This window comes from Anarhichas minor, unplaced genomic scaffold, assembly GCF_050575085.1.
Source record: "Anarhichas minor isolate MPS153535 unplaced genomic scaffold, ASM5057508v1 ptg000017l, whole genome shotgun sequence".
Taxonomy (NCBI): domain Eukaryota; kingdom Metazoa; phylum Chordata; class Actinopteri; order Perciformes; family Anarhichadidae; genus Anarhichas; species Anarhichas minor.
The window spans coordinates 4,759,412-4,831,500 of record NW_027466463.1 but is presented as its reverse complement, the minus strand read 5'-3'; the positions used below and the strand labels follow the sequence as shown (position 1 = coordinate 4,831,500).

Below are 72,089 nucleotides of genomic sequence, written 5' to 3'. Positions count from 1 at the left end.
TGTGGGAGATGGAACACTGGTGGTAACTTGCCTCCCAAATGGGAAAATAGTCGTGGTGAAGATTTGTTGTTGCCAAGACCTGAAGATGACCTTGTGCCTCGTGAACAAAGGAAGTATATTTTGTTTAATGAGGTGAGGTGGGTGAAAATTAAAGATGATTGTTCCCTTGTCCTGCGTAACGTTACTCGGGAAGACGAAGGAGAATACGTGTGTTCTTATGTAGAACCGGAGTTCAAATTTGTTCCATATCAAAATTATTGGATCGAAGGTCGTGTAACTCGTAGAATGTCACTCAAGATAAGAGTTTCTACAAGTACTAAAGGGGTTCAGAAACAGGTTACTACAGTAACCACTCCAAGGGTGATTAGTACACAGTGGAAACTTGTTACGTTAGTTCCAGAAACAACTAAGAATATTCATACAACTACTCAGACTACTACTCTAGCTAGGACAACAAAGGGGATGAATGCTACAACAGTGACGACATCTGTGGCACCTACGACATTTGTAAACATAACGCGGACATCTAATATGACATCTAGGACAGTTAAGGATGTGATTAATGCAACCCAGAAGCTAATATCAAAAATAGAGCCGAGCGTGAACAACAGTAATGACATGGTTGAAGTTAGAGACCAAAGGATGGAAGAGAAGCATGGAGAGTCATCCATGACAGCTCAGAGGACTATTTCAAACGTAGATAATAACTTTGGTGACTCTGATCAGGCACCAGAGTACATGATGGATCAATACCATACAGTACAAAAGAGAGACACTAAATGGAAGGCATTTGGGTTTGATCCTTCGGTGTTACAAATTGCAGACCCTTGGGCAGGTAGGAACTTATGGTTCCAGCAAATAACCCACTCTGTAAGATCGGTTGTGAAAACGGATGGTCCATGTCTGGTGAAAGTCCTATCGCGGAATTCATGGCCTTCAATTTTAGAGACGATACCAGAACCACTTACCACTATGTGTCAAAGTTATGCATTATCATGGCTGTTGTATCACCAGCAGTCAGCAGGAGATACACTGATGTCTTGGTCAGTGCATCTGTTTAGACCTAGATTTACTTGTTCTTGGTTGACGGAATTATCATATGTAAATTTATTTGATCAGCATGAAGATATCAGAACAGCGGTCCCTGATATAATGGAGGTGACATCAGTGGGAGCTAACAGCTGTTTTTGTTCAAATACAACTTATAATGGGCCGGGAACGTTTTTGGGGTTATCAGAGTGTGATAAATATATGATGGACTTGGGTACAATGGAACATGGGAATAGGAATGATTCGTATGAAGCATCTTTTCAGATACCAAAAAACAAAAAGAAGACAATTTTAAGGGTATATAACCAGATATTGTCGGGGAATGTGACTATAGGGAATTTTAAGGATATTTGGTGGGTCTGTGGTGATAAGGCATACATATTTCTACCATATGGGTGGACAGGATGCTGTTATATGGCACTGTTGAAACTTCCATATGAGGTTCTTACTATCCAGAAGGGAGTAGGGCCAGACGGGGGCCAATCTGATGTCGCTTCACATAGTAGAATGAAACGTGCGTTGGCACAGTTTCACAATTTGGAATCTTACCATTGGAGAATAAGTATAGGAGAAAAGTGGGGTATAGGATTATTTCCATGGTATGGGGTGACATTCTTGGCAGATCACATCGACAACATTACCTACACCTTGCAGGGCTTTGCGAACGAAACCATAAGAGGTTTCGAATTTTTGTCAAACACTCAGAGAAGCCACAGACTGACGTTGCTAAAGCATGACATGGCTCTTGACTATATTTTGGCCAAACAAGGGGGCCTTTGTATGACTTTGAACTTAACAGGGGAGGCTTGCTATACGTTGATTCCTGATAGTTCTGATAATATGACTAGTGTCATAGAGGCATTAAAGCTCATAAGAGATGCGTTTGGTCCGTCAGAAGACGCAGGATGGTCTGCAAATGCTTGGTTGCAGGATAAATTGGGGCCACTAGGAGCAGTATTAGTTCAGATTGTGGTAGCGCTAGTTCTGTCGTTGTGTGTGATGTTTTGTTTTTGTACGCTGTTGTTGACCTTTGCAAAGGCAATGATAATTAGATGGGTTGGAGTTGTGCTACCCGGCGATCAAACTCTGATGCCATTATTACACGAAGCTGACACGGACATGGATGAGGATGACGCAATAAAGATCTAAGTGGTGGAGGAATATCCATTTTGAATATCTCATGATTATAATCCTATTATTTATCTCTGTTATTGCGTGCGTAGTTTGTAGTGTTGATTTTGTTTTGCTCTTTCGAGACTTTGTTTAGTCTCGAAGGGGGGGGGGGGGGTATGGAAACAAATGAACAATATGATTAATGGACATTATGAGTTATAATCTCACAGTTTACTTATAGAAGTGTTATTATTCGGTGTTTGATGTTTTAATGTGTATCTGTTCTGTATGCAAAATATACTGGCCTTCTTTTCTTTCATTCTAGAACATATTGGGGGAAGACCACTGTGAGGGTGGTGGATTGTCAGGGACTCCAAGGGGCTGAATGGATTCAGACACTTCAAACATGAAAACATGAAAATCTGAAGGACTCTGAACGTGGACTGGCGATACAACATCCAGATTCAAGACATCATCGATACTACACCTGAGTCACGGCTGCTGAGAAACTGCAGCGTTATACAGTCTTATGTCTTCACTGAAATGTTACATTAGTATTATTAAAAATGAATTTTCGTCTTTGTATATTAAATGCTTGGGAAATGATGGTTTCTAAATATAATGGGACCTCGGATGTTTTCTTTTTCTCGATGTTTAGGGACAGTGGGGTAGGCAGGAAAAGGTCCATAGAAAGGTGCGATGGGTCGACCAGCCTGACTTTGGACATTGTTTTGTTTTGATTTGCTGAGTGTTCCATATGTATTTGCTTAAGTCATTTCCTTACACAAATTGCTAAATTTCTCATTTCAGTGTTTTGGAGTATTACTTATGGTTGCCTTGGCAGAGGGACCGTGAGAGAATTTTCCTGTTTACATTGTTTAATGGATTTCAAGAAAAATTAGCTGCCTAACAGGTTTTTCACTCTCACTTTTATATACTCCGCACCGTTGCTTTAATGTTAAAAAGGACGGGTTGTTAATTTTGTCATGATCATACACTTGTATGTCTCTTCTGTTATTTTTTCGAGACTTTGTGTAAGTCTCGAAGGGGGGAATATGTGGTATATTTTCAGGCCTTGCACGATACAGCGAAGACCCCAAGTGTAGTTGTCTTAAATGAAAACCAGATGTGCAGGAGACCAGGGGCAGAAGGGTGGATGTGTAGAATGAGGAGGCCACATACATTCTCTTATGTTCCGCCCAGATGTTGCATGACATGTACCCTATATAAAGATGAAGCGAGAGCCCTAAAGGCAGGACTTTCGGATTCGACTTGAGACCTCCGGACGATCTAGACGTCCGTAATGGCATGTGTTGCTTGTTTGTAATAAACTTTATTATACCAGCAAGAACAGTGTCCTCGGAGCATCCTTCCTCATCACTTCAACAGAACTGTCGCATGCAAGACACGACATGAGGTTTTTGTTGAAGAAGCAGCTGCGTCTGCAAATTATTTTAGATTTTCTAGATGATGTGCTCGGGAAAAGATCATTTCCTTTGCAATCTCCGTCTGAAAGGTTGAGCTCCTTTTGGAATAAAAGTTTGTACCTGCTCTTCCACATTTTCACCGAAGACCTCAGGTTTGTCTGTGATGGTGACAATATCACTCATGGATCTGTACAGAAGATCCCAGATCCCAGTTTCTCTCAGACTTCCGAGTCAGCCAAAAACACAAATGAAATCTATCCTCGTCCGTAACAACTTCTGCACTCTTATTTTGGGATGCCAATTTGCTTTTGGAAACGTAGTACACGTGAGGAGAACAAGGACATTTTTGAGTGGCATTGCGCCCATCGAAGCTGAAGTAGCACTCTGTAGAACAGATTTTGCAGCTGCGCCCACTAGACACAGAGAACATAAGTAACAACTGCAGGCGTTTTTCACAATATATAACTAACTCTGATGGGTAAAGATAAGGTTGAAAGTCGACTAATTTTCCCTTTCAACTCTGTATGTATGTTCTCACGCACATGCTTTCAGTATAAACCACTACTCCACACCAGGAAGGCAAAGACGATGGAACAATGAACGGACACTGACCCAATCCCACTCCACTCTCGCAGACTCAGACTTTGAGGCGCGCTCCCGCAAAGTCCATGAGGGTTTAGGTCTCTCTGTCAAATGGTCGAATGTTTGAGGGCTCTCTCACAGACGATTTGAGCCCTTTTTGAACACACTCCGTTAGTCCGCATTTCTGCAGACTTTGCTAGGGGAATTACCCACAATTCATACTAATGTGACTTTAAACATGGGGTTACCAGTGGAAGCGTGGAAGCCGGAGACATAAAAAAAGGTAAACAAATATATAAACATATTAAATTTACACTGAAACATTAAGGATTACAGATGAAACATGAAAACACATAAAAGCAGAGGAATTGAAACAGAGCGTATATTACACAGCTTTATTCATCAAACGTTTCATTTTGTTAAGCTGTTTTGACAAAAACAAGTAAATAGATTATTTGACAGATACCTCATCTCGTGAGGCAAACGCCTGGAAGACATTCAAATCAGTGAGTGAAAAATATAAAATAAATACCCACAATTGTACGTAACATTTTCTGATTTTGTCATGGTAACATGATATGTTGCAGCAAAGTGCTGTCCCATTCGTATTTAAACCATTTCAGCCCGTACAGTACCTCACACTCAACCATTTAACAGGAGACGTCAGTTAAGGGACATTGCGATTGTGACTTTGACATGAGTACTGTCATCTTGGTCTTTGGTTTCCAGGGTGTCACTCCTCTCAGGGCCCGGCTTGGTCTTCGGGATGGGGGTACAGCAGTGGCGGGCCGTGCATTTTATACCTCGGCCTTCACTGCTGTCCTGCAGCTGAAACACAGCTACGGTTATTATTTGTTTCGTGTAAAAATGAAGCCAACACCTATCTGCAGAGAATACGCCGGGAGTGCGTCTCCTCTCTGCTCTGACTGCAGCTGGGACTGCTGCGCGAGTTACCACCTGTGAGCTTTGGGGCGGCGGAGGGGCAGCACCCGCTGCTTGTTCACGACAGTAATTGTAGAACGGTGGTCCTTTATCACAAAAGTCTCCAATAACACCAGAACAAGTCGCTAGATTTGTCACTAGTAGCTTTTGACAAAAAAAGTCGCCATGAGGGTTTAGAAAGTCGCCAGATTTAACGAGAAAGTCGCCAGGTTGCCAACACTGGCACCGGCTAAATATGTCCCGAGAGCAACACTGGACGTAACAATGGTTCCCATCACATATTAAACCAAACAAAAATCCAATCTTCATAAAAACAAGTTGTACAAATAATAATATATAAACAAGCATCTTAAAGCTACTGCAGATGTAAAAACAAACGCATTTAACTTACCAGAGCTGCTGTTCCTCTTTTCTTTGTTAATAAAGAGTTTAATCTCACGGTTGTTCAGTACATCCGTGCGTTTTAGTTCCAGTAAGAAGTCCTTCTTGATTCATGAACGCCAGTGAAGACAGTCGAGCCTCCCCAGTTGTATTTCTTGAATAGGTTTTAATGCGTTTGAGGCTGAAAATGTCCGCTCAACAGAAGCAGCAGATTTTGGCATTGTCACCGCCCAACATGTCAGGCTAGCCCACTGACCAATCACGTACTTGTAGACCAGTTAGCAGGCTCTGACACGTCAAAGAATACGCCCAACATGTCAAACTAAAGATCTGATTGGTTGAGCACTATGACAATCAACAATATCGTCCCCATTCACTTAAACTGCACGTGGATGCACTTGTGAGTCTGCAGGCCTCGGGCCTCTGTTCTTACCTAGAGACACAGAGGTGAAATCTGATTGGATAAAAGCTCTACTTAAAACAAGCTGCACTGGAAGCAGAGCAACTGAGGAAGACAGGAGCTGTGCAATGAGAAAATAAAATATTTTTATAAATTATAATACATGTAGTGTATTTAATAAAAAATATTAAATTATAAAATAGCTATAACTTTGTGATTCTGTTTAGGCCAGCAGAGAAGGCCTTGCAGGCCCTGACGGCCCACCACTGGGGTACGGATACTATTTGATGATTTTGTGCTTGAGCTCCTCCTCTTGTTTCCTGGCTTTGACTTTGAGCAGGGGCTTGTTCTCCTCCCTGCTGATGAACCTTTCATAGGGCAGGATGAGCACAGAGGAAAGACTAACTGCTGAATGAATGAATGAGATAACTGTCACAAATATCTCAACAGTTTAGAAAAGCTAGCAAACTGAAACTGCCATGAAGGGATGGGAAAAGAGGATACAACACACTGTTATATTGATGATAGAAGTGTTAAGCCATAAAAGACAATCATTGAATGTATTAAACTGTGAAGAATAGCCAAGGGACAGAAAGGGATTTAGAGACAGCCATTGTAGAGACCACCAGGACCAGAGGAGGAGTCCGGATGACTTCAACCAAACACTGAGATGATAACTGCCCGAAGCCAGGAGGGGCTATTGAATTTTGGCCAATCACAGAGGCTGATACTGGACATTTAAACTTTCAGAGAGGGACTTTTAAATATAAGATAGTTCCAGAGGGTTTCTGTCTAGAGTTTGCGCCATTACCATTCTGTGTAGTTGACCAGCTGGGCTGGCTTATTCGGTGGGGCTTGTGAGAACTCTGCCCCACGGGACACATTGATATCGATAGAGTAATTCAGTTTGCAACTGTTCTAGCTTCTCTTGTTTCTTAAATACTTTTTGATTGTAAACCGGATCCAGTTCATTTTTGGTGCGACTTCGCTGCCGAAGGTTTGCAGCTTCCCGGACTTCTTCCGCCCCGCACAATGGGCGAAGCATAGGGGCTTCTCGATTCCTTTATTATCCCTGCTGCCAGCAGTCCTTGAAGGTGGCATCGAAGGTTGTTCAAATCAGCAAGCGATATGTGGAGAGACCTTTCTCTGAATGGGGTATCGTCATTTAGCCGTATATGATGTTCCACTCCCTTAACTTCTCCAATGTCCCATTCGTCAGTGGAGAACACATTGGACCTCTCAGAGAGTTTCTGTCTTAGTCGGTCCTCCCACTCCTTTGGAATGGGAGAATCTCCAAAAGCAAACAGTGAAGCATCAATCGTCGGGGGCGTGTCTGACATTGGACTTGGGATCTCGGTCACCATATCAGCTACATACAGGTGTGCAATCACTGTATCCTGAGGAATGGAGGTGGCCTTTAATGACTCATTCCGTAACAACACGAGGAACTTGTTCTTGTCCATCATCTTTGAGAATAGGACAGTTGGCTGCACAAACAAACTTGGAGGGAGTGCAGGTGAGGGAGCACGTTCTGTAATAAGAATGCTACCTTCCAAACTGTGTTTATCTTTGACTTTACAGACAGCTATATACTCACTGCCAGCAGGAACGACAAGGGGACCAGGCCCAGACCACTTCACTTCAGCTACCGGGCTGTCATCAGGTTTGGCTTCAATTAATGGTGTACACAAACTCTCGCTGACCGGATGATACCTGGCTCTGTCACTTTCTCGCTTGACGTGAAAGGTCTGACCTTGCGAACATTGGTGCCAACCAGGATAGGAATGTTGTCTGAACAACGGGGATCTGGGCACACCAAGGCAAGAACAGGGACTGACTTGGTTTTGCCGGGTGTCTTTTCGGGGAGCTCTAATTCCACTTGGAGGTAGCCTCTGTAGGGATAGCTGCTCTCTGATTCACTAAGACCCCAAATGTCCAAACCGCTGACTGGATGTAAGGGTACATGTGACAGGTGCTTAGAAGACCAGCTGTCAAAGATTATTGTCACTTGTCATCCACTATCGAGGAGAGCAGTGCAGGGTTTGCCGTTTACTTTTACACAGGCGGTGGAGGGTGGCCCTACGAGTGCTTCTGGTAGATGGTTAGCCTGGACATTTACAGCACTTCTCCTCACATTGACGTTATGGGTGTTCCCTGCCGTTGTAGAAGCATTTCTTTCTCTCTGACTTACTCTCAGTTGCCGCTGAGCACGGATTCGTTTCTGTATCACTTTTTGGTAGTTTTCTGGAGCACTACATTTAGTAGCAACATGCCCGTCCTCACCACAACGGTAGCATAAAAAGTCACCTGAGTCTCTTTGAGGTGAGGCTCTTTCCCGTCTGGGGTTAGTCGGAGAATCTTGATTTTGCTGTGCTTCTGATACTCTGGTAGGTCTGACTGACATAACTGAGACCTGTTTCTGCAGTTGTCTAACATCATTCTCTAATGCTTGAATGTACTTATCTTCCCCTGAAGAGTCCGCCTCAGTGACTGCAAGTTGTAGTGCGGGTGGTGAAAAGGACTGTAATGTTGACATGGCTGTAAGTTCACCGACTTGTGATTTCAGTTCTTGTATCTCAGCTCTGAGATCTCTTATTTCCACCCCTGCTGGTATCGTAAGTCTTCACGTGCACTGAATTTGTTGGATTCAACTTGTGGCAAGATGCTTTGTACTCCTCTTCAGTGCGGATCTCATTTAACAACTGCAAAAACGTAGGTGGTCGATTTCTCCGCTCCCTAAGCCTGAGGTTTAGGAGCATCATGTCGGATCTGGTGGCTCCTTTAATGAGTTGGTCCAGACGTGCTTTATCTGCTTGGGCAAGCCTCCCTTTTGGACTACTTTGTTCATAATGCTCTCCATCCTTCTCAGAAATGCTGAAAGTTTGTCATTGTGGTGCTGACATAGCATTCTAAAAACAAAATAGAGCTCTTCACCTGTTTCAGGTGTGCCAAAAGTGTTCTCAATAACATCAATGTACTCTATAGGAGTTGTGTCTAGGTTGTTGAATCGAACAGCTTGCAGAATCTCTAATGCAGGACCCTTGACACTTTCCATTATTTTCAGTCTCTTGTCTCTGTCTGGAGACACTCCTCCTGTCACACTCCTCTACCATTAGACGAGCCTGCTCTATCCAGTTATCTGGCGTTAGCCACAACTACACAAGAGTGTATGTACCTAGTTCAACTACTAGAGGGCATTGACGGACGTCAATACGCGTGTTGGCTTATGAAGGTTTATGAAGATACAATAGCGTCAGCAAATAACCCTGTAAGAAGACAGAGGTGTAAGCATGTTGACATCAAGTATCATTTCATAAGGTCAACTGTAAATGATGGGAGAATAAGTTTGAACTATTGTCCAACAGACCAGATGGTTGCAGACGTGATGACAAAACCTGCAACAAAGTTTAAGTTGATTAAGTTTGCAAAGTTTATGTTTGGGGATTAACCATGTGTGTGAAAAATGTACATAATGCAAAAGGGGGAAAAACCTTTATGATGTTTTTGTTTGTTTTGAAGATAACAATGTGAGAACAAGTGGGGGTGTTAAAACCCTTCTAAACCGCACACTGTCGCCGCTTGTCGCACACTTTCACAAAATCAACTTTTGGCCTCCTCTGCCTGAAACGTCTTCTAAGAGCATAAAAAGTGAAAATGCATCTTTAGCCAGTAAAAATAGTTTCAAAGATTGTCTTCAGAAAAGTACCTCAGGACAGTTGATTTCAGTCTGATGTCATTTTCATGAATATCTTCAGCTTTCAGCTGAGATGCTTTTTCACTTTTTATGCTCTTAGAAGACGTTTCAGGCAGAGAGGAGGCCAAAAGTTGATTTTGTGAAAGTAAACATAGTTTCAAAGATTTTCTTCAAAGAAGTGCCTCAGGACAGTTGATTTCAGTCTGATGTCATTTTCATGAATATCTGCCGCTTTCAGCACTTTACTTTCACAAAATCAACTTTTGGCCTCCTCTGCCTGAAACGTCTTCTAAGAGCATAAAAAGTGAAAATGCATCTTTAGCCAGTAAAAATAGTTTCAAAGATTGTCTTCAGAAAAGTGCCTCAGGACAGTTGATTTCAGTCTGATGTCATTTTCATGAATATCTTCAGCTTTCAGCTGAGATGCTTTTTCACTTTTTATGCTCTTAGAAGACGTTTCAGGCAGAGAGGAGGCCAAAAGTTGATTTTGTGAAAGTAAACATAGTTTCAAAGATTTTCTTCAAAGAAGTGCCTCAGGACAGTTGATTTCAGTCTGATGTCATTTTCATGAATATCTGCCGCTTTCAGCACTTTACTTTCACAAAATCAACTTTTGGCCTCCTCTGCCTGAAACGTCTTCTAAGAGCATAAAAAGTGAAAATGCATCTTTAGCCAGTAAAAATAGTTTCAAAGATTGTCTTCAGAAAAGTGCCTCAGGACAGTTGATTTCAGTCTGATGTCATTTTCATGAATATCTTCAGCTTTCAGCTGAGATGCATTTTCACTTTTTATGCTCTTAGAAGACGTTTCAGGCAGAGAGGAGGCCAATAGTTGATTTTGTGAAAGTAAACATAGTTTCAAAGATTTTCTTCAAAGAAGTGCCTCAGGACAGTTGCTTTCACAGTTTAATGTCATTTTCATGAATATCTGCAGCGTTCAGCACTTTACTGGCTATAGATGAATTTTCACTTTTTATGCTCTTAAAAGACATTTCAGGCAGAGAGGAGGCCAAAAGTTGATTTTGTGAAAGTAAACAGTTTCAAAGATTGTCTTCAAAAAAGTGCCTCAGGACAGTTGATTTCAGTCTTTCATTTTCATGAATATCTTCAGCTTTCAGCTGAGATGCATTTTCACTGTTTATGCTCTTAGAACACGTTTCAGGCAGAGAGGAGGCCAAAAGTTGATTTTGTGAAAGTAAACATAGTTTCAAAGATTTTCTTCAACGAAGTGCCTCAGGACAGTTGCTTTCACAGTTTGATGTCATTTTCATGAATATCTGCAGCTTTCAGCACTTTACTGGCTATAGATGCATTTTCACTTTTTATGCTCTTAGAAGACGTTTCAGGCAGAGACGAGGCCAAAAGTTGATTTTGTGAAAGTAAACATAGTTTCAAAGATTTTCTTCAAAGAAGTGCCTCAGGACAGTTGCTTTCACAGTTTGATGTCATTTTCATGAATTTCTGCAGCTTTCAGCACTTTACTGGCTAGAGATGCATTTTCACTTTTTATGCTCTTAAAAGACGTTTCAGGCAGAGAGGAGGCCAATAGTTGATTTTGTGAAAGTAAACATAGTTTCAAAGATTTTCTTCAAAAAAGTTCCTCAAGACAGTTGATTTCAGTCTGTCATTTTCATGAATATCTTCAGCTTTCAGCTGACATACATTTTCACTTTTTATGCTCTTAGAACACGTTTCAGGCAGAGAGGAGGCCAAAAGTTGATTTTGTGAAAGTAAACATAGTTTCAAAGATTTTCTTCAAAGAAGTGCCTCAGGACAGTTGCTTTCACAGTTTGATGTCATTTTCATGAATATCTGCAGCTTTCAGCACTTTACTGGCTAGAGATGCATTTTCACTTTTTATGCTCTTAGAACACGTTTCAGGCAGAGAGGAGGCCAATAGTTGATTTTGTGAAAGTAAACATAATTTCAAAGATTTTCTTCAAAGAAGTGCCTCAGGACAGTTTCTTTCACAGTTTGATGTCATTTTCATGAATATCTGCAGCTTTCAGCACTTTACTGGCTATAGATGCATTTTCACTTTTTATGGTCTTAGAAGACGTTTCAGGCAGAGAGGAGGCCAAAAGTTGATTTTGTGAAAGTAAACATAGTTTCAAAGATTGTCTTCAAAAAAGTTCCTCAAGACAGTTGATTTCAGTCTGTCATTTTCATGAATATCTTCAGCTTTCAGCTGACATACATTTTCACTTTTTATGCTCTTAGAACACGTTTCAGGCAGAGAGGAGGCCAAAAGTTGATTTTGTGAAAGTAAACATAGTTTCAAAGATTTTCTTCAACGAAGTGCCTCAGGACAGTTGCTTTCACAGTTTGATGTCATTTTCATGAATATCTGCAGCTTTCAGCACTTTACTGGCTATAGATGCATTTTCACTTTTTATGCTCTTAGAAGACGTTTCAGGCAGAGAGGAGGCCAAAAGTTGATTTTGTGAAAGTAAACATAGTTTCAAAGATTTTCTTCAAAGAAGTTCCTCAGGACAGTTGCTTTCACAGTTTGATGTCATTTTCATGAATTTCTGCAGCTTTCAGCACTTTACTGGCTAGAGATGCATTTTCACTTTTTATGCTCTTAGAAGACGTTTCAGGCAGAGAGGAGGCCAAAAGTTGATTTTGTGAAAGTAAACATAGTTTCAAAGATTGTCTTCAAAAAAGTTCCTCAAGACAGTTGATTTCAGTCTGTCATTTTCATGAATATCTTCAGCTTTCAGCTGACATACATTTTCACTTTTTATGCTCTTAGAACACGTTTCAGGCAGAGAGGAGGCCAATAGTTGATTTTGTGAACGTAAACATAGTTTCAAAGATTTTCTTCAAAGAAGTGCCTCAGGACAGTTTCTTTCACAGTTTGATGTCATTTTCATGAATATCTTCAGCTTTCAGCTGACATACATTTTCACTTTTTATGCTCTTAGAACACGTTTCAGGCAGAGAGGAGGCCAATAGTTGATTTTGTGAACGTAAACATAGTTTCAAAGATTTTCTTCAAAGAAGTGCCTCAGGACAGTTGCTTTCACAGTTTAATGTCATTTTCATGAATATCTGCAGCGTTCAGCACTTTACTGGCTATAGATGAATTTTCACTTTTTATGCTCTTAAAATACGTTTCAGGCAGAGAGGAGGCCAAAAGTTGATTTTGTGAAAGTAAACATAGTTTCAAAGATTGTCTTCAAAAAAGTGCCTCAGGACAGTTTCTTTCACAGTTTGATGTCATTTTCATGAATATCTTCAGCTTTCAGCTGACATACATTTTCACTTTTTATGCTCTTAGAACACGTTTCAGGCAGAGAGGAGGCCAATAGTTGATTTTGTGAAAGTAAACATAGTTTCAAAGATTTTCTTCAAAGAAGTGCCTCAGGACAGTTGCTTTCACAGTTTAATGTCATTTTCATGAATATCTGCAGCGTTCAGCACTTTACTGGCTATAGATGCATTTTCACTTTTTATGCTCTTAGAAGACGTTTCAGGCAGAGAGGAGGCCAATAGTTGATTTTGTGAAAGTAAACATAGTTTCAAAGATTGTCTTCAAAAAAGTTCCTCAGGACAGTTGCTTTCACAGTTTGATGTCATTTTCATGAATTTCTGCAGCTTTCAGCACTTTAACTGGCTAGAGATGCATTTTCACTTTTTATGCTCTTAGAAGACGTTTCAGGAAGAGAGGAGGCCAAAAGTTGATTTTGTGAAAGTAAACATAGTTTCAAAGATTTTCTTCAAAGAAGTGCCTCAGGACAGTTTCTTTCACAGTTTAATGTCATTTTCATGAATATCTTCAGCTTTCAGCTGACATACATTTTCACTTTTTATGCTCTTAGAACACGTTTCAGGCAGAGAGGAGGCCAATAGTTGATTTTGTGAAAGTAAACATAGTTTCAAAGATTTTCTTCAAAGAAGTGCCTCAGGACAGTTGCTTTCACAGTTTAATGTCATTTTCATGAATATCTGCAGCGTTCAGCACTTTACTGGCTATAGATGAATTTTCACTTTTTATGCTCTTAAAAGACGTTTCAGGCAGAGAGGAGGCCAAACGTTGATTTTGTGAAAGTAAACAGTTTCAAAGATTGTCTTCAAAAAAGTGCCTCAGGACAGTTGATTTCAGTCTGTCATTTTCATGAATATCTTCAGCTTTCAGCTGAGATGCATTTTCACTTTTTATGCTCTTAGAACACGTTTCAGGCAGAGAGGAGGCCAAAAGTTGATTTTGTGAAAGTAAACATAGTTTCAAAGATTTTCTTCAAAGAAGTGCCTCAGGACAGTTGCTTTCACAGTTTGATGTCATTTTCATGAATACCTGCAGCTTTCAGCACTTTACTGGCTAGAGATGCATTTTCACTTTTTATGCTCTTAGAAGACGTTTCAGGCAGAGGAGGCCAAAAGTTGATTTTGTGAAAGTAAAGTGCTGAAAGCGGCAGATATTCATGAAAATGACATCAGACTGAAATCAACTGTCCTGAGGCACTTTTTTGAAGACAATCTTTGAAACTATGTTTACTTTCACAAAATCAACTCTTGTCCTCCTCTCTGCCTGAAATGTATTTTAAGAGCATAAAAAGTGAAAATGCATCTCAGCTGAAAGCTGAAGATATTCATGAAAATAACATCAAACTGTGAAAGCAACTGTCCTGAGGCACTTCTTTGAAGAAACTCTTTGAAACTATGTTTACTTTCACAAAATCAACTTTTGGCCTCCTCTCTGCCTGAAACGTCTTTAAAGAGCATAAAAGGGTGAGAATGTACCTTAAACCAGTAAAGGTGTATAAGCATCAGGTTCTAATGAAAACATCATGAAACAGTGAAATCAACTGTCCTGAGCCAGTTGTTTGGAGAAAATCTTTGAAACTGTTTACTTTCACAGAATCTGACACTACTGGCCACTGAGGACAATGTCAACCACTCAATGTCGTCCTCTGTAGTGTCTTATTAATTTCCCTGTGAGAAATAAATGTGATGAGAAAATTCTCAGAGGACTTTTAAGTATTTTTTTTAACAAACGCATAGAATAATTGAGCTGAATGGTCAGACCATCCATGGGGTAAGAGCCATGGATGGTTCGGAGGTCGAACAACAAGTCAAAGTATTCAGCTAATTGTGTGTGTAATCGTTTATTTCACACATTTTGAATATATTATCCTGCACAAACTGTTTCTTAGAAAAGGATTTTATCGTAACGGAAAGTATTTATCAAATAACTGCTGCCCTGAAGGAACACATTTCTTTCATGTCACATTTCTTTCATTTCTTTCATGTCACCAGTGCAACCTTTAAATCTACTAAGCTTGGACATTTAAATGTATGGCAAGCACTTGTTAGCAGTTACAACTGCAATATTTTCAGTTCTGAAAACCCAAAATGAATTGATGTCAGCAAATTTATAACGAACAGTAGAAGAAAGATAGCAAATGCAGCAAGTTAAGCAGAAGGTGAGAAAAAATACCTTCACTAATGACAGCGTTGCATCTCCAAACAGTCTGGAATGGGAGCCAGCCACAGAGAATCCGGGTAACTATCCCAAAACAGGTTAAAATCCTTTTTTTTCAACTGTCTCATCAAAGCGAATAAGAACACCACTTATACAATTAGTATAAATGTTTTAGAACATTTTACCTCCTTTATATATCAAATTTTCATGAAAACATGAAATGAGCTGGCCCTCTATATTAAATAATAAGATTATAATAATATGATGATAATTTTATAATTTTATAATTTTATAATTTTATAATTTTATAATTTTATAATTTTATAATTTTATTTTATTATTTTATTTTGTCGGGCAACATTATTGCCCGACTGTTTTCCTCCCTTAGATGAGTATGACTTTGAAAGTGACATTTCTGTTTAATACTTAATGTTGATTATTACAGCTTGCTATCTGAGAAATATGAACTCACAAAACAGCTGCTTTCTAATTCTTTTCTTTTTTACTTGATAAAGGAATCAATTAAATTGACTGTTGATTCTGAATGTTTATTATGGTAATATAAATACTTAATTTCTTACAAATTGTTTAAGTTGTTTGATTATTGCTTGTTATGAAACTAACTGACATGTTGTCTCATTATACAGTTCAACAGAGATGGAGGTCCGATTTCTGTGTTTTACCTCATCTCAGGAGATTTATTTTGCCATGTTGATGCTAGCTGCAACATGGAGTTGCTTAAAATTCACAAAACTGCTCATGCTTTAACCTTATCGATTTAATGACGTGCATATGTAAACCATTTTGGGTGATATGTGTGGGTGTTTTGATCAATTGTAAATATTTGAATGGCCATACGAATGGCCAAAGGGGGGAATTGTTGGGGCAATTTATCATGTTCTTTTAGATATAACTTGTATCGCTTCAACCTAAACCCAATCTAAAAGAGCCATAGAAAGTCAATTTAGTACGTGAACTAGTTGTCAACCGATTCAGTAACTATACAGTGAAATATTACAGAGAAAACATAAGGACAAACCTAGGCAGGTCCACAAATGCAGGCATGTTAGATAACCGACCAATGAAAATTAAAACACAGAAGAAACAAAAGACAGGTCCAGTACATGGACCTGAAGACCAGCGGGAGGTTCTAACATTTTTCATGTATGAGTGACGTGAGTCACTCAAGGGGGGAATGTGGGAGAAAAATGTATTTGTGTCTTGTGTAAAATCAATCATATCCATAATTCGAAATGTATATTCACATGCATACTGTGATATTGGCCTGTATCATTGTCATATGTTATTCCTATCACTGAGACAGGGAGTCTAGTATAGCGGCCTTGGAGCCCGGGTGAAGATAGAGGGAGGATGACATAGATAAACAAGTAGGGCAAGATTTCTAACGTAGGGAAAAGAGAAGAGCCAGTCGCTGTGACGGGCGGCCAGAGGTCGAATCAGGAGAAGACGAGTGGGGAAGGAGACTGTGGTTAATCAAAAAACCTTCTGTTATGACTTGTCCGAGGTGAACAGTGTAACTTGTTTAGGTGAAAGTTCAGAAGAGGAGGAGGACATTGCCGAAGGGGTGGAAGACTTAGGTTAGAATGGAGGTATAAATAATGAACAATGCTATTGTGAAGTTAGTTGACTCCGGACAGCTCGGTTTACTTGTATACTTTGTGATGCAAATAAATCTGCGTGAACTGAAGAAAATCCAATCTCTCTTGTGTTCTGTGGGTGTTCGTTACTGAGTTCCTAATAGTGAGATCCTGTGGTGTCTCACCACGAGTCAGATAGATAACAGTTACTGAGCCAGCTGTTAGGAAAAGTCAAAGAAGCGGCTCATAAACAGGAAAAGAAACCACAACACCCCCCATGACCGTGATAAATAGTACATCTGTGTAAAACACAGATTAAAGCGGAAAAAAATGTTCATTGCTAAAACTCTGTCATTTTTCATGTCCAGCTCCACTTTTCATGCAGTAATCATCCAGCTAATCACAATTTCAGTGTAGAGCAATGTCTAAAATAAAGTAATACATCATCAACTATATTTGGCCTGTTTTTCAAGGATGTTTATGGTGTCTGTTGTTTGAAAAGACTTTAATACAAATGGAAAACATTCTATATAATACAAACCATTTAACCTCTTAATCTCGGAGCCGTTTTTGAGGTCTCTGAGCGAAAAAGCATAGCCCTACAAAACTGACCATAGCTCTGTAACTACAAGGTCGATTTTAATAATTTTTGTTGATATAATCAGATCACAACACCTGTGACATAGTTTACATTGGTCATATTGTGAATATGTTGCTGGTTAATATAGAGAATAAGACATAACACAGCTGAAAGTGAAAATATTCAGCCTCGCCTGGGAAAAATGCACTTTCAGTGATAAAAGGTTATTGAAATAATGCAGCTAGCTCCCTGATTCTTTCCCAAGTCATAGCATAACTGATCAGTAGTTATTAAAAAAAGGTTAAAGTGGAATAAAGTGGAATAAAGTTAAGAATAAGAGGTTTTAGTCAGGCGAGGCATCATTTTCGAACCAGCTGTTGCAGCTCTTACATTGTACTTTTATACACTATATAACTATATATTTCACTTTCTTTATCACTCATATGATTCAATACATCCAAATACAGATAATAGGAATCATATTCATATTCATAACATCATCAGAGCCAGTTTTGGCTGTCATCTGTAGGATTTTCTCATTGCATGTGTGTGTGTGTGGCTGGATCTCAGCCTATCCTCGGTCGATTTCCAAAAACAACCCCTCTTTAGACGCGTCATCGTCTTAGGAAGACTCATGCCAAATTTGGTGGTGATCGTCAACAGATTTCATAGAATAAAGTTGCCAGAAGTGAGGCGTGTACCCCGGCGGAAATTTCCGGTCGCAGGCAGTCTGACCACTCGCCCAAGCCCCCTTGACCGCTCTTATTCTGGAAACAAGTCGGAAGTCAACAGTATGCAGTTGGCAGCAATGACTACAGCTTTGGAACGGAAATTCCGCGACGTTATTATCCATATTTTGAGAAAACTTGGGCGCATAACCACGATTTTTGTCGGCGAAGTTCAGCATGAAGGTACGTTTGATCATCCACAACGGGGTTAGTGCTTCTACGGATCGTAAAACAGAAGTTAGTTACGTGTTCCGCCACGTGTGCTAATGCTAATAAATGCATTGTATGACTGGGTAGCCGTTAGCATGAGGGTACAAACATTGATTTACTGTACTCATAGCGCCGATTTCGGGCCAGGATTTGGTGCTTTTATGCCACGATATTTTTGTGCTTATATGAGTAGCCTATAGTTGTCTTTGGAGTTTATAATAAGTGACTTATATGATGTTGTTGTCCACACGTTGCTGGTTCATCGAAAATAAAAAGTGGCCGTGTCCACACTACTGGCTAATAATCAGGCTATTTGCTGCATGTGAGTTTGAGGGGTTCTGAGCCCGAGAGCCCCCAAATTTGGGGGCGTCGTGCTTAAGAGGTCCCACTACAGTTATCATCATGTTTAGAATTTTTCTGAATACATTATCCATTGCAATCAAACATATGATAAGTGCCTCCTTTGATAACGGATCCAGCATTTTAGTTTATATCAGAAGCATTTCTGATGCTGGTATCAGAACAGCTCTTAGATATTTTAGGTTATCACTGATATATTTGTATCAGACAATACCTGGCAGGTACCAAGATATTGCATTACAGATAGGACATCAATACTGTATGTTTGAGATAATTAAAAGACAGCGTGAACAGAATTCGTCCTTCAGAGAGAATTGACAACAACTTTATTTGAAGAAGGTAAAATATTCTTCTCAGTATTTTGGTCTTTGACAACCAAATGGAAGCTATCCTTCTCAAAAATGCTTGATAATGTTATGTGTTGAAGTTAAAATGCTACAACAAAAACAAAACAAAATTAGTTTGCAGTGTGGGACCAAAAAATATATATTTTCTTCTTTCAAATGATGTATTTGAATAGCAGATACGTAGAGTTTGTTGTGTTCCTCACCATGAGGGAAGTTCCATGAAGATTTGACTCTTTTCAACAAAGACCACTCTCCCATAAAGCAGAACACTGGCATCTAATTAACATCAAGGCTTTTTACAAAGCATTACCGTGACGTCATGGTCTTGTTGGTGAGTTTAAAATAGGCCGTGTGAATTGTGAATGTTTTTGTGTTCTTCCTTCATGGTATATGTTCACATCAACCAAATAGCTTACCTTCTAAACTGAATCTATCCATTCTCCTTCACCAGACACAAGCGTGTCAGTGAACTACGGTGGCCTTCAGGTAACGTAAAAACATGAAACAATCAGTGTTTGGTTTGTCCGTTCTGGGCTACTGTAGAAACATAGTGGTGTAAAATGGCGGACTCCGTGAAACCGCTCCCTACGTAGATATAAACGGCTCATTCTGAGCTAACGTAAACACAACGATAGTTTCAGGTGATTACACACTAATGAAAACATAATTTAAATATGAATTAATATTGTATTCAATTTCTGTTAATTAATCACCCTAATTGTGTCCTCTTTAAAAGAGGACCTATTATGCTTCTCCGCTTTTTCTAGCTAGCTAGCTAAAAATCCTAACTTTGACAAGTACAAACATTAGCTAGCTAACATGTTAAATGTAAGCATGCTAACCATCAATAGTTGTTGACTATTGATGGCATATTACCATGCTAGCTGTAGGCCTGCTATGTTAGCATAGCAGGTTAATATGCTAATGAGTGCAAATGTTAGCATTAATATGGATGCAAATTTTAGCTCTCTCAAAGGCGGTTGAGCGGCGTGTCATTTACGGTAGTTCGATTTTTTTCCCCTAATCCACATTCTGTGAAGACCCGCCCCACTCTGCCTCTGATTGGCTGGTACTCGTTGCCTTCTTCTTAGAATTTGTTACGTTCATTGCAGATGAACAAAATTGGCAGGAAGACCTCAAATAAAAGAATAATTTTAAGTCCACAGAAAAATTATTTTATTTTAAATACATACTGTAAGTATCAGTGAAATACATAAAAGACAAAAGCTGTTTATTTCACAAAAATAATAATTTGTAGAAGTTGAGCGTTTTTCAATTTTGTTGTTATGGTAATGTTTCCTTCATATTTGTGCTTCTACCATCAGTAGGCTGCGTAGTTAAATGGCTTATTTTTGTTTGTTTTAATTGTGTTTATTGGGTAACACTTTATAATAACTACACACTATGAAGCATTAGTTAAGTATGAGTAAACACTTAATTTATCATTTATAAAGCATTGTTCCTACATTAACACTCATTAGTATGCAATTCATAACAATAGTTATAAATGTTTTATTCTTGATTAATAAGCATGTCTATTATGTGTTTCATGATTGTGTTTTCATACTTTATAAATGATGGATTCCCCATTTGTAAATTAAGTATTATATATATTACAAACCAATTATTAAGGAGTTGTAGATGATTAATAAGATCATTTATAAAGTGTAAGTAAATGATTAAGAATGTATTTAGATGTACCTTATTCATGCATTTATATATATAATGATTTAGATTTAATTAATTTAGAGTTAATTCATGATTAATTAAGGTAGTTACTACTCGTTAGTAAAGTGTTTTGCGTGACCTAATCTAAAGTGGGGACTATTTATGCCTTACAAAGCATTTATAAATGATATTAAAGGGCCATCAGTGCCTCAAAACCCATAATTTTTCAACAGAAAAGGCAAATAGACACAACACAAAGTGATCAAGAACATATCAATATTTATTGCAAGATGCAAACAATATACTGTTAAATACAAACCTATGCCTTTTTTCGAGAAGGCACAGTTTTATGGTGTTTTCAAAAAGGTCATGAGGCCTCCGCTGCTGTTACACTCTGACCATGGAGAATCCCTTAAAAATATTGATGTTTGTTTAAATAACTGGCTGCAGTAAATTAAAAGATCAAATGTTTTTGTTTTTAACAGTAAAGCACTCAATTGCCATGATGAAGGCTTTGCCAGACATGTTCCCATCACCTGTGGATCCACCCAAGAGTGGCAAGTGAGGCTATGCTTCACATCCTTGAGGTAAGAGATTTGTGCATGTATGAGAATTTTCACATTACGTCACCATAAGATACAAAGAGTGAATTGTTTTTAATGGTCATATTTGTTTTATCTTTTTGTATTTGTGCCAGTCTGCCGAAGACCCCAACACCTTTCTTCAGGCGAGACCACTCTTCAGCCCTGTCGTGATTGTCTGCAAAACCAACTGCATACTGGCAATTGGAACCATGCCTGTGCTGAGCTTTCCAAAAGAGGACATCTATGCCAGCGTGATGCATCTCATGGCGTGTTATTATGCCTTTCACTTTACATATCCTGCTTTTTTTTAAACTTCCCTTCCCCTGCATTTTAGACGGAAATGTTGTACTTTTTATTCCTTTACATGTATCATTATTAACATTATTTCAAGAATATTGCAATAGCATTGGATGCTAAATTCAAGCAAATTTTCCTACATATTGAGAAAATAATTCTTAAATCTTTTCTTTGTATCTAGGCAAATGTACTTGTTTTTAGTCTGGCCACACTAGTTTTAAGATATATTTGGGTTCTTTGAGGCTAGATATTTTTACTTGTTTTAAGAAATCTTGGCAAGTCAAATTTTCCTGTTCTGTTGGCAGATAATTTTGCTTATTTTAAGTAATATCCCTAATTTTATTACTTTTTTTTGTTGTTTTTGAAAGCTGAATTTTTGCAGTGTACTGTTGAGGTAAAACCAACTGCCAGATGGTCAAAAATCTCACAGAAGAGGCTCTGAGTAATAATTCAGTAAGGATATCATTGTCTTTGTTGTCCATGGCAAAAAAGCAACAACTTAGAAATCTGCTTAGAAATCATTGTAAAAAGAGGCTTGTGTAACTCCAGAACCTGCCTGAGGATCATCACATTCAGTTTTCTTCAATATGAAAATCATCCTGGGATAATTGTCTGTACATCATTGGGTACTTTGCAAACAGAAAATGCTAATTAAGCATACTTTTTGGTTCCAATTTGCCTAAAGGCTTTTTTTTTTGGGGGGGGGTACTCAAAACCTTCAGTTGTGTACCCCTGTTAAACAAATTTGCCATGGATTCTGGATAAATTAAGCCTTTTTTCTGTATAATTATTTTTACTGTTATATGGCTACCCGAGCAACCATGTCAAACCACTCAGCTCTGTTCACTCCATCACAGAATGTTTGCCTTCTGGAATATTTCAACAGTTACAAGGACATTTCACTGTGAAAATTCAAGACAAGAGTGTAACGATACATAAGTACAGTGTCACAGTTCAGCTCCACACCCTCCTCACTCTTATTGTCAGTCACTCCCTCCTCATTAGTCTAAACTCCCTTCACCTGTTCACTCACCTGCCTCTGATCAGTAATCAAGCCCCTATATAGACTCCTGCCTCCCAGACACATTTGCCAGATTGTTCTTCGGTTCTCTGCCAGACTCTCCAGCACACTGATCTCCTGTTACCGATCCTGCCTGCCCCTGTTCTACCCGCCTTGCCTGACTCCGGGTAAACCCACCAGCCTTCTGATCCTGTTTGATCCTGTTTGAACTCTGCCTGCTATATTTGAAGTTGGTAATAAAAGCTAAAGATCTCTGGAATCCAGTGTGTTGCATTTGGGTCCATATACAAACCCGTTACATTACAATCTGGCCAGTCATGGACCCAGCACACACCCCTGCACCAGTGAGCCGTTTTGAGAGGATCGAGGGGGCTCTCCAGCAGCATGAGGCACTGATGACCAACATCGCCACTGAGACACGTCAGTCAGCAGCAACACAGGAGCAAGCTATGGCTGCGTTAGCCACTCAGGTCCAACAACTAACAGCAGCCCTGACCCAGCATGTAGTCTCAGCTTCGCCTCCTGCCCCTCCGACGCCTGCTCCAGCACACGAGCCCCGTGTGGGAACCCCAGAGCGCTATGCTGGAGAACCTGAGGGCTGCAACCCATTCGTCACCAACTGCTCCATCTTGTTTTCCCTACAGCCCTACATGTTTGCCTCGGAGGAAGCTAAATGGGAGAGGAGCACGCCAGCCTGCTCTTCATTCCTGGCTTTTTCTGCGGAGCTACGCAAGGTGTTCGGGGCGGTCTCCAAGGGTCCTGATCCTACCGGGGGACTTATGGAACTGCGTCAGGGAGACCGGACAGTTGCTGACTATGCCATTGAGTTTCGTACGAGAGCACGCCTTAGCGACTGGAACTCGGCAGCACAGTGTGAGGTTTTTTTGGCTGGACTCGCTGGGTATATTAAAGATGAACTGATTTCTTTTGATTTAACTGCCAACCTGGATGGCTTAATTGAACTGACTTCCCGAGTGGACAGATGCATACAGGCAAGGCGACAGGAACGACGCAAGGGAGAGACAGATCGCCAGTCTTCCATCCGGCCTCGAGGTCCTCCAGCAGCTACCAGCATCATCCCAGGGCCTCAACCTGGGGGCGTTGAACCCATGCAGGTGGGGCGCACCAGTCTCACTCCAGAGGAGCGTGAGCGTCGCCGCCGGGGAAATCTTTGCCTGTACTGTGGCCAGGCTGGTCACTTTATATCCCGGTGCCCAGCAAAAGGGCATGGCTCGCCAGTAGTAGGGGAGGTACTGGTGAGCCGAACCACAAGACTCTCTCCCAACCAAAGACCCCTTTGCCACGTTCAGCTTCTGCTCGCGAACGGATCCCAGACCCTCACTACGCTCATTGACTCTGGCGCTGACGACAGCATCATTGATGAGGACCTAGCCCGTCAGCTGGGTATCAACCGGGTACCTCTGCCATGCCCTATTCCTGCCAGCGCCCTGGATGGCCACCTACTGGGGACAGTGACTCACCAGACCATGCCAATCCGTATGCTCCTGTCTGGTAACCACCATGAGACTATCCGGTTTCTTGTCCTGCGGTCACCCCAGCATCCATTAATCCTGGGTTACTCCTGGCTCCGCCGCCATAACCCCCACATAGACTGGGCCACAGGAGCCATCCTGGGGTGGAGCTCATCCTGTCACCTGATTTGCCTGAAACAAGCTGCTGCACCCCGGCAGTCAGTCTGTTCCAGCTCTGCTTCGGACCTGTCAGGGGTGCCTACTGAATACCATGACTATCGGGAGGTATTCAGTAAGGTCAGGGCCTCATCTCTGCCTCCACATCGCCCCTACGATTGCACCATTGACCTGCAACCAGGTACCACTCCACCCAGGGGTCGCCTGTATTCCTTATCTGCACCTGAAAGAGAGACCATGGAGGCATACATAAATTCCTCTCTAGCTGCTGGGATCATCCGTCCCTCTTCTTCACCTGCTGGTGCGGGGTTCTTCTTCGTGGGAAAGAAGGACAAGTCACTGAGGCCTTGCATTGACTACAGGGGCCTCAACGACATTACCATCAAGAACCGCTACCCACTCCCACTTATCTCTTCTGCCTTTGAGTTGCTGCGGGGGGCTACCATCTTCACCAAGCTAGACCTGCGTAACGCCTATCATTTGGTCGAGAGGGTGACGAGTGGAAGACGGCTTTCAACACCCCCACTGGACATTATGAATACCTGGTCATGCCCTTCGGTCTCACCAATGCCCCAGCTGTCTTCCAGGCCCTGGTGAATGATGTGCTGAGAGACATGTTAAACAAACAGGTGTTCGTCTACCATGACGACATTCTGATTTTCTCCAGGTCCCAAGAGGAGCACATTCACCATGTCCAAGCAGTCCTTCAACGCCTCCTAAAGAATTCTCTGTTCGTTAAGGCAGAGAAGTGTGAATTCCACGCCTCATCTGTCTCCTTCCTGGGGTACATCGTGGGACAGGGGATTGTGCAGATGGATCCAGCCAAGGTGTCAGCTGTTACGTCCTGGCCCATCCCTGACTCGCGTAAACAGCTGCAACGATTCCTGGGGTTTGCTAACTTCTACCGGAGGTTCATCCGTGGCTATAGCACCATGGCTGCCCCACTCACAGCCCTTACCTCATCCAAAGTGCTGTTCCAGTGGTCACCCTCGGCTGAGGAGGCCTTCCAGAACCTTAAGGCCTGGTTTACCTCTGCCCCTATCCTCCAAGTTCCTCAACCAGAGAGACAGTTCGTTGTGGCGGTGGATGCCTCCGATGTTGGGGTGGGGGCCATCCTATCCCAGCGGGCTGCCAGCGACCAGAAACTCCACCCCTGTGCCTTCTTTTCTAGGCAGCTCTCACCTGCTGAAAGAAACTATGACATTGGTAACCGAGAGCTGCTAGCTGTTAAGCTGGCCCTTGAGGAGTGGCGTCACTGGCTTGAGGGGACCAGCCTGCCCTTTTTGGTATGGACTGATCACAAGAACCTCGAGTACATTCAGTCTGCCAAGAGACTGAACTCTCGGCAAGCCAGATGGTCCCTGTTTTTTACCCGATTCAACTTTTCCCTCTGTTACCGGTACGGTACCCGCAACGTCAAGCCTGACTCCCTGTCCCGCCAGTTTGTTGATAAGGGCGATTCCACCCCTTGCAATGACAATATCCTTTCTGCCCCTGTCTTGGTTGCTTCAGTCACCTGGGAGGTAGAGGAGAGAGTCAAGGCCGCCCTGGAGGACCAGCCCGGTCCTAGCTCCTGACCGCCTGTTCGTCCCTCAGACCCTGAGGTCCGACATCCTCCAGTGGGCCCACAGCTCCAAACTCACTTGCCACCCCGGGAGCCAGCGTACCAGGGATGCTCTGCGGCAGAGGTTCTGGTGGGCTACTCTGGAGAAAGACACCCGGGAGTTCGTCAATGCCTGTCCTGTCTGCAACCAGCACAAGCCATCCCACCAGGCTCCCGCTGGTTTCCTGCAACCTCTGTCTGTGCCCCATCGGCCCTGGTCCCACATCTCCTTGGACTTTGTTACTGGTCTACCACTGTCCAACAAACATACCACCATCCTGACAGTGGTAGATCGGTTCAGGAAGATGGCCCACTTTGTACCCTTGCCCAAGCTCCCCTCGGCTAAAGAGACTGCTGAGCTGGTCCTGCTGCATGTCTTCCGGCTCCATGGTCTCCCCACTGACGTGGTTTCTGACCGGGGACCTCAGTTTACATCCGTGTTCTGGAGGGAGTTCTGCACACTCATCGGGGCCACAGCCAGCTATCTGGATACCACCCGCAATCTAATGGCCAGACTGAGCGCAAGAACCAGGAGATGGAGACGGCTCTACGGTGCTTGGTCTCCAAGCATCCATCGTCCTGGTCCCAGCAGCTCCTGTGGGTGGAGTACACCCACAACACCCTGACCAGCTCTGCCACTGGAATGTCCCCGTTTCAGTGCGCCTACGGTTTTCAACCGCCACTGTTTTCGGCCCTGGAGAAAGAGGTTTCCTGCCCCTCTGCCCAAGCCTTCGTCCGCCGCTGCCGCCATACCTGGACCGAGGCCAGAGTTGCGCTCCTCCGATCAGCCAACCGGTACTCCACAGTGGCCAACCGGCGTCGCTCCAAAGCCCCCATCTACCAGGCTGGTCAGAAGGTGTGGCTATCGACCCAGGACCTACCCTTGCGGGTAGAGTCTAAGAAGTTGGCACCCAGGTTCATTGGGCCATTCGAGATCCTGAAGGTCATCAATCCAGCAGCAGTGAGGCTCAAGCTGCCCCGGACCATGCGGGTCCACCCGTCATTCCACGTCTCCAAGTTGAAGCTGGTTCAAGAGTGCACACTGGTTCCTGCTGTACAGCCTCTGCCACCACCTCGATTCATCGATGGAGGGCTTACCTACACGGTTCGCCGCCTGCTTCGTTCCCGCCGCCGTGGGAGAGGCCTGCAATACCTGGTCGACTGGGAGGGCTACGGTCCAGAAGAAAGATCCTGGGTCCCAGCTCGTCACGTTTTGGATGCCCCTCTCATCAGGGAGTTTCACCGCCGCCATCCTGACCAGCCCTCCAAGGGTCCTGTGCCCACTGGGGCTACCCAGCGAGACTCTGTTCCCTCTCTTCCATCTGTAGCTTCAGACGTTAGGGAGGATGAAGAGGAGCCGTCTTCTGGCCCGGACAACTCACCCACCGATGCGGATGAGGAGAGGATGGAGATGTCAACAAACCCGTTACATACAGTGCAGACGGTTAGCAGAGATGATATGCTGCATAGCTTCAGCTTCAGGTTTAAAATGACTAACTATGTCCTCCATACTGCTGTATATATCCAACAGGTTCCTGCACTCTAAGAACTCTTGTCCCTCTCGTTACTGGCTCTACAACAGTGTTAACAAACCACAAGTTATTAGCCCTGTTTTTATCAACTGTGAGAACGATGAGACTGAACCAAAGCAGTAAATGAGGTGTAAAAATGCAAATAACCGCTTGTGCATTTCCCTCTGTCATTTGAACTATTCTTAATCTAAGAGAATTTACACAAAGTCTAGATTTCCAGACTACATATTTGAGCAATAGCTCACGACAGGCCTTGGTATGTTGTGATTGTATCACAGCTTAAGGATGTCGTTCAGCACGACGCAAATTGGTCACCATGGCAATGTGAAAGCTATAGACACATTTGCTTTTTTATTATTAAAAATAACATAAAGAAACAGGGGCAGTGTGTTTTGGCTAGCACTGTCGCCTCACAGCTAGAGGGACTTGGGTTCAATCCCTGGGCTGCGCGGCCCTTCTGATTACAACTTCAGAGCTGTAAGGGAGTTGTGAACATCCAGCAGTGGTTGACATGTTGTGGAGAAGGGCTGGGCCATTCAGTGTCATGGAAATGTTGGGTTGGGCAGAGCTGGGGGGTGAGGTTAGGCTGTCCCCTGAAGTTTTACACTTCACACTTATTCAGTGCCGTCTCTTAAATTGAAACTTCTTTCAGAATTTCAATTTTAGCTGTAATTCAGCTTCTTTCAGTTTTTGTCAACTCTAGCCCCATTAACACCTCTGATGGGGAATCTGCTCTCAGTAAACCCAAACTTCAGGGGACAGCCCAACCTCACCCCCCAGCTCTGCCCAACCCAACATTTTCATGACACTCCACAACATGTCAACCACTGCTGGATGTTCACAACTCCCTGCTCGGTACCTCAGACTACTGTATTGGTCTCTTCACACTTTACACCTCAGACTTCGAGGTTCAACTCAGGTCCCCGTCACCTTCAAAAGTCTCCTCCATTGTTGGATGCATCATCAAATAAAACAAGGAAGAGCATGGGACTTGTATCCTGTGTGTGTGTGTATCTTTGAGGTCCACAAACATGTCAAGTGCATTTCCTTTATTGTAAAAGAATATTTTCTTAACTGTCTAGCAGTCGTCGTCCTCACTGCCTTTGCTGACACTTTACTGCATAATTTGGTTGTTGCCACCAACCAAAATATGGAATAGTGGGAAATCATTGACATGCGTATCCATGAGATACAAAAAAACAAGGATCAGCTCCATAGTGCTACTAGTGGTGAAAAACTCCATAGGGTGCCTTTAAACAGGATTTCAAACACCATACTTTTACTTATAATATTAATAATAACAATACATTTTTTTACAGAGCACTTTTTATAGTACTCAAAGACACTTTACACAAGTTAAAATGATTTAAAACAACACACTGATTAATTAAATAACAATATTCACACATTAAAAGCAATTCTAAAAAGTGAGTTTGGAAGCTGTTTGACTATCCGACAAGTGCTTCGATGGATTATAAAGGAATGTGGTTCTGTGTCCCACATCTGGTCTATTCTGTGTGAAGGACGTTAAGTCTGTATTACCAGATAACAAGCAAACAGGAAAGTAGGGCTTCAGTCACATATTTGTAATTGCTTACTAAACCTTTTTTGTCTTCAATTCCACATGACAGGAATATTTATTGTGTATTAAAGTATATGAACTGCTGTTGCTGTGGTCATCAACTACATTGAACTTTCTCATTGTAAATGGTAACTTGCATTTGGTATAGCTCAAAAGTCAAACCACTCATAGCACATGCTCATCAGGATCTAATTTGAATATTCATTCTCACACATTCTCACCCCAATGGCACAGTCCTCGGAGACAATTTGGGGGTTCAGTATCTTGAACTCTTGACTCTTCACGCGGATTGGAGGAGACGTGGATCAGACTGCTGAACTTCTGATTAGCGGTCGGCTCGCTCTATTTGTGCCTTTCTCTATTACACAGTAATAGAGAAAGGCGCAAATGTGGTAAGATCTTTGGTTTGAGGACCAAGAAGATACGACTGATCTCTAGGCTGAAGGGAAGTTTCATCTGCATCATAGACAACTTGCTTAGCAAAGTTGTCCCCTCACACGGTCCTGTTCCCTCAGCCTTTGTATACTGTGAGCGTTGCCTTTCGCAAGTGGATGACCTTGCTTTTGAGAAGCAGGTTGCATGGGTATAATATTAATGTTATAATACAATAATATATAATATAATGTATATATATAATAATGTTTTCAACGGCGGAGGAGCATCTAAAAAAATCGGGTCTTTTCTCAGTCGACCTGTTCTCGATTCATGTTTATTTTTTTCATCTCGGTTTGATTATTCTATTTCATTGTTTCAGGGTTGAGACAAAAAAGAAAATTCTCACACCTTTTAACCGCAATCACCAGTCTCCAGAGCTTTGCTGCCCTCGCACCATCTCTCTCTCCTCTCCTGCTCAAATAAATACGGGCGGCCATCAAATTCAGATAACACGGAGCTATGCTTTCTGTACTCCCAACACAACAAACTCTGCCCATCCGGCACTCATGTTACCGCTGTTGTCTTTCGGCAACATGTCACCTCGCAAGATTTCAGAACGAGACTTCTCCTTGAGCAAGACTCTTTCCTTAATGCTGTCAGACACTTATTATAACAATCTGAGCCTGTAAGTGGCCAAAACAAGCACTTTTAGTGGAAGTAAAGACAGTGTCAGTTAGTCTAGATCAGGGGTCGGCAACCTTTACTATCCAAAGAGCCACTTTGCCCTGTTTTCCACAAAAATAAAATGTTTCTGGAGCCGCAAAAGCTATTTGATATCACAGCTTATAAAGTTGTATATATAGTTATATTATTTATACAAAAACTATAGTTTGTTGTATTTATGATATTATAGAACAAGAATAAAGACAATTCTTGACATTTTATTGAAGAGGAGAGTTTGCTGCAGCAGTTGAAAAATCGCTCTTTTTCGCTCATCTCCAGCGTGATACTTTTCAGAATATGCTGTGTGCTTGTTCTGGAAGTGTTTTTCAACATTACATTTTTTGCATATATCAAGCATACAGGTAAGCCAGTATCGTTGGCAGTGAAAGCAAATGAAGACGTCCACGCTGAATTAAACTCTCTATTTTCCTCCATGACTTTTCTTTCTTTGGATTTATCCATTGATAGTTTACCGAGGGCGGGGGTCTGAAAATCATGATTAGCCACCTGCAGGGAAAGGCGCTTGACAGGTGTAATAGGATGTGACGCACATTGTAGTTGACAAAATATTAAAACATTTTTATTTAAGGTCATGTATTACTGACCTTGTTGTCTTTACTAGCAGCTGTTGTCCAGTTAAAGTCTGCATTATTACGGCGGAAGAAGCTGTTATTGGAGCGATTAGCGAGAAGCGTGTCCAGCGGCGTTATCAGACCTATGGAGCGGCCGTCTGAAGTCAAGTTAGTGGCTTTGAGCAACCAATCTACTTCCTGTTTACACCGGGACCCACCCGTATGCCCAGTGTACGTGAATAGTCACGTGATATTCGATTTCAGGCATTTAAGTCTGGACGGAGATGATTTAGAAAACGATGCTGAAATGCCGTGTGGACGGAGATCGTTTTAAAACAAAAACGTATTAGTGTGGATGTAGACTCAGGGAGCCGCAACAGAGGGGCTGAAGAGCCGCATGCGGCTCCGGAGCCGCAGGTTGCCGACCCCTGGTCCAGATACTACAGCCTGTATAGCGGCTGCCATCTACAGCGCTCTCCCTCAATACTGGACCAATTTTGGAAAACGATGTCTCTATTAGTCACTACCGGCCAGGGGCCGGTTAAAAGTAATGAGTGAGGGGTCAGCAGGCAAATGGCAGTATCAAACAGACTATAAGAGGTGTTTGGGAAAGTGTGAGTCACCGCAACCACGAGAGGTCCTTCAGCACACAGCCAAAACTGACCACCCAAAATATTTAGCAGTTTGCTGCAGCAGAGTGCTAGATTGGTGATGGACAGACACAGAGGTGCACCCTCACGCACACATGTGACCGATCTCATGATCATCTGGCAGAGATAATCACAATTGAGTTCATTTTAGGATGTTTTATTGTATTGTAATGTCCAGGCACACTGCTTTCCCATCATGCTGATAATGAATCCGCTTGCATTTAGTCAAGTTAGTGTGAAAAAGGTGAATGCAGCAGATATTTACAAAGTGTGTCCTTTCTATTGCATAGTGGGGGCCCAGGCTATGTTGACGGGACCCAGTGCACGCTATGAAGGGTCCCAGTGCACGCTACTATGACGGGCCTCAGTGCATACTATGAAGGGCCCCAGTGCACACTATTATGACGGGCCTCAGTGCACGCTATGAAGGGCCCCAGTGCACGCTATGATGACGGGCCCCAGTGCACGCTATTATGACGGGTCCCAGTGCACGCTACTATGACGGGCCTCAGTGCATACTATGAAGGGCCCCAGTGCACACTATTATGACGGGCCTAAGTGCACGCTATGATGACGGCCTCAGTGCACGCTATGATGACGGGCCTAAGTGCATGCTATGATGACGGGCCTCAGTGTACGCTATGATGACGGGCCCCCGTGCACGCTACTATGACGGGCCTCAGTGCACGCTATAAAAACTATTTTACCCCGCAAAAAATGAAAACCATGACAGAGATGGGTTTGCTTTTTCGAGGGAATATTTATCAAACAGCACCATTGTTGATCAAATATTTTATTGTGTCTTTTTATGACTGTATCTTTTGCTAGAGTTGTTCTTTGCCCAACTTATTGTTGGAAGGCCAGGCTCCAGTTTTATATTTACACCCTTGCTACCTACCATATAGGCTCGGCATGTGCAACTTATCCTTAATATGCCAAATGTGGCCATACTTGAATCCTTAGATGACTCTGTTCTTGCAGAGGATGATGGAGGGGAAGAGAGCTCTGAAGGAAGTGTAGATGAAGAGGTAGAGGAGAGAAGAGAAGAGAGGCTGGACTGCAAATGACCCTTAATAGGACATGTGCCAAATGTGGCTATACTTTAATCTAATATTAATCCTGTATCATGCTTCTAGGTTGCTCTGTTTAAAGGACTGAAATGGTAACATATCAGACTACAAAGCAAATAGCACAATAATATTCCAGTCTTGTTCTTTCATTGTGTGATGGTAAGCCTCTTTAAATAATAGGATTTAAGAAATAAGATGGCCATCTCTTAACCTTATGTAATGCCTGGAAGATGACAAATACCTTAACAAAGCTATTCTCAACCTTTGGGCCGGGGTCACTGCTGGTTCCTCAGAATGCCATCTAGTGGTCTGCGGAGGTACTGCCAAATGATTAAATAAGTAAAAATATTTGGGGGTGTGGGGGTAATTTACAATGTAATTTTTTTCAATGTGCACAAGATTTCACTTAAACAAAAAAGCATTGCATCTCAAATAAAGCATAATTTCCATGACCAGTTCAATCACAACAATGTATCAGATACAAACCCTCTTCGCTAATTACCTTCCCTTCAAATGTTATGACACAAAATGGATTGTTTTTGTTAAATGAAAAAGTGATGCAGGGAACAAGCCTGGGCCAGTAAAAGCTCCTAAGCTTGTGGTGAGGAAATATGACCCTGACTGCTTAAAATTTTGAATAAATTAGGAAATATTAGCATCTGCAATTGCAGAACACCTGAACAAATTCCGTGTGGTGATGAAGAACACCTGACGTGATCAAAAGACCAGAGCAGCTCCAATATGGACCTTGAGATGGGAGAAGTTTTTATATGACCTACATTGGCAAATAGTTTATGTTTATTTATTTTGTAACATTCTATATGGGATTGAACGGACAATTATCAATTCTTAATACTCAAAGGGGCAGAGGGAAAGAGCAAGGCTAGCAGAGACACATATATACACCTTTTAAATCCAGGGAGCTAATATAACACTGTATGTAACACTGTCAGTGCATACTGCTATAATGTTATAATGTAGGGCGATGAGGTAACATGGTATGAGCTTCACATCCTCCATTATTAGAAATGTGTGATACAGAGACCAAGGGAGAGAGGGACAAAGAGAGAGAGAGAGAGAGAGAGAGACAGAGACAGAGAGAGAGAGATGATTAATTACAAGTATTTAGAGTAGAATACAACGCCCGATCGGGAATCAACAAAGGCATATCAGCCTACATGAAACGCACTCAGTAGGAAATGGCGTATATCCGCCATTGCTGCCCATTGCTTCTTCTTCCACCTAGGACGTACATACACACACACACACACACACACACAGGCAGTGAATGACGTAGAGCTCATGCTGCGAAAACAGCAGCAACGTTATTATAGGTGTTTCGTGAAACAGAACATATTTTCACTTGAGTGAAAGTTGTTTCAACTGTGTTTTCCACGAAAAAATGCCCTTCGCGGCACTAGTTTGGTATATGTCAAGCAATACATATTCATCCGCTTCTACATGAGTGTCAAGAGCACGTCAGTACCCGGATGGACTGTCATGGCCGCCGTCGCTGTGGATCCATAGAGAGGAGAGAAGGAAGGCAAATGTTCGACTGTGTGCTTTTTTTGTACCGTAACCTCCTTTTCACAATGCCGGACGTTGACGGGGACGCCACCTGAACTTCCATCGAGTTCATAGTAAGATATAACTGGTTTTCCGTAACTTTAAATGTCTTCGCGTGGGAGGGGGCTTTATTTTGGTGTAAAATAACTGGTTATTCAACTCTACAGACACTTAACATGATCGCGAAGTGGCTCGTCTGTTTCCCGTGTGTCAATATCATAATTGCCACAGTGCAGTAACATATCGCAGCGTTCATTCTGGAGTCCTTTGTTGCTGTCCGTCTACAGCCTTTTAATTCTCCCACTGATGCAGCGTTCCCTCGCGTTTCCTAAACTTAAGCGACTATGGAGCAAGTCACTCGGAAGAAGTAAACATACATTATTTTCTTAAAGATGTCGCACTCCGAGGTTAAGGCAGAGCTTCACATATTTGCAACATGTTGTAGTTGTCCCCTGTGTGATGTGACTGGGGCTGCTGGAGTGTGATCACAGTTATGAGACAATGCAACTTTTCCTCTTCATCTCCAAGCTTCTTTTATATCTCTCCCATCTAACGTTAGATAGCGCGGGCAGAGAGGAGCCATACCTTGTCTGCAGTCCAGGTGTTCACTAAAGTCCTGCTCAGTTTAACTACACTATTAGTTTCATCCAGTTTTATTAGAAATAATAAAACATATGTGTATATGTGTTCTCTCCTGTGTAGTTTCATTTGATTTGGAGAGTAAGTTATTGGTATTTAAATGATTCACATCAGCCCAAGTGTGTGTGTTGAAGACAGTGTTAGCAGAGATTCAATTCTCTCAGACTGACTGAAGTAGCCGGTGCAGATAAGTCATAAAATCACGGCAGCCATTTTTCCCCCCAACATGGCTGCCTCAGATCCACAGGGTTGACAGCTGACTGAGATGTATGGAGTTGAAGGCTAATGTAGGTAGGTCCCCTTGCTGACCTCACATGAATACTTAATACGTATAATGTTTAATTCGGATTGGTAAAGCTTGTAATTACCATGTTTAAGAAGAGCTCTCCCTGTTGCATGCTGGGTATGCGATTAGGCCCTCTGAATCCAGTAAATGTGGCACAGGGGAAGTATGCTGCGTGCTAAAACATTTCCCCAGTGTTGATAATCTGGATTACTCCGTCATTTCACGTTTAATAGGGTTAATGCTCACTCGTTTCCAAAGGTGTAAAAGTTAGTCTGGTGGGTACAAAAACTTGGAAAACGACACTGCATACTTTAATGACTGCTCCACAAAAAGTACATTTTCAGAAATGTTTGTTTAACTAATCGGCTGAACAATTGATCACTTGCTTTGTCAATAAAATGTCAGAAAAGTTTTTTTTTAATTCCCCAAAGTCAAAGATATTTAGTAACAGGCCAAAGGTATTACAGGGGAATGCCACCAGTGTTCCTCATCAAAGTCTGTTTCCAGTTGTTGGGAGTACTAGTGTATTTGTGTAAAAAAGTTGTATAAACCTTTTAGTGTCTCCAGAGGGAGCTGTGTAAAGTCCGATGTGATGTCTTTTGAGTCTCGCGTGTCTGAAAGATTCTTAAGTTTGAAAATGAAAAAACAAAATGTGGGTGTGGAGTTCTAAAGAAGTGAGTTAATGAGAGCGCTGTAGCTCCTCATATCTGCTGCAGGCCGGAGCCTCCGTGCATGTTAGCTGCTACTTGCATAACGGGCCCAATCTCTGACCGAACTCTCGGCAGTCCATTGCATTGTGGGCAATGTAGGCGCAAGATTCTGACAAGGAAAAGTGTTTCTGTTATTATTAATAATAATAATTCAATTATCAACGTTATAATTTAACCTTATAAGGTTCGAACCATTGGGTACTGTAGTTATCTCCTTGGATAATGAAAAGTAGCCAATCCTCGCAGCTTGAGAAGCTTCATTTTGGGAATGTTTCATACTGGGTTCAGTTTTCATGTTTTATTGTAACTGTACAGGTCTGCTCACTTGTAAAAGTGATGCTGTTCGGGTTGTTTTCCTGTTAATGCTTTTATTACTACTCTGGTTATGAATGATTGGTGCAAAGTGGGCTTAACTGATCTTGCTGTCAGTGAAAAGCCGGTCAATACATTTCAGAACTAACACATGTGCATGTGTACTCTAGTGTACACATGTGTACTCAGCAGCGTGGTGTGATGTTTAGCAGAACCAGTGTTCACTGGTTTGTTGATGGGAATATTTTCAGTAATATGAAACTAATAATGAGAATAATGATAATGTGTCAGTATTGACAATTTAGGGGTTAAATGACAATTTTTTTCACTTCTGTCTTACAGGCACAGTGGCCACACCTCTTCTTCAGACCCGACATGCATTAATGTCTGAGTTTGTCCTAAAGGAGTACAGGTAATAACTGCTTATTAAATGTGTTCTAACTCATTTTTGTCACTTTGGTCGGCTAATTTAATGGTCCGCCTCCTAAACCTGTAAGCACCAGCGTCTTTTGAAAATAAATAAATAAATGTCAGTTGTTCCCAATGAGGAGAGAGCGTATTCGGCTGCTGAGAGAAAAAAGCTGCATCTAGCGTTCTGAGGTTTTGTTGCGCAGCCTCTCCGAGCGCTTCTAGTTGAAAAATCTCTGAACTTTTCAAAAAAGGGGCTGGGAGCACTTCTTTTTGATGAAACGCTCCTCAGCCAGAGAAAACCACTATGGAAAGTGGTGTTTATACTCTGTTAGCGACGTGGCGCGAGCCTCCGCAGACTCTGAGCGTGAACCGAGGGATTTATACTCTACGCGTTGTGCGCTGCATTATTCTCCGAAACGGCAGAGGGCGCACAAACAAAATGAACTGTGAAGAATCCTAAAGACAAAGAGTGTAGCCCAGAGATACACCCAGAGACTGTAGGTAGTACTTTAAAAAAAAGCCATAAACTAACCTCCACAATGACGATGAGGAATTGTAATTATGTGTAAACTCATATCTCATATTCATGGACTACTTTATTGCCTTTGTACAAGCCCTGTAAATAAACGAGTTAAGTGTTAAAAGCATTATAAAGAACCAAAGGTTGAATATCCTGTTAACTATTTGATTTGGCTGCAAAATATTTACTTGAATGTAGATTTTTAAGACCTCCTGTTCCTAAAGCATTTAAAAGTGAACTGGTCTTCTTTGTATAATCCCTAGACATATAAACGGTGCTTTTATCAGTGAACTATTGACAGTCACTTGAAGTCGCAGCAAGTTACAAAAATTTGGAGGCACACGACCAACTACTGCTAAGTTTAACAGTTGTCAGGCCCTGGACCAAAATGAGCCGCATGCCTCTGCGGGACACAGTCAACCATTTTGGTGTTTCTTTTGGTCTAAACCGTTCCATTTGTTCCTCTACATCGTGGTTGTTCACAGTCTGGGTTTTCTTTATTTCATTAATCACAGACACAAACTATAATGTGTTACTCTACCGGCTCAAAAGAGAGCAAAGAGAGATCAGGGTGACGGTCAGAGAGATGAAGTAACGCGTGGGAAGTTTGAGGCTTCATTAAGGCAAATTCATATGTAGTCTCCAACTTTTCTTTTACTGAGATTTTTTACTTTGCTTTGCACGAGAGCAAAGGAACAAGTGTGTAAGAAGTACATTTGCATGCGAGCAGGGAGGAGAGACCTGGAGTATTGTGATCTCTGATTGAGCCTTCAGTGAGCAGGCAGCATACTCTCCAAGCAATGCGTGTCACTTCTACACGGACAACACTGGTATGCAGACTAGAGGGATTCTGTTTTGACTAAATGTCTCTTAATATCTGTATTTTGCCTCTTTTTTTGTTTTTGGTGAGCTCCAGATAACGGCTTTTCCTCTAAGTGCGAGGGTCATGTATATCTGTATCCTCCTTGCACCGTGGATGACTCACAGGTCTGCTACTCAGGTTAAAGATCAAATCACAGTTTCACTGGTGCACATGTTACGTATAGACCAGTGTGTCACCTCTGGTCGGACGTTTGTCGGTGTAACAGGCAGGAGGATGATCTGAGTTTCATTCTGTTAGCTGTCTTTTGAAAACGGGGTGTGCGGTTGATTTGTCAGTAAACTCTGCCTCATTGTGTTGGTCAAAGCGCATCACCGCATCGCACATTGGCTTTTGAAATGAAACTATGGACTTTCTTTGCCATGCAATAAGAGCTGTTTAAGGCTCATCCTTCACGTTAATTCACTTTACCCTTTTGAGGTTAATAATCTGGCAAAACTACAACCCTTGGTGGACTCAACGTGCCAGTGATGGATGGGTATCTTTAGGATTTTTTCGATACTGCTACTCTTATCGATTCTGCTTATCGGTTCGGTTCCTTATTGATTCTCTCATCGGTTCTTTGTGAGAAAAGAATCAACATTGCTTTATTCTTGTATGTAAAGAAATAGTCTTTCTTGAGCAGCAATACAAGAAGTTCCAAAATATTCAAAATACATTTGCAGCTTAACAATTAGCTAAGTGATTAGCTTTAATTTATTAACCTATTCTTAATGGCAAACTCTCGGCTACACAAGCTAAAACAGAAGCCGTCTAGTCTAACTGTTTAGCTTAGTTTGCCAAGTTTCTTAAAATATCTTGTTAAAATTCTTGTACACTGTGGTGCTGGCTGAGACAAGGCAGCCCCTCCTCCCTCTACCAGCACAGGCAGTGAATCGGATCAGAGGGAGGACAGAGAACAGGAGGAATGACTGATGCTGACATTGGAAATGTGTAGCTAATATACACATTACATTTTATTTATCGCAAGTCATATCGTCATCGCGATATTGAACAATGTTATCGCACATTGCCGTTTTTCCTCTTATCATGCAGGCCTAGAGGGCATGAAATCCTGATAAGCCTGATCACCAATGGCCCTCAATCTATTTGGAACAGGGATTATCATGCACCATTGGATATCTGCTCTGTAGTACATACATACTACTATGTATGTACTACAGCAATGTTAAACGCATTTAGAGTAAATTGGATCCTATTGATTGTACTAATGAAAACCACATGTGTTTACTTCTCTTACAGATAACTGTAGATTTACAACTATGGAAGAAGACCTCACAATACTTAATGACTCTGCCAAAAACTGCAACATATCAGTAACTGGGGATGAAAAGGAAAAGGTAAAAGACTTTGTGTTTAAGCATTTCAGAGAAGTCACGGATGGGTCACTCTTCAATAATGGAGAAGAATCTTCCATTAAGGAGCACGGGAGTTCCACCAAGAAAGATAAACCAACTCTGAATAAAGCCCATTGTAAAATTCAGCAGGGGGCTGTTTTCTCTGGAAAGATTCTGAGTTTTGGATGCTCTGTCTGTAAAGATGATTGCACATACAGCCCCAATGATCTCCTTAAACATTTCCGAGCGGCCCATAAAGGAACCCTTCCTACATACCCTTGTGACCTGTGCGGTTTTGTCACAAACGAGTTCCCTGCTCTTCAACGCCATCGGATTGAGCACAGGAATACTCTGGTTACATGCGAGCTCTGCAACAATGATGTTCAGTACTCTCTGCTTTTGCTCACCAGACACTACATCATGTGTCACAGTCTAAATGGACAGTTTACCTGTGACTGGTGTGACTTTACAACTCTGGACGCAGGTACATTCGTCCAGCACATCCATCATCATAATGAGAGTCCTTGGAAGTGTTCGAAATGCAGACATATCGGCTTGAACGAGGAGGATCACCAGAAGCACCTGAAAGCTCACTCTGGTTCATTCCCCTACACTTGTCAGATCTGTGGATATGGTGCAGCAAGAAGCGAGTATCTTAAGAAACACACAGCAGCTGTTCACAAAGAGGAAGCTGAGAGAAGGAATGTATTGAAGGCTTTAGACGATAGTGGCAGCCCAGGAAATGCATCTGCAATCTTAAAACTTTTGGTGAAAAAGAGTGGTGAATCACAAGAGGCTCAGAGGATATCAAAACTGAACTGTCTGTCCGGGAGTTTACCCAGCCAAAATGGCAGGCTAATCAAATCAGAGATATCCGTTGAGGAGACCCACCACTTTGTGGATTCAAAAAAGGAAAACAAAAATTCGGGCAAAGGCTCTCGTAACACAGATCAGTCCATGCCGGTAATGTTACAGGAATGTGACAACTCTGAAAGTTCTGATGCTGGAAGTCACACCAATCCTAATGGTCTGACTGTTCTGATGGTTAAGAACAAAATCTCTCTTCCCCCCAACTGTACAACCAAAGTGATGGGATTCAAGATGGTTGATGGCAAAAAACATTTAGTTCTCAAAGTAATACCCACAGCAAAGCAAGATTCATCCACTCAAAACCATTCCTTGATTGAAGATGTGGGCTCCTCAGCACCAAATCCTGTCTTGGAGAAAAGTAGAGTCCCCAATGAGAATGGGGAATGCTCTAATAGCAAGACCTCAACATCACAAAGTTTTGCCCTTTCACCAAGAAGTGAATCTTGCATACAGATAGATCAAGGCGATATTATGGCAGTAAAAGTTAAGATAGAGGAGGAAGAAACCTCTATTTGCAATCTTGATTCCACCCCACCTAGAGATGATGTTGGAGAGCAAGCTAATACTTTACTAGGTAGGTCTTCAACTTGTGCAGATACGTTATATCCAATGACACATGACTCTGATCATGTGGGTGACCAAAGTCCCCCAAGTCAAACCACCTGCTCAGAAAGAAGTAAGTTTGATAATAACTCTGCAACACTTAACATGGTCACTCCGTTAACTTCACCTTCAAAAGTTGCTGAGGAATTATTGCTTTCCAAACAAGTCTCCAAAGAAACTATTGAAAACTGTGGGGCTGCAGATGAGTTATTGATGACTGATACAGACGCAGACAAATTCATTGACAAACACAAAGGGAACTCTTCCTTTAGCATTATAGAAAATGACGATCAATCTTCTCAGAGTACCTCAGAAGAAAGTGATGGGATTGGAACTGAGATTGAATATAAAAACGACAAGCTACATTTAAAAAAGCTTTCAACTAACCCAGCACCTCCAGAATCATCCCCGCCCACCCCAGGTAGAGTTTGTGTGCAGCCCATGAGAGAGAGTCTCATGGGCTGCACACAAAATTCACCAAACCAAGAAGTATTTAATTTTCACAATTATTCCAAGGAAACATTTGGCACTTCACCCAACACTACCCAAAACTTTGACAATATGTCGGATTATTCAGCAGACAAAGAAAGTATTTGTGAATCATCACAGTTTAGCTTGACATTGGCAGAGTCTCCAGAGCTATTCACAGAAAGTGGCAATGAAGACTCAACTCAAGAAAAGGTTTCCGAGATTGACATTGAGGTTGATGAGTGCATAGCTAGTGTTGACGATCCTGCCACTGAGGATGAAAATCCTGAGTCAGTGCTCCAAGACTTCAATATTATCAAAATTGAGGAGGAGAGCATTCCTATATCTAACAAAGAGTCAGAAACGAAGAGTAGTTCAAATTGCTTTGGCAGTTTTGTGGAGGAACATTCGGACGCAATTATTACCCAACAACTTCATAAGGAAAGAGTTGGATCTTCAAGTGCAAGTAATGATTCTTTAAAACAAACAAAAACCACTCTACGAATTCTTCAATTGCCAGAGGGTAAGCAGTCGGTACTCCTGAGAACTACTGAGAATCGATTTGCTGTTCCGGTGCAGCTCAAGGCCACTCCAGGTTTCAAACTAATAACCAATTCTGCAAATCCTCAGATAAATGTTTCTTATATGAAGCCAGGGTTAGAAAGATCAAGTAACCCTACTGGAGTAGCCCCTACTCAAAACAGCAGGAGGACAGGTGCATCAGCACCAAAAGCAGGAGTTGCCGAAAAAGGGACTACACTTCTCTCTGCTCATCAATCAGGTGCTGGCACCACCTCAAATCACTACCTTATCAACAGTCCAGGTTTTAAGGGTCCCGTTCTCTTCTCAAGCACACCACACAATACACCTACAGACAAAACGGCAAAGACACCGCCAACTTGCTACTTTGTACAGAGGTCTGTTCCATTTGGTCAGACCCTCAGTACTCCTGGTCTCAGACTGGCAAGTGCACAACTCCAGTTGAACTCGAGGCCAGTTCTGGCCATGCCTGTGAGCTCTGCAGACAAACCCAGCAGTCTGCACACTGGTCGCCAGGCATTCTTGCTCCGATACATTTCTCCACCCAAATCAAGCTTACTATTGAACAACCAAGACACAAAGACTGGGGCTCGGTGTAGCCAAACCAGTGAAAGTACTGGAAACAAAGTCATATTTAAAATTGTCACTCCTACCGGTAGCCGTCTTACAAGTGGCGCTCCCACCTCAAGCAGTCAACCTTTGTTTTTGGCCACCAGCCCTCAGACCCAGTGTTTTCTGGTGGCATCAAACAAAACAAATTCCTCTAATGGGGTAAATAAATTGATCCCCCGACAAAATACTACACAGAAAGATGTCATGGAATCTTGCATTTCACCCTCTCAGATGAATGTAAAGGTACAACCGTACGACGCAGAGAAACCTATACTGGCCCCAAGGCCAATTAGGCCTCCAAGCCAAAGGAAAAGGCGCAGGAAAGCATTATTTGACGAGCTTCCAGCAACGGTGCATAAAGCTAGAAGACTCGCAAATAAAACACTGACTGAAAAAGATACTACGGTGCTGTGGAAGCCTGTAGCCAAAGAAGTTGAAAGGACACTAAGGCTCGCTCCATTCAGTTCACTCCAGCAGATCAAATGCCCTCGTAGATACCAACCTGTAGTGGTGCTCAATCATCCAGATGCTGACATTCCCGAAGTGGCCAATATCATGAAGGTAGTTAACAGGCACAAAGGTGCTGTTACTAAGGTCTCTCTATCTCAGAAAACAATCCAAGCTCTCTCTGAGCTCGGTGCTCTGTGGAAGAATTCCTCGACCAAAGGTGCATCATCTCACAGGGAGGACCCAAGACCCCAGCCAGTTCAGAGTTCTGTCCGAGAGCGATTCCTTCTGAAACTGAAGTTAAGGAAAAAAAGCAAAAAAAAGTACGAGGTAGTAGAAACTCAGTCGGGTTGTAGAGAAAGGCCTGTGGTGTTTGACTGCTGGTTTTGTGGTCGGCTCTTTAACAACCAAGAAGATTGGATTGGTCACGGCCAGCGGCACCTCATGGAGGCAACTAGAGACTGGAATAAGCTCTTCTGAAAAGCTTTCCATCACCTTTTTAAATGGGTTGATATTTTGTCCCTTTGAGGTGGATAAATGGTTGTATATTTTTCAATGACCTTCCAAATTACATTTGTTTAATTTCTGTTCCTGTAAATACATATTCTTAAATAAATCATAGTTTATCTTTTCATAGGTGCATTTTCTGGTAAAATATGTACTGCAAGCATGATTAAGATCATGCATGCACAGGTCAAATTGAACTGTGAAAATGGTACACTGTAACTTGGAGTTGTGGTAAGAGCACTAGCTTAAATAAAGGGGACAATATCAGCAAAGGTTGTATGTAGAGCTGGTTTAAATTACTCAGGTGATTTCATATTAATCTGGTTTGTCACTTTTGCCTAGTTTAAGGGATTTTTGTATCTTCTTTATTACATGTGAGGACAGGAAACTATTTGTATAGCTTACCGCTCAAGTTTGTTGACAAATTCCTTTGTTTTACTCTTGTGATGTAAAAATGTTATTGTCCAAATTTTTCCATTTTGTATGATGTTTTAATTGAAGGGGATATTATTTTATTGCATTCTATCTGCAGGATTAGTTTAGAGTTTATCAGGATTTTGTCGACCTGTAGCATGCACTTGTTATAACTAGATCTTAGATTTTTCAGAGTAATCTTTTAAATCTCTAATAAAAAGTGCTGCAAATAGACAGATGGTTTTATATACTACTTTTGCAGAGAAGAGAAATTCTGTATCTGTTTAACTCTGGCTCTAAGTTAATACTGGAGAAATACAGATCAACCCATTTTACGCCCTATGCAGTTTCCAAGCAACTATATATTTTTGTCAACCGCTCAGATGTTTAACCTTTTACAATGCCAAAGACGACAAAATGGCTGCAATATTTTAGTCCTTTATAATTGGAAATGTACAAGTTTTGAGTAATTATAATAATGAATAAGATGAACTATGGTTAAACACTGGCTGAAACTAACAATTATGTTCATTATCGATTTGCCTTCTCTATTAATCAATGAATCGTTCGGTCTATCAAATGTCAGATTACATTGAAAAATGTCTTTTATAAAGACCGAGGGGACATCATCTTTGTTTGTTTCTAAACCCAAAGATTTTCGGTTTATTATCACATAATAGAAGGAAAAACAGCAAATCATCTCAATTTAAATGGCTGAAACGAGGAAATGTTTGGAATTTTTGCTTGAAAACTGACTTGAAGATTAGTTCGTTGTCAAAATATTAGCATATTGCCTTTTTCTGTCGATTGACTAATCGATTGATCGCTTCAGCTCAAAAGGTCTAACACATTACTGTAAATTCTCAAATAAAAGCAGGTATTAACATACTTGTTATCAAGACAACCTCTGCACTTCCTGTGGATATTTCAAATTAAGAGCCTGTTGGGAAAGAGAGAGATTATGCTGTATAAATCACTGAAAGGCTTGCTGGGCAGCCAATACGGTGGAGCCCTGTGTTATTCCACCATCCTCTACACAACAGCTGATTTTTAGGAACTTGGACCACTACCGCAACACATTGAACCTGTGTTACTGCTGATAGTGCTCATTAGATTAAGGAAAAAGGTAGTTTTTATGGTGGGAGGGGTTGGCTGGATCACCCCAGAAGTAAAAAATGCGACTGTAGAAATAATAAACATTTCTACAGGAATGGGTGAGGGTGTATATAAAGACATGAAGCGATGTGTTTTGACATCAATGTGTACCATAGTGCACCCAGAGACCCCAGAGAGAACAAAATCACAAGAAAAGGCATTTACATACTTTTTTTTTTTTTTTTTAAACTTAAACAAAAGGTTTCTTATTAATATTGAATACTTTCTTTCAGAAGTCTATTGCTGGCCACATTTGTTTTTTATGCTCTGTGGACATTTTAAGTGTAGTAAGAGCCCTGAACGTAACCCATGTGTTTGGACTCTGCATCGTCTTTCACCTAATATTGCATTAATGTTGTACTATTACTCTGCTCACTGGCTTTATCAAGTCCAGTATGTTGTACATACATTTGTTTTAATGTTACATTTGACACTTTTTTCCCTTGCCAACAGGACATGGACCTTTTTTTTAGTTTTTTCATAGTTTTAATGATTGTATCACATGATCGAACTGTGGAATTAATGTTTTATTCCGTTCAATATGCAACTGACTGAACAATGGAAGCCATGCTAATGTTTTATACTTTCAAAATGGTTCTAAACAGCCAGCCTCCTATTACTAAAGTTCTGACCTCAGCATATATCGCTTTTCACCAGCATTTGCTAAATGTTTTAATTTCAATCAACTGCTCCAATCCACAAGGTGGGCATTTTATTCTACATTAGGTGAAGTCCCTGAAATAATTTCCTGTAAATCTCCTAAGAATGTAGCCTGAGTAGTAGCTACATTCCACTCATATGTGTGACTTACCAGTGAAACCAAACAAGCATTCAACTTTAACTTGCTTCATGGGGTGTTCTCTTCCTTAAGGAATTGTTCATTCTTTTGTGAAATTTCACTTACTCCCTATTTTTGTTTTCCAGAGAGTGAGTTGAGAAGATTGAAATGTCTGTTAGGTACAGAGCCGGGGGGGGGGGCTACTACATGGGTTGCCAGATATGCTTAGTCAACACAGGTTTTCTTATAGCTGTCTGTATGTGCTTGATGGTACCAAACCTGTCAACGTCACTTAAAGACAGGACTGTTGTTCCACAACAATACTCCCCCTAAAACTACTATTTTAGTGACATTTGGACACAGCAAGCTAGCTCTTTGCCTCCTGCTTCGTCTTTATGCTATGCTAAGCTAGGCTAACCATGTCCTGAATCTGTACATAGCGCACATTAGATTGACACGTTCTTCTCATCTCATGCTCTGAAAGGAAGTTCTAAAATACATGATTAGCCTAGCTTAGCATTAAGACTTCCAGCAGTTAAAAATAGTTCCAACACATAACTCCCCCTTAAACCACTAATTGTCATTATTATGTTTCTTTTTGTGTACAGCCTAAACAAATTAGATACAATGTGTCAATTGGTGAGCTTTAGAAGTGTTGGTTGCTGATAAGAAAGTCAGGCTAGCTGTGTCGCCCTGCAGTCTTTATGCTAACCTAGCCAACCCCATGAAGACAAAAGCTCCGTACGTAACACACAAACATGACATTGATATCCATCTTCTCGTCTCACTGTAATAACTAAAGCAAATATGCTTATTTTTGCTATTCCTTTAATCAAACCAGTCTAGCCAGCTGCAGAAAGCTAACTTCCTTGGTCATAATGTCTCCTTTTCCAGTACTAACAATCTTATTTTGTTCCCTTTAGATGAGATAACATTCCAAATCAGTGAAAAGCTGTTAAAATGTTAGTTTAAAGAATTTAAATATCTCCTAAAATATTTATGCGCTCTATATTTCTCTCTTCAAACTGGTTTGGGTAAACATGCATATACAGTACTTTAAAGTCAAATAGCAGGATGTAAAGTAGCTAAAGGTTGATATCAATCCTTATATTGGGGAATATTCAGTATTTTAATTCTTTGAGCTGGAATTTAACTTATGTCTGTAATATGAGGCATAACAATATTGAGTTTTGGGATACAAAATGAACTAATTATAACTGACACAATTGAGTGCTCATTAATGCAACATTTTGTAGAACCCCCCCCCCCCCCCACCCATGAATATGGCTTGAAATGATCACAGCCACATGTCTGTTTGTTTCAGACTGGTTTCATATGTATGAGCGAAATGTACAGTGCGATGTTTCGTCTGTCTTGTCCATTTTGAAAATAAGTTTTGATAGGATTCTTAAACACTGTGATGCCACATTATGTGGGGGACACACTATTATATCGGCTTATTTTCCTCGGTTGTGAGCCCGAAATGAAAAGTGAGCAATGGTTAAAAACCAGTTTCATACACAGAGACAACTTCTACATTTCAGCCTCCTGCTGCTCCCCTCCAGCTGATGTTACTCTACCACAAACCAGATTGTAGGTTTCTACCAAATGCTGAACTCGTGTACATTAAACTGTTCAAATCTTTACTGAATCTCTCCCCACGCGAAGTGCCTCGAATGTCCTTTGGCAGGTCGACAATGTGTACTGTATTCTTCTGTTCAACTTAGTGGTTCACTCTCCTCTAATAAATGTGCATACCTAGTGAAAACAAATAGTGGTGGCTTTTTGTTTTTGTCAGAAATAATGGCACACATGTTTGATAACCAAGTTTAATACTTGTATGCTGTATTCAGCGCAGAGGTGAAATAGTGCAGGTCTTATTCGCAGTGTGTTTTATGGTGCTGATGCTGAAAAGATCCACATGGGGGCAGCACAGGACAAAACGTTGCAGGAACTCCTGAATTTCATTCTGCTTAATAATCCCCCGTTTAATGCCATAATTTAACACTTAATGTGGGCCTAAATCAGACACTAAAAGTGTAATTGTTGGCATACTGTAAATAATACTGAACCGGCTGCCTGAGAGTAATGAATAGGTTGGACTGGAGGCCACACATTAATGTGAGTTCCTAAAAAAAAAAAAGAGTTCACATAGATAATGTTATGTGATTAACCCTCTTGTAAATGATGAAGTCCATGTTTTGAAAGTAAATACATATACACTCAGTTGCCAGTTTATAAGGCACACATTAGGTTTACAAGCTCAAAATAACGCAGTCTGATACAGCCAATAAACGTCTCTTGGAACAGTTTGAACAAAAAGTGAACATTACAATCTCTATAAAGGGAGGGTTTATTGAAGGACTGTGAGAATAGGCCGCATTGGTTTTAGCTATGTGGACCTAATAAACATTTATATTAGCTCTGCAATTTTGTTGATTTGAAAACATGTTGATAATGGCAGGCTTAAGTTTGTGATCATTTCAATAAAAGGAAAACCAGAATTGCCCTCTGATGTAATAATGTTAAATTAGAATCTCTGATCGTCTGAATTAAATGTGTAAACCTTTCCCCAGAGCGACAATTTGCATGCGGTGACACACACATACACGGTCTCTGAATACACCTGCAGATTCCTCTGCACATTCACAAATCTTTGTACACATTTGGAGATTATTTTACACTTTCACAAATCTCATTACTCACACACGGATTGAGATACAGCTACACAACTCTCCACACAGATAGTTCTGCTACAGTAATTGCCTTTGTGGCAGAGCAATGTGCAGCCACAGCCCACCCATACATAACATGTATCTATGCTGCATCTGCTTTGAGTCTACTTTGTTCATGTCACTTTTCCAGTGTGAACACACTACTAAAAATCTGTTTCTGTCAGACCATCAGGCACCTCGCAGTATGGTATAATATCTTAACAAAATACAAATGGACTGCAATAACCACCCCATGTGACAACCTCTGAAATGAGACAAACAATGTTTGTAAGATGCATAGAATACAATAGTAAAACTGGAAACAAAATACTGGACAGGCTCACGTTACCGCAGTGTCTTCAGGGGTCTCTCTTGGGCCAGCGTTTGGTTTGTCCGTGCTGGGCTACTGTAGAAATGTGGCGGTTTCATGTACTTGTATATTTGTAGCACTTCCTAAATGAAAATGTCGCTGACTGAAAGTGGTTTGAAATCAACTGTCCGTATTAAATAATATAAAATGAGATTAGAAATAAACAACATGATTAGAATATACAATGATGCAATATGCCCATATCAATTTAAAATATCTTGTGTTATAAATATCAAACTAAAGAATAAGTGGGGATATAATGTGTACATGTGGGTAGTAGAGGCAGTGCAGCAGAAAGACTGGAAATTTGAGCAGCACATTTGCAGTAAAACTAAATGAAAAGCATGGGTCTTTAACTATATATATACTGTATATATATATATATATACTGTATATGTATATATATATATATGTATATATATATATATACTGTATATGTATGTATATATATATATATATATATATATACTGTATATAGCTATATATATATATATATATATATATAGCTATATATATATATATATAGCTATATATATATATATAGCTATATATATATATATATATATAGCTATATATATATATATATATATATATATATATATATATATATAGCTATATATATAGCATGTCATGTAGGCAGGTGCAGCCAATAGACCAACGCAGCAGGAAGACAGCCAGGTCTGCGGGCTTCTGTAGGACTTCAAAATAGGTCATGTTCACATCAGGGACGTCTGCATAATTTTTCTGACTCCTCTGCTGCCGGAGTGGTTCAGGCCAGTGGCCCGTGGCTGTGGAGAAGAGCGCTGTGTGGGGGATGGGATGTATGGAGGCGACCTCTACACGGAGCGTTACCATCGTCAGAGACGTTTGGAAGCGAACGCAGCGGTTTACTGAAGACAGACAGTACAACCGAATGCTGAATGAGACATTGTTTTAGGGAACTGTTACGCCAGCTGACTTTTCCTCCGGCCTCGTATTTTTGGACAAGAGCTGTCTCTCTCTCTGTGTTTCTGCCACGCCCCCTTTCAGTGTCCGGAGCACCCACACCTGAACTTCATCAGGGCCTCAGTGGAGCTGCACCTTTTTTGGCCTTAAAACTGTTTGTAGGCTGCTTTTACTGTCATGAGATTGCTTCCACTTCTGCGATTTGAGTTGGTTTATTTCCGTCAAGCATTTTTCTGTCCATAAATGTTATTCAATGTTTGTCTTCCAGCAGCCTTCTCTTTTCGTTTTTGTAAAGGTTTTGGGTCACTCCCTGTGTTCCCCTAGACATATTATATGGGCCGTTAACAGCGACCAAAATGTTACAATTAAACCCATTTTGAAAGTGATAAAGCTCTAAGGGGGTGACTAAGTGGAGAGCAGGGTCGTCCTTCAATCAGAGGATCGGTGGTTCGATCCCCATGTGACTGAGTGAATGATGACAAGTAGTGTGAAAGCGCTTTACAAGTACATTTACCATTTAAGGCGAAAAACGCAAACAATTTCCAGACTGGACAGCGTAGCGACCTGTCAATAGCAAGGTAGACAAACTCTAGGCATACCCTACTTTATGGTGTATTTTACCCTAAATGGGACCATCATTTACTAAATGAAAACAGAAATTGAGATGATAAACTCATGTTCACAATGTTTACTGAGGTAATAAATCAAGTGAGAAGTAGAGTCATTTTCTCATATACATCAATGCAGCCCAACCTCCCAATTTCAGTGCCAGAATGTCCGGGACAAATGTGGCTTGTGAAGAATGGTTTCAATATTTACTTTGTTGAATATGGAGCAAAAGATTCAGTCATTTTCTGTGTTGGTAGACTCGGGACATACCAATGGTCTCCTAAAAGAGCGGGGCAGTGGTGTGACACAGATGCAGGAAACTGACTCTCAGTGGGGTGTCTCTGTTCTGAACCGCCTCCGCTCCAGCAGTCCGTCTGGTTCTCTCCTGATCGACTGGATTGGCTAGCAGCACGATTAAACTAGCTTGTTAGCATGCACGCTACAGACTAAAGCCTGCTAGCTCAATGAATCAACCTTGCGCGATAAGATGCTAATGGTTTAAGTGATGTCAAACCATGACTGTTCATGTTTGGTCTCGTAAAGTATTACACCAGGGTCATGAGGCACATTCTGCACTGGGTGACGGCTGATTTCAGCGGCATTTAAAATACGATTTGGTTGTAGATAACTGTGATTAACGACAAATGGCTCTTATGATATACTCAGTATTTTATTGATCAATGTTTAACCTTTAAATATTGGAGTAATTAAGAACTTTCCTTGTGACAATATGCTTAAAAGCTGTGGCTCTTCCCTGCCATGTATGAGCCCCGCATGGTGGCGATTGTCTGCATGACTCAGTTTCCTCATTTGCCCATGTCTGAGAGGAGTGTCTCCAAGACATCATGTCAATATACTACAAATTTGTAATTTGCTAGGCTAACCGACAAGAATACAAGACATCTCCCTGGCTGGGCCTACTGGCACAGGGAGGCACTGAGAACATGTTGCCCAAAAGGGGGGCGCCAGCAGCCACATTCAAGCAATAACACCTGCCAAAAGTAGATGTATGTGACCATGTAGCGGCCACACAAATCTCCAAGGAGGTTGGCGCCCTACCACAAGGCCCAGGAGGGAGTCTACGCCCAGTGTGGTGTGGTGTGTGCCAGTTACGTACACGTCCCCTCAGGTGGTGAAAGCCTGATTCAACGGCTGAATATCCGGCAGGAAAAGTTGCGTTTCGAGCATTGACAACAACTGCCTGCAAAGCAACCCAACAACTGCAAAGCAACCCAACAACTGCAAAGCAACCCAAAAGACAGACTTATCAAAAAGAGAGCCTGACAATATCGGGCAAAGTATTTCAGAGATAGAAAGAAAATGTTGCTAATGATCAAGATCTGTCGCTAGATGTATATATTTTAATGAGCTTGCTATTAAAATGAGGACATTTACTTGCTGTTTACGTGTTGGGCAGTGGTGGGCCGTCAGGGCCAGCAAAGCCTTCTCTGCTGGCCTAGAAAGAATCACAAGTTGTAGCTATTTTATGATGTAATTATTTTTCATAAATAAACTACATGTATTCTAAATATTTTTTCCCATTAGCTTATTATCTCATTGCATAGCTACTGTCTTCCTCAGTTGTGCTGCTTCCAGTGCACCTTGTTTTAAGTTGAGCTTTTATCCAATCAGATTTCACCCCTATGCTGTCTCTAAGTAAAAAAAATCTGCCCGAAGGCCTTCAGAATTACAAGTAAATCCATTTGCAGTTTAAGTAAATGGGGACGATATTGTTGATTGTCATAGTCACCAACCAATCAGATCTTTAGTTTGACATGTTGGGCGTATTCTTTGACATGCCAGAGCCTTCTAGCTGGCCTACAAGTATGTCAGCATTAACGTGCGGCTTGATTGGTCAGTGGGTTAGCATGACATGTTGGGCGGTGACAATCCCAATATCGACTGCCTCTATCAAGCGGACATTTTCAGCCCTCAAACGCATTAAAACGTATTGAAGAAACTGGGGAGTGTGGTGGAAAAAAAACTATTCAATAGTACCGAGTGAGTCCTATAATACTGAATACTGAAATAAGAAACATTGAGGAAAGAAGTTTGTCTTTAAAGTATTTATTCTCTGGCCAGAGAAGGCTTCACCGTCATACTGACTGCAACACAGTCCGCAGAGGATGAGCCAAGAGTTCAGTTTGTCTCCTGCTCTTAAGCATCTCAGCACACAGTAGGGGGGAACATCATTACAACATTACAACAATTGATCAGCAGTTTCAAGCTCCCCATTGACCCCTCCAGTCACCCCTTCATCTTCTGAGCCTTGTCACACAAAGAGATCTTTCTTTATTACCCTTGATTATCCCTGGGAATCTTCACATCCAAACATTCTCTGTTTAAACTGCAAGCCCCATGTGGTTACTTCCCCTTATCAAAGCAAAGACAGATATACCCCATATGGTCCTGTTACCACTCTCTTGGGACCTCTTGCTGGAACTGAACCGATGTACTGTACGTCAATACATCTCTTTGTAATCAAAGAAAGGAAGATGGACTTTGTCTCTATTAGTGAACAGCAGCTTTGGTAAGTGAACTGCTTTTGTGTTTTTACATCTGCAGTACTGCAGTACTACTGTGTTAATTTGTCTATGGTGTCGTTTTTATGATATGGTTAATATTGTTCCCTCTGATGTGAATAATATTTGAATGGTTCCCTCGAGTGTGTGGCAGAATGCGTGTTTTAGTGCTGCAGTTTTGCTGGATTGTGCAGAGGCCTGTTGAATTGTGTTATTTGGGTTTTATGCTATTCTACCTGCTTTGTTGTCATATAAATACATGTGACTGGTTCTTGTGTTTGTTCTTGTCATTATGTTAATTACATTGATTTTGACTCTATGCATTGTCCGTTAATGACTAAGCATCCCGTCATGTATTCATGTGTCTGCACTCTGCAGTTAAGTGTATTTGTAGCCCTCATGTAACATTTTATTTCACTTGTCAAATGTTGCAGTGCTATGTGAATATGCGTTTTTTACACAAAACAAATAGCTGTGGCGCCATAATGAGGTTATTAAGAGGAGGTTCAACTGTACTAGTACAGCACTGAAGGCCCAGGTATAAAATGCACGGCCGCCACTGGTGTTGAGTGATGTCTATAATGAAGTCTCTATAATGACACTGACTTTAAATCCCTAGACTGAAACAGGGCCATAGCTAGGATCTTAGAAATACTCATATGTCAAAGCCCCCCTGCACCCCACCCACCTCTGAAATGTGTTTTTTGCCACTAAAAAGGTCTTTAAATATTTTTGAGTGATTCGGAAATTTTCATTTTCATATTTTATTTGTATTCAATTATACAGTCAGTTTATTTGATTTTTTTTTTTTCTTAATTGTCAAATGTGAGCACACAATTTAAATGTCTGAAAGTTGCTAAAGTTGCCAAATTCGTTGGAGTGGAAAAAATACTGAGAACGGGACGTTAGGATACTGGATGGTAGCTAGGCCCCTGTGCAGGAAGAGAACAACGACTCACGCAGTGTATGACAGTAAATCTTTATTTCTAGTGCAGACAACACACAGTGCTCATATTGGGAATCCCTTTGTCTTACAGGGTGTCACTTTGTTTTTTTTACACTGTTGAGAAAATCCACAATAGAAGTGATAAATAGATTTTTTTAAAAAAGAATACCACATTTCATGTTTGGACAGCATCTTTCGGTGTGATTTCAACACCAGCGGGCGATCCCTGCCTGGGAAGATGCCGAAAGCTGTCGCAACACCGGGACACGACGACGACACTTCACGTGTACACGGTCATCAACGTGAGGCTGAAGGTTAGTGTCGCTCGACGGCCGCAATCAAACTGGGGTATGCCGACATATAAGTGAACATCTGTGTTTAACCTGCAATAAATAACAGGGTGATATGACTCATTCCTTCTTTAAATCAACACTAGAGAGCTCCAGCACAAAGGCCTGATTATGGCCCTAAAAGTAGAATCAAATGTATGGATGAGTGAAACTCACAACACTTTCACTTGTTCCAAATGTGCCGCTAAATACCATGAACCAGAGAGGTGTTTTATAAAGAAAAGGCTTTAAAAAAAAAAGAAGCAGGGTTTACTGTGAAAAGCCTGGTTCGACTGATGCTGAACCAGGATTATGCTTGACAAAATAAACTTTACATTACATTTGTATCTCGTTGCTGAATGCATGGTGGGACATTTTCAGCACAGAAATTTATGAAATGATACTCTCACCCATAACATTACCCAATATCCCTGCTCATGTCTAAACCTTACCAACCCAACCAACAAGGGCAAGGAGTACAAGGAGCCAATCAGGGGCACAGTAGGATTTGTAATTTAGCATTGTAATAGCATAGCGAGCAGGGTGATTAGCTTAGCACGAAGCCTGAAAGGGGGGACAAACATGGTCAAGCTGTTTGAGACTGAATATGTAAGCACAAATCTATTAAATATCTTATAGAAACAATGCCAAAATATTATTTGGACAAAGTTATATCTCCTGTATTTGAGTTTTTTTATTGAGTATCCCCTCTCACACAATTTGACAAGACACTTGTAGAGGACATTATTTAGAATATAATTTATCTTGATTATTTTACTTCTAACTACATTTAAATTATTTGCGTTATTATTAGGCGTATTTGTCATATTCTCAGACCCATTGTAATGAACTAGTCATGTTCTACGGACGATCTGTTTGAACTTTTGTATTCGATAAAGTGGGAAAAAAATGTGTTTTAAATATCAAATAAATTTAAAAAACTACTATTTCCTTTCATTCCACTGGTATAAACAGACTCATACTGGCGTTTTATATCGCCAGTTGGGGGTATACAACTATATTATAAATTCCATATGATTGATGGCAGAGTGTTTTGTTTTACTGTGGTGGCAAAGACGTTAGAGGAAACACTGTATGCGTATACTTAACATACTTAACATACTTTTTGCAAAGCTAGGCTAATCGCCTCATGGCTTTACACCGACATCATCTAACTCAGAAGACAGTAAAACAAGTGTATTTATAGAGAAGACAGTTTTGAGTCTGACTCATCGATTGTAACACTGAAAACTAGCCTTACCCGAACTAGGCTAGTCTGGACCACTAGGTTTCCAAATCCGGTTTAATTTCTGTTTTGTGAAAACTCTCAGGTGAGAGTTTTCACGAAACAGAAATTAAACCGGATTTTTCCTGAAGTAAGCCGGGCTCAACTGGTTATGAAAACACCTCTCTGGAGGTAACATATAGAAGTTTCGGGAGTGACTTGAAAGGGGCTGCTGATGATCTTCTAAAACCTGAGTTCAAGTTTGTATGATGCTACAAACTATATGATCTCTCAAAGCCTATTGAGAATGAGCTGTGTGTAGTTTCTCATCACAGTGAAAGCTGGCACGTCTTTTTGGCACTATACAAAGTTTGTGCTTTGTAGCACATTGCAGGTTTTTTAAAAATTATTATCTTACTATAGTACATACTAGTGCAATATTTGTCAGACGAGTCTATTTGACTCCATTTGGCAGCATAGTTAAGGTGTCTCCATAGAAAATCTTTATAGGCTTCATAAATTAATCTTTATCGAGACAGATCATAACTGCAAGGGTGAATCCATAATAATAAACACATATAGCACAAAACCACACCACATCTGTATGGATCTACTCATGCACTGTTGCACACATAAAAACACACACACATGCTCACACTGATTCAAAAGTGTTTTCACATGTGTAACCACTCACATTTAAATTGATATTGTGTCCAGCAATGCCATTAAAAACGTAATAACAGTGACGAATATAGAACTTTTTGAAAGCGATCAAGCCAAGTATTTAAAGGTGCAATCAGTGGTATTTTACTGCTTCTTGCTTCTTACAGTATATATCACCGGGGGTTTGCAGATGTTGACAGATTAGGGTTCCCTCAGTGGCTGCTGAGATTCCAAGTTTTCTGAAACAGACCCAATAAACTACTCATAATGCACTTGTTCTCCAAAACCTCAGTGAACACAGGAGCTCCCGATTCTTCTACTTGCTGGTTGACGAGCTTGTGAGTGTTTCAAATCTGTAAAGAATATTTATGTATTTTGGTTTAGTTTTTTTATGGATGAACAAATTATATAAATAAAATGTTAGTATAGCCTATGAGTGGACAGCACAAATTTTAAGCTGTCTTTTTTTTCAGCACTCCAATGACACTTTGAAGTGTCAACCGTCATACGTTTTTCTTTCACCCTGTTTTCGTTCTGTCTAAAATAAATATAACGTGAGCCAGTTCCCACTGCTATTTCACGGCATGACGAACTGAATAGAATTTGGTGGTCAAAGTGACACTGTGACCTCACAAAACATGTTTTGGGCCATAACTCAAGAATTTGTTTGTTAATTATGACAATTTCACACAAATGTCTTATTGGATAAAATGATGAAGTCATCTTGGACTGACATGGATGTGAACTGCAACATGACTGGTTGGTGGAGGCATACAACCGGAATGCGGTGATTCAAGTTCATTGTCATAATCCAATAATCAGAGAAATAATCAACAGATTGATCAATTATCAAAATAGTTGCCTTTCTAAATGTCAGTATAGCTGATATCACAGCATGGCTGCTGTCCCAACTTGGTAATGATTGCTGGACAACAGTATTTATGAGCCCCAATCAACTTTCATACTTGTTAGGTTTAAGAGGTCCACGCAATCTTTGGGTCTATTCAGATTGAGTCAGACTTTCCTCCCTCTTCTGGATGAGGTCTCCTATTTAAGACAACTAATTAATTCCCATTGAGTTTGGGTACTTTTTTCACTGGCCTGCTTGGCATCAGGTCTAAAGTTTTAAATCTGTGAAAACATCTAGGTTGGAGTATTCCTTGCAGCTGATCTGCATATCTTTTGACTGTAGGGGGAATGTGGAACTGATGGGGTTTCAAAACTCATGGCCTTCTTGCTGTGTCATTGCTAACTACTGAGCCACTGTGCCCCTAGAGAGCCATACAGTACTGATTGCAACTTTAAACTACATGGAGCAGAATATTCATGGGACACTAATTGAAGTTTTCTAGCATTTGAATATTCCTTGCAAAAACGGATAAGTAACACACTTATAGAGAACTTTGTCATGAAGGGGTTCAGAAATCTCATCAGGATACGAGGCCTCACTGAAAACTCAACCTTTGGTTCAAGGGGCAAAGCTGAAGGCATTGAGACCCAAACACTTAAAGGGGTAATTTGATTACAGGGCTGCTGGAAGGTGTGGCAAGTACAGGGACAAGTGTATAAGAAAACTATACAGTGGTTTCATTCCTCCAAGGGCCAGTCCGTATGTTTCCTGTGGCGTCTGAACCAAACAGGCCTTCTTCCTGCAAGCTCCTGTTCCGGCCGATGGTACCTCGCCGACTGACAGTGCCGTGCTGCCGAGGCAGAGTATTTCTTGGGAAACCTTTCTGCTCCACCTCTACGCAGAGACTATCCTTCTCTTTATCTGTTGGCTTCGACATGCAGCTGTAGGCTTCGGGGTCTTGCTGGTACTGCAAGGCGAAGGGGTCGGATTTATCACAGCAGCTCGTAGTGGAGGAGTGATCGGCTGCGCTGTACATGTGCCACTGGCAGGTGTGGACCCCATGACAAGGCAGGAGGAGGCTGTGACAGGAAGTAATGCTGTCGTGCATGTTGTGTGTCCGGCTGTGACAGGAAGCCATCGAGTCTTGCACGCTGTGGCAAGAGTTCTGGCGTTGCAAGCTTTGGCAGGAAGCCAGCTGCTTATCCAAGAGAGGGCTGGGGCAGGGAAGCTGGAGGTCCGGGTGTGGGCTGTTGGAAAGCAGTGGTGAGCCTTCGAGGTGGTGCACTGCGTGAGGGCTGTCCAGGTGCGAGCTGTGCCTGCTCCCGTCCATACTGGTGGAGGTCATGTGCGAGCGGTAGTCCTGGAGGCATGGACGTGGGCAGTTGAAAGAGCGTGACTTTGTTCTGTCACTAAGGCAGCCCTGTAGAGGCAGAGCGGGACGAGGGAGCTCGTCGGAGAGCGTCTGCGGACGAGGTGAGGGCAGTTGCTCGGTGAGAGGCGACATGGGGGTCGTGGTAACAGGACTCATCACGGCCACGCAGCATGGACCCATGTGATTGGTCATGGGGCTCTGGGAAGGCGGTGTCATTTTCTGGTAAGAACTCTGCACAAGGTGAGGAGAGAGCAGAGGCTGCTTGCTGGAGCATGGAGAGCTCAGGCGGCAGTGTGGCTGATGGAGCTCCTGCCTCGGGCTCTGTCCGTCCCCATCCCCATCCTCGGACTTAGACTTCGACGGGCAACCAGCCCACCAGCGGTGCCATACGTCGTCACGTTTGGCACAGTGCTGGATGAGAAGGAAGAGTCCCAGAGTGACACAAAAAGCCCCATACAGGCAGCTGAATATCATATCCAGGAAATGTCCCAGTGATACAGCCAACGCTCCCAAAGCCCAGGTAGACAGGAACAAAAAGAGCGTGAAGGCTGTGGCCCGGAGCTGAGATTTAAATGAGTGCTCATTGGCCAGTACCGACACGCCTGTTGCAAATTCCCCAGCGGGCCCAGAAACTCCCCCAGTGTTGGTGTGGCAGTGATGGTTTGACTCGCTAGATGATAACTGCTGCTGCTCCTCACTCAGAACTCGCAGCTCATATTTCTTCTCTGGGTGGCATTTAAGCTGGATGTATGTGCACAAGAAGTACATGGACATGACTAAGACCAGAAGACCAATGGGTGCATAGAAACCCCCCAAGCTTGGTTCCCATGCCATCCAGCAACTGAAAAAGACACACGGAGACATAAACATGTATCCTAAAGAATAAATGAAAACATGATCGTCTACATATAATTACATTTTGTACTTACTACAAAGCGTCATCCCTGCTGCCATAGTTATCCATACCAAATGCTGCCGTAACTCCAACAATTAGGAGAGGGATTCCATCACTCACAAGATAAAATCTGCAAAAAAGGTTAAAAAATTTAAAGTATGAATTCTGGCTGGGTAACAGGTCGGGCAGAGAGGCAGAATATGATCAAGCTGATTATCTTCCTGTTAGACACTTGGCTGCCGTGACGGGAAACCCTTCAGTCTTCATGCTAAGCTAGGCTAACCACATCCCGATTAAAGCTCTGTACTTTATCCCAGAGACTTAAGTATGATATTAATCTCTCTCACTTGTCACACTGTCAGAAAGATGGCTATTAAGCTCTCCAAAGTGATGTCCTATTTAAGCTCAATTTAGTAATAAAGATCAGATTTTATTTCTTTAAACTCTCATCCTATTAAAATTGAAATGAAGTACATAAAAAAATGTGAGCTTTGCTAAAATGTGCAGCAAGCTGAATCTATTAAGAGAGGTGATGGGACATGAGGCATCAAATAAGTGATGCAAAACTCTAATGTGATTTAGTAACTCAGTTTTTAGATTAGTTCAACTTCCAATTCTTTCAAATTCAAACTCCTCATTTGACTTTGATTGTAGTCAACACTTTCTCAAATTCAACTGAGAATCTTGAAAAAGAGAGACAGAGGTCCAAGGGCACTTGCATCGCTGCTATAATTCCTAATATGCTACACAGTTTAACATCTTTCAGATTAATTCACACATTGTCAATTAGTCGGATAATTAGAACATTGTTCAGCCCTGTTGTGCACATAACCACCAGCTTACTAGCTTACAGCTTACCTGAGGACAGTTGGTTTGGTGCGAGTCCGTACCGGCCCATCTCTGTTCTGGGCCCGAAGTGGGTCTTTGGATACATCTTTACAGATATTTCTTGCAGTAAATGTCAGCCACAGCATGGTAGACAAAGAAGCATAGTGAAGCACAATGCCAACCTGACAAAGATAAAGTTGTAAACAAAGATTATTAAAAGCAATATGAGTTTGATGTCCAAATTAGCATATGGTTGTATTAGTGTTTTGTGTACATGAATTTTGAGATAAACAGGTAATCAACATATAATAATGTTAGCTGAACAGATGTTTGTTTGTTTACATCATTCGCCATGTTTAGCTGACGTTATTGTTCAAAAAGGCCAGCAGCAGACCTTTTTCACAGAAGACTTTGTTTTCTGACTTGTCATAGTAGGAAAAGCACAAGTGTTACTCATAACCATCACATTAATTAGCATTTAGTTTGAACTGTTTATTTAGGACACTTTACTGGTTAGCTTTGTATGCCAGCCAATGTTAGCTTTGTTAGATTGTATGGGTAAATCTGTTACTACTAATAATACAGTTCATTTTTGTACACGTTTTCTTACGGTGGGTATAGTGCTGGACATGTTAATAATGAGCTTTAGGTGTCGATAAGCATATTCATTTTAAGCTTTGGACTATCGCTGAGTTCTAGTTGAACTGATAAGTCGGAATTCCAGAGTTGGAAATTTCAACTCGGACTCGGAATGAAGTCGGATTTCCAACTCGGAAAGTCTAATGACCTTAAAATCCAACATGGCTGCTCAACAGAAGAAAAAAATAAAAAGCTGAAGTACTGTATTGTTTATTAGCACTTTTGTCTTATTTATTTCTCATTAAATCAGTCGTACACACAATACTGTCCAACTTCGTAATACATTGTTACCGATATCAACTGGTTTAGCTAACAATGGCTAACCTGGCAGGAGCAAAAAACATTTCGTTTTTTCGAATTGTTGCACTGGAATGCGGTCAACGTGGGTGCCATGACATTCACAGCTCCAACGTCCAATTTCAAATGTGGACATTGCCTCTGTTTTCTGACTGGACATACTGTAGCTGCTGTCATCCACTAACTGAGCATATTTACTCATTTAGCGTACCATCAGCATGTTAACAAAGCACCACTGTGCCAGTACAACCCCACAGAGCTGCTAGCATGGCTGTAGACTCTTAGTCTTGTTTGACAGTGATAAACAGTATAAATATTTCATCACACTTGTCCACTGAGACTCTGTGGTTTTATAAAGAACATTTTAACAGAATATCTAGCAAGCCTCAACAACTTTTGCTCATGGTAGTGATTTAACTTAACACTCAGTGAACATTGGCTTTCCCGTGGACATTGATGCCTCTCAGTTTTTTAAGGGATGCCTTTAGCAGCCATTGACCTCGAAACTGTTTGACCAAGAACCGAGGGAGCTTTCAGTTCTCTTTAGATCATCAAACCGTTCCAAACATGTTTTTAAAAGTAACTAAATAACACTATGCTGAGAAAGTAGGAAAACCACAACTTACAATTTGACACACAAAAGGTAAGGTGATCTGATTGATGCCCCCGGCAAAAACTCCAAACGTCAGCCCCGTGTGAAAGAGGAAGTTGAGGAGTGTGTGCCAGCCATTCCTGCTGATGCGGATCACACTGCAAACAATGAGTTCAAAGTTAAAAAGATATGCAACCACTGCTGGGTAATCACGCTATAAACGTTGGTTGTATAAATTAATACAGTATTGTTGTGAACTATCACACATCATCTTTGACCTTGAGAAGTATTTTGGGATAAAGCAACATTTACTTGTGTGGAGGAGCGACACAAATATAGCTGTTTTGGAAATAATACAGACTTTATTGCTAAAATTCTGGAAAAACAGCACTAATGTATAAGGATGGATCACATGAGGTGGTTTGATTGGCAGTCGGACATACGCATATTCTAATTAAAACTGTCATTTAAATAAGACGTATTATTGAAACAAAATCATATCTAATGTAGTTATGGTTGTGTATCTTTGTGTTATGGCAAATTAACACTTTTTTCTCTCAATAGCATAAGTGAACACCAACAAAAACACTTTAAATGTGCATCCGTCAATTCAAATATGAAAAATATGATTTATTTTCAATTTCACCTCAAAGGGTAACTTTGGTATTTTTCAACCTTCCCCATGCTCTTGTGTCTAAGTGACTAAGGGGTACAATACTTTTTTAATTGGGCCAGTATTGAGGGAGAACACTGCAGACGGCAGCCACAAAACGGGCTGTGAAGTAATCGCTCAGGGGGCAACTCCTCACCTTCAATGTACATCCACTAAAAGAGCTTGTCTTGGCCACTGACAGGCTCAGATTGTTATTACAAGTATCTGTTTGGAATTGGACCCTACAGAGACATAAATATTTGTTCTTTACCTTGCTGTTTGTTATTGCGTCATGTGACTTGATGACAACGGTGGAAGCGGGAGTGAGAGTTGGAGCGATAAGAGCCGGTGTTGTCAGAGTTTGTTTCGTTGGAGCCCAGAAAGTGTAGCTTAGTGTTTCCAAAAGATGTTCAATGTCATGGCTGATATTTAGAGGATTTGGACAATGTGAATGTGACGCAAGATTTCTCAGAGCGAACAGACGGACGGGATCAATAAAAATAAACTAAAATGGTTTTAGCGGACGTACATTGACGGAGAGAAGTCGCCCCGAGCGATGAAATTGCAGCCCGTTTGGCGGCAGTTGCCTGCAGAGTTCTACCTCAGTACTGGACTAATTTCAAATATTGTCATCCCCATTAGACACTTAGACACAAAAACATGGGAGAATAAGGTTGTGGTTGAAAAACACCTAAGTTACCCTTTAATACACTGCCTACACGCCTTATGTACACTAAAAGAACAATTGTCCATTCTTGCTGTCCCTACTGGTCCTGAAGGCGAACCCTCACTCATGCGACTCCGCTGTAAGAGATGGGGATCACAATCCACAGTCCTTGTTCCATGCTACAATGAATTCCCAAGTTCAGCTGAAGCTAATATGACATTTAAGCAGTCTAGGAGACGGCGCATTCAGACCGAAAACAGTACTGTGTCAAAACAATGCAATTAGCTGTGTTTTTGCTCCTGTCTAACCCCTGGAGTTAACAAAGAAGTCAGCTGGCCGCAGGGCCTGTTCCTATCGTGCTCCCTTCCTCCGGAATAACCTCCCTGCTATTCGTTGGGACCTTTAAATCCAAACTCTAGTCCACGTTCGTCTTCTCTTTTTCTCCCTAGTTTCTCCTCCTTATCCTGACTCTCGTATCAATCGGCCTTTTCCGTGCCGGATCATCAGCCACCCTGGGACCTCTCACGGGCGTAAACCAGTGCAAAAAAAATGTGAAGCCATCCTTCACTAAATGTTCTTCTCACCTGTGGTGTACAACGTAGGTCATGATGGAGACAAGCAGACAGAGCAGCATGACTGCTGTGCAGGCATACACCACTGGATGCAGGTAGTCCCCGGGGTACGGTGGGAAGGACAGCACTCTCTTTAAATCCTGCAGAAGTGTACAAATAGAAGAGAATAATATGAGCCACAAGAATGAATAATGAAAAAGAGCACATGCAGAGATGTACGCCCTCGTTCAATGAAAAAAACAATGCAGTGTGATTTGAACCGCTTTCGTGTTGCCAAAAGTTATCTGTCCAGATGGTCCTGTTTTGATCAAAGCCAATTGGGACTTGTGTGTAGGTGCATCTGTCTTCCTACGTTATTTGGATTAAAGGAGAAGTTCAGCATTTTGAGAAAAAGATATGCTTTCTTTTCAAATGTTCGATGTTTAGATCAATATCAATCTCATGTCTGCGTTAATTACAGAGCTGGAGTCAGGACCCGATTAGCCTAGTTTAGCATTAAGTCTCCAAGTAAAATTACACCTACCAACACCACTAAAGCTCACTGTTTAACATGTTGTGTCTGGTTTACTTATTCTGTATACAAATAGAAATATGTTATGCGAGTCATATGTTAGAACTATATCTTCACGAACAACAGTTTGTTCCATTCAACCATTTCTTCTCCGCTATAGTGCAGGTTGCCAGATGCCATTGGTGAGCACGTTCAAGCATGTTAGCAGTAAACCTGCCAACCTCACTGTGACGACAGCACTGCGTTCATGTCAGATGAGGGTTCCCATTTGCAACTTAACAAGTTTCCGACTTGTAAATGTGTCGACAATGACATCCAAGTCATGACTGGGAAACCTGGATTTTTGTGAGAGCTTTGATATATCTGACTTGGCACTTCATAGTTTGGAAGTACCTGAAAGCCAAACAATATGGACACCTCACATCGAGTCTGTCTTTCAAGCTGATTAACACTGAAGGTAATGGAGATATTGCTTGGTATATTTAATCACCACACCATCAACTCTGCAAATATACAACCATCTTGAGTTAACCAATGACGGGAACGTTGGCAAGTTGCAAACATGGGAATCTTTCAAGCAGCGCAAAACTCAAGGAAGCTTCATGCTGTCACTTCAACCAGCTGTTGCTTTCACATTTTTGTTTGTACAGTTAAAACAAACATAAGATAATGTGTAACCTGTGACCTTAAAAGGTGTTGGAAGGTGTATTTTTCAACTTTGGACTGTTTCCCCCGTTGAGTCTTTATGCTAACGTCCTGACTATAGCTCCAAACTTGACACACAGATGAAATGAATATCAATCTTCTAGTCACTCTCAACAAGAAAGCCCATTCCTAAATGTTGAACCACAGATTTAACTAAGAAAGGAATCTCTGTAATGTCTGTAATGTGTGTGTGTGTGTGTGTGTGTGTGTGTGTGTGTGTGTGTGTGTGTGAACCGCTCATTAGGACTCATCAGGACCCAAGGGAGCGCCTTGTCCAATTTGGTACAATTTGGAAACGCGACACGATTAATACACTTTGAATAAATAAGAGAACAGCACTCTGCCTGCTGGACAGTATCGTTACAACCAAACTCTTCTTCACTTCCCTGGAGTCAACGAGCGCTGAGCGGTTCTTCCCCCCTCCGACACCGCTCCATGCGGCCATGTGCTCCAAATGGGCCCTGCTCCATGTCTCCAGTTTCTAACCCTGATGCCAACATGCTGTTACTGGCAAAGCACTTTACTGTAAGATTGCTTCTAAAAGAAGACACTCCCGGTTCCCCTATGCAAATGCTAACATGATCTATGCTAACATCCAGGCTTATGCTAGTCGGGATGACTGAATGAAGCCTTGTCGTTAATTCAGTTTTATGTTGCGATACTCCTCCGAGTATCCGACTATCTTTCACCAGAGATGAGCTCATGAACATCAGGGGTACAACTCCAGCGGACTTAGTTCCAACTTTTCTGCTAACTTCTGTGGAATTCCTGGACATTCTAGTCAAAGGTGCGCTCACCTTAGCCCATGCAGTAAAACGCCGTAGGAGAGGGAAACGGGCCGGAGCGCTGGCACACATGGATTTCGCTAGTGGCGGGCCGTCAGGGCCTGCAAGGCCTTCTCTGCTGGCCTAAACAGAATCACAAAGCTATATCTATTTTATAATTTAATAATTTTTCTTAAATACACTACATGTATTATAATTTATAAAAATATTTACCAAATATTTTTTCCCATTAGGTTATTTTCTCATTGCACAGCTACTGTCTTCCTCAGTTGCTCTGCTTCCAGTGTAGCTTGTTTTAAGTAGAGCTTTTATCCAATCAGATTTCACCTCTGTGTCTCTAGGTAAGAACAGAGGCAGAGGCCTGCACACTCTCACCTGCAGCCAGTGCAGATTAAAGTAAATGGGGACGATATTGTTGATTGTCATAGTGTTCAAACAATCAGATCTTTAGTTTGACATGTTGGGCGTATTCTTTGACTATCAGAGCCTGCGCACCGGCCTATAATGACGTCAGCATTACATGCCACTCAGTGTCCATGTATAGCTTTGCCACAAGTGCAGTGTGCTGTGATTGGTCAGTGGGCGAGCACGTGACTATCGTGAAACAAAACTTAACAGCCAGCAGAGGCTGATGGGTAGTGAATCACATCACGTGATGCAGCTCAACCAATCAAATATGGGCATTCTGACTAAGTGATATGTACCACACACCATGACACAAGGTGCTGAGACGAGGAAAGACATTGCAGAGCAGTACGTTCAATGGTCAAGTTGTGAAAGTAAAATCCTAAGACAATCTCTTTGGGCTTGTCATTAAGGAGTGATGGTGGGTCCCACAGCCAGACCAGCTGAGAACCACTGTCCTCCATGAGCTCAGAAAACATTATATTGTCCTGAATATGAGCTTCTGCATTTTCCAAACGCTCTAGTACTTTTCAAACGTATTGTAAGTCTCGTACGTACATAGATACGTACATTTACTACGTACATAGTTACAGCCTTAGAAACTAATAATAACTGTAGCGCCATCATGTGGTTATAAGGAGGTATTTCAGCTGCAGGACAACAGTGATAAAATGCACGGCCCGCCACTGGATTTCGCACACCGCTGCATATTTCTCTCAAACATCTGCTCACTGTGCAACAAACTGGACGAACTTCAGCTACTGGTGGGGAAAGACAGAGACTTTTCTTCATCTTCCGTTTTGTGCTTCACTGAGACCTGGCTCTGTGGATCGATACCCGACTCTGCGCTCCAGCTGGCTGGCTTCCAGCTGTTCAGAGGGGATCGCGACACGGAGCTCTCCGGCAAATCGAAAGGTGGAGGAATCTGTTTCTACTCCAACAGTGGCTGGTGCAACGATGCGACAGTGATTCTACAGCACTGTTCTCCTGATCTGGAATCTTTTATCATAAACTGCAAACCCTTCTACTCCCCCCGTGAGTTCGCTTCATTCATACTGGTCGGTGTTTACATGCCGCAGCAGAGCAACGTGTGGAGCGGACCTACCCGGACTCTTTAGTTATTGTCCTTGGTGACTTTAACAAAGGAAACCTCAGCCACATGAACTCCCCAAATACAGACAGTCTATTAACTGCCCTACCAGAGAGGAGAACATTCTGGACCACTGTTACACCACAATCAGCGGGTCCTATCACGCTGTCCCTTGTGCTGCACTGGGTCTCTCTGACCACGCCATGGTCCATCTGATTCCTGCATACAGGCAGAAATTAAAGCTCTGTAAACCTGTGGTGAGGAAATTCAAGAAGTGGACCAGTGAAGCTATGGAGGATCTTCGGGCGTGCTTGGACTGTACAGACTGGGATGTTTTCAGGACTGCTACCAACAGTCTGGATGAGTACACAGAGGCTGTGACTTCATATATCAGCTTCTGTGAGGACAGCTGTGTTCCATCAAGCACCAGGGTGAGTCATGACAACGACAAACCCTGGTTTACAGCAGAACTCAGACAGCTAAGACTGCAAAAGGATCAGGCATTTAGGAGTTGGGACAAAGATTTGTATAAAGAGTCAAAGTACAGGTTTAGTAAGGCGGTGAGAGACGCTAAACGACTGTACTCGGAGAAACTGCAACACCAGCTCTCAGCAAATGACTCTGCTTCTGTCTGGAGAGGCCTCAGACAGATCACCAACTACAAGCCAAAAGCTTCACACTCCATGAACGACCTCCGCCTGGCAGACGAGCTGAACGAGTTCTACTGTCGCTTTGATAGACAATGGGACAGCCCTGACTCCATCCCCCACAGCTCCATCAACTAGCCCCAGACCACCAGGTCCCCCTTCCCCAGCCCAGCAGGGCCCCTTGCTTCTGTATCATCCATCCCAGTGTCCCCCCCCCTCCCCAGTGACGACTCTCTCTATTCTGGAGAGAGACGTTAAGAGGCTTTTTAAAAAACAAAACCCCCGCAAAGCAGCCGGCCCAGACTCTGTCTCCCCCTCCACCCTGAAGCATTGTGCTGATCAGCTGTCTCCGGTGTTTACAGACATCTTCAACACCTCCCTGGAGACATGCCACGTACTAGCCTGCTTCAAGGCCTCCATCATCATCCCCATCCCCAAAAAACCAAGGATCACAGGACTTAATGACTACAGGCCCGTCGCCCTGACCTCTGTGGTCATGAAGTCTTTTGAGCGCCTTGTCCTGTCCCACCTTAAAACCCTCACCGACCCACTCCTGGACCCCCTGCAGTTCACCTACAGAGCCAACAGGTCTGTGGACGATGCAGTCAACTTGGCCCTTCATTTCATCCTCCAGCATCTGGACTCCCCAGGAACCTACACCAGGATCCTGTTTGTGGACTTCAGCTCTGCCTTCAACACCATCATCCCGTCTTTGCTGCATGACAAGCTCTCCCAGCTGCACGTGCCCGACTCCACCTGCAAGTGGATCACAGACTTCCTGTCTGACAGGAAGCAGCACGTCAAGCTGGGAAAACACGTCTCTGCCTCCATCCATCAGCACCGGTTCCCCCCAAGGCTGCGTTCTTTCCCCTCTGCTCTTCTCCCTGTATACCAACAGCTGCACCTCCAGTCACCAGTCCGTCAAGCTCCTGAAGTTCGCGGATGACACCACCCTCATTGGACTCATCTCTGGTGGGGATGAGTCCGCCTACAGGTGGGAGACTGACCATCTGATGACCTGGTGCGGACTGAACAACTTAGAGCTCAACGCTCTAAAGACAGTGGAGATGGTTGTGGATTTCCGGAAGAATGCAGCCCCACCAGCCCCTATCACCCTGTGTGACTCCCCCGTCGACGCGGGGGAGTCCTTCTGCTTCCTGGGCTCCATCATATCCCAGGACCTCAAGTGGGAGCTGAACATCAGCTCCATCACAAAGAAGGCTCAGCAGAGGATGTACTTCCTGAGGCAGCTGAAGAAATTCAACCAGCCAAAGACAATGATGGTGCACTTCTACACAGCCATCATTGAGTCCATCCTCTGCTCCTCCATCACAGTCTGGTACGCTGCAACCACTGCCAAGGACAGGCTGCAGCGCATCATTCGCTCTGCCGAGAGGGTGATGGGCTGCAATCTGCCGTCCCTCCAGGACTTGTTCGCTTCAAGGACCCTGAAGCGAGCAAGAAAGATTGTAGCCGACCCCTCTCACCCTGGACAAAAACTGTTCGTGCCCCTCCCATCTGGCAGGAGGCTGAGGTCCATCAGGACCAAGACCTCATGCCACATAAACAGCTTCTTTCCATCCGCAGTCGGGCTCATTAACAGAGCCCCGGACCCCCACTGACTCTGTGATCCCCAGGACAAATTCCTACCGGTCACTCCCCTGCATCCCTTCTATTACACTCGACACCTTTACACTACACTTATATCTCACTTGTCTATAGTCCTGTTATCCGTTTGTTGTTTACAGTCCTGTTATCTGTTCGTTTGTGCACTTTATTTTATGTTTCACTTTATTTTATATTTCATCTTTATTTTATATTTCACTTTATTTTATATCTTACTTTATTTTATACCTCTCTGTAAATTTGAATAGGTTTCTACTGGCACTGATTGTTGTTGATTGTTAAATGTTTGCACCTCCCGTCATGTCAAATTCCTTGTATGTTCAACATACCATGGCAATAAACGGTTCTGATTCTGATTCTGAGCCTGCACAGTTGCTGCTGGAGGTCGGACTGTGCTGCATGTTTCCAAAACCCTGCACTACGGTGGCTGAGAAGTGTTGAACGAATGCAAAAGCCACAACGCAAACGCAAAAGGGTTTTTGACTACGAAATGGGCCGACTCTTATTGCCGGCATTTGCATTGGGCTTTTGCACCCCCCCCCCCCCAATGCATTGTAGTGTAATGTAAATGTAAATCATTATAACTATATTGATTGCATTATTGCAGCAAACCCTCTCAGCTTGCCGTAGATCTAAGTGGGAGAAGTCATCATACTGCTTACTGTTGCTGTAGTGTTGCCAAACTGCACTGACATCACTGTCTTAAAATAACTCGGTGCACATCATTAAACATGTAAAACACTGTAGTAGGGGTTTCAGTGTCTCCTGAAATGTGAAATCAAATTAACTAAAATGGCACATTATCAGACCACGTTTTTGGAAGCTGTATGTTTGATATGACACTATTCCAATATTCCATATTTGAGAGGGGTAATGTAAACACAATATTCGGTTTGGATATTCGGAATTAAGCCTTATTCCGAATGTAGCATTTTCCGATCAAGACATGGGATATGCTGATATTAGTCAGGGGAGCAACAGTTGGACAATGAAGGAAATTTAAGATATTTAATATCTTCCAATAAAAGGCTTCACTATAGGACATATGGGGCAGGACACGTAACCTTATATGGTGTTATTGGGGTGTTGATTATGCAAATGTGCATGTACTCTTAGTGGATTCATCATGTTTACGCTGGGCGTTTGCACAGTTATCTGAAGTTAGGAGCGTTTCCTTAATCTGATGTGGTGCACTGGTACGAGCCCACCTTACTGAAAAAAAGAGAAAGATAAGAATACAAAAATGTTTTTAGGCGAGGTCCATTGCTTTTACCGGATTAAGGGCAAAAACTGGAATATTTTGAGCATGCAAACATAGTCATAGACATATTCAGAGCTGGTCTACTGAATGAGTGGTAAGCTCATCAACAAAAGCGACCAAAACTGACAATGGACTTCAAAACACATACTGTCACACCACAGTGCCACGCTAATGTACCGATGACAATCGTCATTGCTCAAATCTCTGTGAGCTGACAAAAAGCCTCGAACTGGCCATTTGCATTGCAGCGGATGAACACGATGTCACTTATGCATATCGCCACGGTCACCGCCACAAACAATCAGCATCTGCCATCATACATTTACATGAGAGGGGGGGGGGGACAGGCAACACAGTGCTGTCGTGCAATCAACTGCAGCGATTCGCAAAGAATCTGATTTTTAATATTATAGACTCATCTTGATGCCGGGTGATGTCCCTTCACACTGTGTCTTTCTGGACTGTCCCATACTGATGTTAACAACCGTGCTACAAATGTGGGGGACATCTTTGGCCGTCGATTTCAAATGGGGGCACAAAAACATGAGAAAGTGCATAAACACTTTCTCAAAAATGTTAAACTACTCCTTTAATGTGCACTTTTAATTGACACTTCTAATGACACATTTAGTCCCTTTTGGGCGATAACACATCCATGAGGATACCAACAAGTCCATCTTATGAATCGACAAATCACTGCACTTGCATTACTATTATTTCAGCTCAGATGACTTGGCTGCAGAGGCAGGAAGTGTGGAGGAGGCCTAAAGAAAGTGACTCACATACAGTAAGTGATGTGCATCTCCTGGACAGATCTAGCATTCCCTCCGTGTTAAAAGGCAAAACGTGCCTTCAAACAACAGTTAGGCCTTCTCCTTTCTTTCACTGGGACACACTCCTGCGTGTGCATAATTCAAGCTGAAGATTCCTGTGGAGGCAGGAATCAAGAGCTAACTTGGCTCCGTTTTCATGACAGCGTCAACTCGCTTTTCCTTTGTGTTCCAAGGCCTTGTATTTTAGAGACACTGTCATGTCTTCCTCCTCTCATCTCCTTCTCTCTCTCTCTCTGGGACAGCATGCTCTCTCATCACGCTCCACTGAGCAACCCATCTATTAGACAGAGCATGACTGATTAAATCCTTTGCGGATCCCATAAAAATGAAAAAAAAAAAAAACAGAGGCATGTACATGCAGCAGCAGCACTGATCTGGGCACACTACGCTCCACTTATCTCAGATGACCGAACCACGAGCTGTGTCATGAGCCAAGATTTTGTAATTAGGCATCTTTTGTTCTGAGCCTGTGCTTATGTGAAAACATGTTTTTTTTGTTTTTTTCAGAGCATTAGAGCTACTCATCAGCTTAGACCAGTTCCAGGGACTTTAGATACAAGTTACAAGACACAAAATCATATTTTCTTCGAAATTACATTTGATGGGTCGGGATCGGAAGCATTTGTCTCTTGTGTTTTCTTAACGCTGTTTACGTTTCTGTGAGATGTACGTGCTAAATCAAGCACTCTTAAGGATTACCAGTCCTAAGTGTATCGGACACGTTTGATTAGTGTAAAAGATGTCCTGAGCCGATAGGCTGGATGTATTTGGGGTTGAAGACATTCTTTAATTGATTGGTAATGTCTAGTCTAAAGCCTGATTTTGTTTTGAATCGAGCTATACCAGCAGTCAAAAACACCACTATGTATTTCCGCTATTTCTCTGCTTCCTAACAAGTGGTCTTCATCGGACTTGATCCACAGTGGCTCAGTGGAAATCCTACCAGAACCCAACATACATAATTGGATTTTCCTGGGGTAAAAGCACCCAATCCAAAAGGGAAACAAGAATAAATAGACCCTAATTGAGAATGACCCAAACAGAGGGAGAACATCAACACTGGTTGGTACGAGCCGAGTGGACCTTAGAAGATAAGGCTGGATGGCTAACCAGGCCCAGCTAGCAACTGACCAGGGAGCCCCAGACTAATACGAAACCCGAAAACCTTGTTTAGACTCCCACATGGACCGCTGCATGACACCACGGACAAGTCTGCTTGGAGGAAGCATTCCACACATGCACAGAAGATCACAATAGTACCACTTGTAGCTTAGTGGCCCGCGTAGACAAATTCAGAGAAGTCCCAACAAGTCTGTACG

At 41.9% G+C, this 72,089-nt stretch overlaps 2 protein-coding genes across 2 annotated transcripts; one reads left to right on the top strand and one right to left on the bottom strand.

The window, feature by feature from the left end:
- The first annotated feature begins 33,457 nt into the window (after window positions 1–33,457).
- LOC142951491 (zinc finger protein 518A) lies at window positions 33,458–46,992 on the top strand. Its single transcript, XM_076093051.1, has 3 exons — window positions 33,458–33,805; window positions 36,021–36,090; window positions 38,732–46,992. The coding sequence occupies exon 3, from the start codon at window positions 38,752–38,754 to the stop codon at window positions 42,844–42,846; it is 4,095 nt and encodes a 1,364-aa protein (XP_075949166.1). The 5' UTR covers window positions 33,458–33,805; window positions 36,021–36,090; window positions 38,732–38,751; the 3' UTR covers window positions 42,847–46,992.
- Window positions 46,993–57,117: 10,125 nt separating this feature from the next.
- On the bottom strand, window positions 57,118–59,649 carry adgra1a (adhesion G protein-coupled receptor A1a). Its single transcript, XM_076093156.1, has 3 exons — window positions 59,519–59,649; window positions 58,695–58,790; window positions 57,118–58,606 (listed from the first exon to the last, which is right to left on the bottom strand). Exons 1-3 carry the CDS (start codon window positions 59,632–59,634, stop codon window positions 57,118–57,120), a joined length of 1,701 nt encoding a protein of 566 aa, XP_075949271.1. The 5' UTR covers window positions 59,635–59,649.
- Window positions 59,650–72,089: the final 12,440 nt, after the last annotated feature.

Excerpts from the sequence above, each read along its gene's own strand:
- LOC142951491 (XM_076093051.1), top strand. The coding sequence starts at position 38,752 with ATGGAAGAAGACCTCACAATACTTAATGACTCTGCCAAAAACTGCAAC.
- adgra1a (XM_076093156.1), bottom strand. The coding sequence starts at position 59,634 with ATGCTGTGGCTGACATTTACTGCAAGAAATATCTGTAAAGATGTATCC. Across the intron at positions 58,791-59,518 it reads ACCAAACCAACTGTCCTCAG|ATTTTATCTTGTGAGTGATG; the intron begins GTAAGCTGTAAG and ends CCTTTTTTGCAG. Across the intron at positions 58,607-58,694 it reads AGCAGGGATGACGCTTTGTA|TTGCTGGATGGCATGGGAAC; the intron begins GTAAGTACAAAA and ends TGTCTTTTTCAG.